Here is a 72,089-nt window from a genome sequence, read left to right as displayed (position 1 = left end):
CCTCATTACCTTAGCCAGCTTCATCCTGGCCCACAACTTCTTCACTTTTGAAGGCCAGACATACCAACAATTAAAGGGAACAGCCATGGGTACCAGGATAACCCTCTCGTACGCCAACCTATTCATGGGTCGCTTAGAGGAAGCCTTCTTGGTTACCCAGGCCTGCCAACCCAAAGTTTGGTACAGATTTATTGATGACATCTTCATCATTTGGACTCACAGTGAAGAAGAACTCCAGAATTTCCTCTCCAACCTCAACTTCTTTGGTTCCATCAGATTCACCTGGTCCTACTCCAAATCCCATGCCACTTTCCTTGACGTTGACCTCCATCTGTACAATGGCCAGCTTCACACGTCCGTCCACATCAAACCCACCAACAAGCAACAGTACCTCCATTATGACAGCTGCCACCCATTCCACATCAAACAGTCACTACCCTACAGCCTAGGTCTTCATGGCAAACGAATCTGCTCCAGTCCGGAATCCCTAAACCATTACACCAACAACCTGAAAACAGCTTTCACATCCCACAACTACCCTCCCAACCTGGTACAGAAGCAAATAATCAGAGCCACTTCCTTGTCCCCTCAAACCCAGAACCTCCCACAGAAGAACCACAAAAGTGCCCCACTTGTGACAGGATACTTTCCGGGACTGGATCAGACTCTGATTGTGGCTCTCCAGCAGGGATATGACTTCCTCAAATCCTGCCCTGAAATGAGATCCATCCTTCATGAAATCCCCCCCACTCCGCCAAGAGTATCTTTCTGCCGTCCACCTAACCTTCGTAACCTATTAGTTCATCCCTATGAAATCCCCAAACCACCTTTCTTACCCTCTGGCTCCTACCCTTGTAGCCGCCCCTGGTGTAAAACCTGTCCAATGCACCCTCCCACCACCACCTACTCCAGTCCTGTAACCCGGAAGGTGTACACGATCAAAGGCAGAGCCACGTGTGAAAGCACCCACGTGATTTACCAACTGACCTGCCTACACTGTGAAGCTTTCTATGTGGGAATGGCCAGCAACAAACTGTCCATTCACATGAATGGACACAGGCAGACAGTGTTTGTTGGTAATGAGGATCACCCTGTGGCTAAACATGCCTTGGTGCACAGCCAGCACATCTTGGCACAGTGTTACACCATCCGGGTTATCTGGATACTTCCCACTAACACCAACCTGTCAGAACTCCAGAGATGGGAACTTGCCCTTCAGTATAGCCTCTCTTCTCGTTATCCGCCAGACCTCAACCTCCGCTAATTTCAAGTTGCCGCCGCTCATACCTCACCTGTCTTTCAACAACATCTTTGCCTCTGTACTTCCGCCTCGACTGACATCTCTGCCCAAACTCTTTGCCTTTACAAATGTCTGCTTGTGTCTGTGTATGTGCGGATGGATATGTGTGTGTGTGTGAGTGTATACCTGTCCTTTTTTCCCCCTAAGGTAAGTCTTTCCGCTCCCGGGATTGGAATGACTCCTTACCCTCTCCCTTATAACCCACATCCTTTCGTCTTTCCCTCTCCTTCCCTCTTTCCTGATGAAGCAACCATTGGTTGCGAAAGCTAGAATTTTGTGTGTATGTATGTATTTGTTTGTGTTTCTATCAACCTGCCAGCGCTTTCGCATGGTAAGACACATCATCTTTATATATATATCACTGTTGCCACAACTGTGTCATGGTCACTAATACCAGTTCTGATGTGGACATCCTCAAAAAGGTTAGGTCTATTTGCTGCCATTAGGCCCATTATATTTCCTGGGGTATGAAAATTTATTGCAACGTAAGAGGATCATAATTGCTCAAAGCTGATTTAGAATTGATGAAGAAACTTAAATAAGGAACTGGTGCATAAATATTATTATTCAGTTTAACAGTTAATATAGGACAATCTTAAAATATGAGTGAGAGGGAACACATGATAAAAGTCTCTTCTTTAAAGTGTATGAATTGTGTATCCAGTACACTAAATTGTTTTAATTATATTTAAAAAAAAAAAGCAGTAAACCAATGAGTGTGTTTTGATTAGTCTCCTGTACATTAAGTCAATGACTTGACATTGTACATTATAAGATGATAAACTTCTATTCCGTTCTACTGACAAGTTTCTTGAGTCCTACAGTATTATATCTGGAACACGAAGTTTCAATTTTTCGTATAACTGGAAGACAAAGTTTCAGTTTCTATAGTGATCAATCAGATTAGGGTTACAGACTGTCTTGTTTGCCATAAAGATATTTGTGTTCCTCACAACCCCTTTAATACTACAGCGATCTCCTCTCTACTGTTTCTCTTCATTATTTATGTCAGTGTCAGGATCAGCCCAGGGAGGGGGAGGCACTGACGAACATAAGTGAAAAATATAAATCAAATTTTTATACTAATAAATCCATTCAGTAATGGCCCCCACTGTACACCCTTCTCTCCTTCGCAGGATTGAATCATGGGGAGATGGAGGGGGGGGGGGGATAAATTGACAGTTACTAGAGGGGCTCCTGTGAAGGATGGCCTTGCATAATTTTAACAATACATTTTGATAATTTGTGTTTTCGTGTTAGATTTGTATTAAAAAGTAACAATAATTGGGTGATGAATGCTTGCTTAACAAAACTTGGATGACAGTGGATGGTGCAGTGGTGGTGTGACACGCTGAGAGTGGCGATGTGAGGTGCAGCGATCAGCTGTTGGCGGTAGCAGCGGCAGAGATCGCTGTCCATGGTGGGCAGCGTCGCATTTTGACGCACTGCAACTCCCACCAGAGCATGTAAGTGGGGGGTTCCGTAAGGAGCGATGCACAGACCACAAGGGAGTGTTGATACTTTTGAATCACTTCACATACATACTTTGTTGCTTGCATCTAAAGGATGGCCATGCCTTTTCTTTTGAAAATATTTTACTTATTTACTATTCATTTCTACTCACTACTATCTTCTACTGAACTACTACCATATGGGGCAACAAGGGACATTCCTGGTTCCATTTCAGAACTTAACATGGTATTCTCCAGGAGATTGCTGTTTAGGGACAGCAGGAGGGGACAACCGATGTCTCGCAAAAGGTCCTGTTCTAAAAGCTACTCATAGTGGTAAACCATTAAAGTTAGTTTCTAAAGGGATATATACAGAACTAGGACAAGTATGTAAACACCGCCTCAGTGGGGGTAGTGATATTACAGGGAGAGCTATTAAATAGTGAACTGCTACCATTAAGTAGCACATGGTAGGGCAGAGTTGCTCAAAAGTGTTTGTAACAAGTAATACTCTACATAATACTCTCCATACATTGTCACTCAAAACTTATACAATAAATTACTGATAAATTATAGGAAAATTAGAATTCATTATGGCAGACAAGGCGAAGAATAGGGAGAGAAGTGGTAGCATTTGGGGGTGTGACTGGCTTATCGAAAGGCGACAGCTGTGCCAGTTCACGCATTGGCACTATGCTCAGCTTATGTTAAGTGTTCACTGGTAGCATAACATGCAATTTAAATGATTCCAAAACTTTGTATCAACTGGAAACTCGCTGCATGGTAAAGTGAATAATAGCTAATGGTTTTGCTCTGACCTCAGGGTGACGGCATCTAACAGATCACTTAGCATCACTTAAAACAACACACACAGGAACCCTTGCCTGTTCACAAATAAACTTACAGGGGTAAAACAAATCAACTCTCTTTCATCATCAAGCAAATTTTGCTGCCCTCTGGGGGTTAACAGCCGGAAGTCATGCCAAAGCTTCTTGCATTGAGTTAACCAATCAATTAACTACCACTTACGAAAACAGAAGGCATGGACGGAAAAAGAGTAAATGGTCAGAAAAGATTTCAAAGAACTGCTAGTTTAGGCGTTAGTAGCAATTGGGTAGTGAGGGAATGAGGGGGGTATTGTCGTGCTTACTTGTCATTTTTATCAGAGAGAATGCAACAATGAGGGGTTACATTAATAAACGCTTGCAATCAATGCATAGGTGGAATTCACTGTATGTTGTGGTTTCATAAGTGATTCACTGAATCGGAGGCTTTAGTACTGGATGTTGGGGTTTATGAAGAAATGGAGTCTGACCTATGGGAAAAATCATGTTGTGTTCAACACTGGGGTTGTTCTAGGTATAATCGTGGGCAGCTGTCCACGATCGCAACGTCAGGGTAGCCCAACATATTGGCCATTTATGTCAAGCGGCCCACCCACGGCAAACCAGAAAGGTTTTCGTGTTAAACAGTAAGGAATGGGGTATAATTTGGAACAGGCTCGGGTAACGGGTTTCGGGTTAAACTTGATTCAGCGATGATACCTACTAGTTTCAGGGTACAGATATATGAGATCGGACACACACATCTGCTGGGTGAACAGACATTTGCTCTGATTACTAGCCACCGCAATCAAGGGAGGAGTGATACCTCCATTAAATGGCTGGAAAAACGTGTTTAATATACAGGGTTATATTAATTCTTGTGGTCCTGCTGGAAGGCATAGCCAAGCTGCCCTTCCCTGAGAGAAGAAAGGAAAAAGACAGACTAGAAACATTGACCCGGCAGTAGGGTAACAGAAAAATGGGAGGGTAAAAAAATATCTGCAGCAACTGATACGACCATAGGGTGTACCGTCCACAGGGACTTCCACAGCAGAATCAGTCGCCTACCACCATCCTAGCAGGAGAGTAAGGAACCAAGTCAACGAAATTTGGTCTCTACTAAACCAAGTTTACCGTGGGGGTATGCGATGTCCTCAAAGCAAGATAGATGGGCACAGGTAGTTACCAATATTATGCGAAAAGGGGTGATGGAATTTCGAGAAACTTCTCAAGTGGCTTGTGAGCCATCTAGTAAAATCAGTCACAAACTATGTACTAGCTGGTTTGGAGGTGTGGCATCTCGTTACCATAGCCTCGACAGTAGGAAGTGTTAGTGTGGTAAGACAGTGGTAGATATCCAGGGTTACTAGTGTGTGAATGTATGTTTGTGTTGTTGGTTGAGAAACATCTCTGCTTAAGTCCTATTCTAGGGAAAAGTAGAGGGAAGCAGTGCTGTAAAGCAGGGGGAAATGAGGAACTCAAAACAAAGGTAGGAACCTGGTGCAATGCATGGGCGAGGAAGACATAGAGTGATTACATCTCGTGGGGGTTAATTACTACAAAATTCCTAAGATCCCTTAAATAAAAAGGTTGAGCTATGAAAAAGAGAGGCACAAACAATGGCAATAGTGTACAGTAATCTACTATAGTGTACAATATATTGTCAACAAGATAGCGCATTACGGTGCTTGGGTGATGACGTCATATCATGGGCGCTAATCATCAACAAACAAGTGCTTGTTTCAGTGGGAGCTTCCATCTTGGAACATCATAGGTGTGTTTGTTTGAATAAATAAACGGGGCTCTCTCACATCCTAACGCACAGTGGGGCACTGTACCCAAATGGTAGCAGTGTCGATTTTTATGCTTGCTCATAACAACTGCACTTCCTCAATAAAGAACTTCGTAGGAAGTAGGGTGAACAATAATGAAACCTAAATTAGGTCTGGGTGAACATGTTCAACATGCACATGGGGTGCTAACTACTATTCTTCATTTACTTGGGTGAAACTTAATTGCTTCTCTCCTACCACAAAATCTATCTTACTTACTGCTCTACAGAGAGAGGCTAGCACATTTCATCTCAACTTCAGGGGCGTATTCAACTCTTCTCTATTGGGTATTTTATATAACTCGGGTGCTTCACTCACTTCTAAACATACCAGTCCGGCTCTGGCCACGAACATGACTCATAATAGGATTTCAGAATTGCTAACTCGTTAAGTCGTATAATACGACTGTAGGGGAGGGCTTACCAAATGGCAGTATTGGGGTAGTGCAATATATCTCAAATCCAGGGCTGTGGTTGGCTTTTACATACTGGGGTTAGCAATATGAAGTACAAGTACAAATTATACAACAAAAATGGCATAAACCATAAAAATACATGCAAGAAATAACATATGGGATATAGCAAGGGCATTGCTGCACAGCAAAATGATGATGAAATTTTTAAACCTAACATAAAAACCATATGGTGAGAAACAAGAAAGAAAGAAAAAAAAGAAAAATAGAAGTTATTGGTACCAATTATTAATTAGCTATCAACTGGCAGTGCATAGTGGGCTGGACTTTGCTCAATAACTCTAATCATACAAAAGGCGCTTAATACTCAGTGGTAAAACAATTTATCATACTCAGTACTTGGGGAGGCTGGTAGTGTTATAAAACTGGAAAGAGGCAGAAATGGACAGAGGCAGGTTTCAAATTGGTGCGTGTGGAGCGCTGAGATAGCTGGGCAGTGGCGCATGACCTTAGTGAGCAATGCCTTGGGGCATTGGAACAAAGCATTTACAAATGCAGTCCACGTAAATTAGTAACATTAGAGTGGATTGTTGCATAGAGTATTCCAACTCCTTTTGTGAATGAATCGATAAATATGAGTTGAATGGAGTACGAGGGGCACATAATGGTGAAGCCTTTTACGAATTTGGAAAAGGAGCAGGTAGTCTGTTATTAAGGTGCGTCAAACTAGATGGAAGATGGTAGGGTGGTGCTATACTTCGGGGGAGGCTCAGAAATGCATAGCGCCACCAAACTAAATTGTGATGCACAGGAAAACACCCCATAATGGCACACTTAGTTATTGTGATATTTTTCTGTTTCGCGTCCGATCAGCTTGAGGTCACTTGCTTCTAAACTGCCCTGTCTGATAAGCAGACATGTTAGGGGCTTAGGTGCGCAAATAAACTTACGGGTGGGTTTTCATGTGGTTGAAGTCACCAAGGCATTGACATAGAGGGATGGAAGGAATCACAGTTAAAATAGGTATTGCATTAAAAAATGTGGGGCCTTTCTGTGTTAAGTTGCTATGCATGGATTGATAGCAAAGATAGCTGTAATATGCGTATGGTCCTTTTAACAACAGCTGGCAGTGCACAGTTGGCGCTCAGAGAGAGGGGAAGGAAGTGGGGGGAATCAGGCAGTGACAGCCGGCGTGACGAGAAGAATGGTGCAGGTTGGGGAGGGGCGGGGAAGTGGCAGTAGTGTCAGGTGTTTGAAGTGACTCCACCCCTCGCATTATGGTCACTGCATGTGCGACTGTTCATTGACAGGTCCAGCTGATTCTGACAGGTAGAGCGCACATGTTTACGGTCGCAGTATCAGTCTTCAAACGGGAAAGTTACTTAATGCAATCGCTTCTTCATACAATATTCTTTTTTATAATTAACTGTATTGGTACTGAGTATAGAGCTTCTGTTCGACCACTAGGCCAGCATTGCAGAACAGGCTGGGCAGGTAGAGCTCTGATAATCTCTTTCAGAGAGGGATGCTAGGGTGAAATTTCAGTTATTATACAGGGTTATTACAAATGATTGAAGCGATTTCACAGCTCTACAATAACTTTATAATTTGAGATATTTTCACAATGCTTTGCACACACATACAAAAACTCAAAAAGTTTTTTTAGGCATTCACAAATGTTCGATATGTGCCCCTTTAGTGATTCGGCAGACATCAAGCTGGTAATCAAGTTCCTCCCACACTCGGTGCAGCATGTCCCCATCAATGAGTTCGAAAGCATCGTTGATGCGAGCTCGCAGTTCTGGCACGTTTCTTGGTAGAGGAGGTTTAAACACTGAATCTTTCACATAACCCCACGGAAAGAAATCGCATGGGGTTGGTTAAGCCAGGAGATTGTGGAGGCCATGACATGAATTGCTGATCATGATCTCCACCACGACCGATCCATCGGTTTTCCAATCTCCTGTTTAAGAAATGCCAAACATCATGATGGAAGTGAGGTGGAGCACCATTCTGTTGCAAGATGAAGTTGGCGCTGTCGGTCTCCAGTTGTGGCATGAGCCAATTTTCCAGCATGTCCAGATACATGTGTCCTGGAACGTTTTTTTTCGCAGAAGAAAAAGGGGCCGTAAACTTTAAACCGTGAGATTGCACAAAACACGTTAACTTTCGGTGAATTGCGAATTTGCTGCACAAATGCGTGAGGATTCTCTACCGCCCAGATTCGCACATTGTGTTTGTTCACTTCACCATTAAGAAAAAATGTTGCTTCATCACTGAAAACAAGTTTCGCACTGAACGCATCCTCTTCCATGAGCTGTTGCAACCGCGCCGAAAATTCAAAGCGTTTGACTTTGTAATCGGGTGTCAGGGCTTGTGGCAATTGTAAATGGTAAGGCTTCTGCTTTAGCCTTTTCCGTAAGATTTTCCAAACCGTCGGCTGTGGTACGTTTAGCTCCTTGCTTGCTTTATTCGTCGACTTCCGCGGGCTACGCATGAAACTTGCCCACACGCGTTCCACCATTTCTTCGCTCACTGCAGGCCGACCCATTGATTTCCCCTTACAGAGGCATCCAGAAGCTTTAAACTGCACATACCATCGCCGAATGGAGTTAGCAGTTGGTGGATCTTTGTTGAACTTCGTCCTGAAGTGTCGTTGCACTGTTATGACTGACTGATGTGAGTGCATTTCAAGCACGACATCCGCTTTCTCGGCTCCTGTCGCCATTTTGTCTCACTGTGCTCTCGAGCGCTCTGGCGGCAGAAACCTGAAGTGCGGCTTCAGCCAAACAAAACTTTATGAGTTTTTCTACGTATCTGTAGTGTGTCGTGACCATATGTCAATGAATGGAGCTACAGTGAATTTATGAAATCGCTTCAATCATTTGTAACAGCCCTGTAGTATGGGAGCATAAAATACATATTGTAGGGGTAGAATGTTCACTTGCTAAGAGAAAGAAAAATAATAAGGTGGTTGCCTGAATCTTTTTACTTTTTCTTTTGGTTGATAAAACTGGGAATCTCTTGAGCACAAAACAGCACCTTAGTGTCTAGTCTCTGGATCTAAGGGAGTATGCATGTTTATATCTCAGAGCGTATCTAGGGCGAGCTGGGGGTGGTGGAACTTTCCATTCTCTCCACTTCACAGGGGGAACAGGACCTGCTGAAGGTCTGGCATTTGGCTCAGAAGGTGGGGGGAGGGGCATAGTTCCTCAGTAGGGTGTTAGCATATCAAAATGGATGATCACTTTGTGGTCTGGCAGTTGTAATTCTGCATTGACAGGAAAAGTGAGCTGTCATAAGGAGGGAGGGGGGGGGGGGGAAGTTTCTTCACTCCTTTCTTTACATTAGGTTTTTTTAGTAAAACCAAATCACCAGGTTTAGAGGGGGGAGAATGGTATTTTAATTGCTTCTTCCTAACTGTTTTCTGGTTGCTTTGCAGTTGTTCCCTTGTACCTTCTTCCAAATGGTCTTAAGGTGGTGGGCTAGCCCCTTTATGGCTGTGTGATTGATTCTGGGAGGTAATTTATCAATCTCAAAAGGGAATTCTGTAGTGCAGCCAAACACTACCTCATAAGGGGTATGTTCAGTGGCTTCGGGAAAATGACTATTGTAGGCACTTGCCGCGTGTATAATATATCTTAGCCAGTCACTGTGAGTTGAATTTATGTTATAGGAAAACATTCGTTTCACAGTGCCATGGACACATTCAGTGTGACCATTTGCCTGGGGGTGAAAAGGAATGGTTCTCCATTTTTTGATTCTTAGCAATTTGCAAACTTGTACAAATAAGGTGGACATAAAATGGATCCATTGATCAGTTATGATGGCTTCAGGGCTTCTGAAAGGAAGAACAAGATGATCTACAAAAGTTTGTGCTACAGTTTCTGCTGACATATCAGCAATGGGTACCAAAATAAGGTATTGGGAACAGTGATCAATAATAGACAGAATATATTTACTTCCTTGTGTACTTATGTGAAGTGGCCCGACTACGTCCAGAGCTATGACCTGAAAGGGTTTTGATGCCTCGGGAAGAGGTTGTAAGGGAATTTTGATTTGTGGGGGTGGTGCTCTTTGGGTGTAGTAGGCAGTTTTTTATATGCTTGACAACATCTTGCCATCTGTTGTCCCACCAATACTTCATGGAAATGTGGGCGTTTGTGGCTCTTCATCCACTATGGCAATCTTGGATGCTATTATGGCACTGGACAATAATTCTTGATTGCAAATCTTTAGGTATTACTATACACTTACCCAGAAAGGTCTTGCAGTATAAAATTCTATCCTCTGTAACAAAGTCCAGATGGGAGCGATACTGGAAGCATTTTTCATCATTTTCCCGGGAGACTTTTACATCGTCAATAAGAACATCTTGTGTTTGAGCTACTCTCACTTCTCTACTAAGGGCATCAGCATTCTGGTGCAATCTTCCAGCTTTGTGTTGCACTTGGCAGTCATACTCACTCAGTTTCATGGCCCAGTGGGTGAGACGGCTGCTAGGGCCTTTTAATCTTAATAGCAACTGAAGTGCTGAATGATCTGTTACTATTTTAAATTTTCTCCCATGAAGATAGCATCTAAAGTAGTTAACTCCAAACATCAACGCCAGTAATTCTTTCTCCGTAGTCCTATAATAATTTCTGCCTGGTTCAGCTGACGGGATGCGTACCCAATTGATCTTTCCTCACCGTCAATACTTTGACTCAGGATAGCTCCTATGGCAAAGTCGGACGCGTCACATGAGAGAATGAATGGTTTTTCGGAATCGGGATGGATGAATAAGGGGAAACTAGTCAGAGCATCTGATATGCTGCACAGCCGATTCACACTTGGTGGTCTTTTTTCAACAGGTAGGTAAGGGGTTTAGCTATTGTGGCATAGTCCTTTACAAAACACCTATGATAATTGCTGAGTCCCAGAAAGTTTCACAATTCTTTTAAATTCTTAGGTGAAGGGAATGTCCCAACTGCTTCAATTAGACGGGGATCTGGCTTTACTCCATCAGCACTAATAATGTGCCCTAGGTACTGTACTTGACTCTCAGCAAAGGAACATTTCTCTATCGTTAAACTTAGATTAGCACTTCTTAGTCTAGACAAAACATTTCTTAACCTGGTAACTTGCTCATCTATGGTCCTGGAAAAAACAATGATATCAGCTAGATAAACTAGGCGTGTTATAGGCTTCAACCTTCATGGCATTCTCAGAAATTCATATAGACCGGAGGGAACTACAAATGCTGTTTTCGGCCTGTCTGGTGGTGCAATTGGTATTTGGTGGTACCCACTCTTCATATCAAGGGTAGTGAAGTATTTGCAATTTCCTAACCTGTCTAGTGTTTCATCGATATGGGGGAGAGGGTAAGTATCAGGAGTGGTTACCATATTTACTGCTCTTATATCAACGCAAAGACAGTAGGTCTTCTCTCCATTCATTGACTTTTTGGGGACAACAACGATTGGGGATGACCAGGGACTGGCAGAGAGTTGTATTATCCCTGCCTCTAGCTGCTGTTGGATAGTTTCCTCCACAACAGGCTGGAGGTGTTACGGTATTCTATATTGTTTCTGCACAATGGGCCTTGCATCTCTGATGGGAACTTCATGGTAAATAAGATCAGTAGATGGCAGGTAATGACTTTCCGCAAGTAACCAGGAGTGTTCTTCAGAGACGGTGTACAATTTGTTTTGGTCAGCTGCAGGCAGATGAGCTAACTTATCCTTAAATTTGTCTTTAAGCACAGGAACGATATGACATATGTTACGTTCTGGGAGCCGGTGTTTTTGGTTAGATTTTGGCTTCTCTTGTACAGGGTGGTTTACTCCAATCTCGTGGCCGCTAGCTATAATGGTGGCACTAAGAATCTCTGCCTCCTTCGTTCCAAAATTTTCCAAACAGACAGGAACGTAAAATTCTTCTCCTTGCACTTCTGCTGTTGTTTAACCGCATTTAACATCAACCGGTAATCTGTTGAGAACATCATTTGACGGAGAGGATCCACCAATACAGCTGTTCTCAGCAGTTCATGGGATTTGACCCCAAGCCAGATAATGCGTCCCGTGCCACCGCTGATTCTAACAGAGGTAGTTGTATGTAACGACCATGTTTGCGTGGAAGGAACCTGTAGAAGTGGCCGCGTTTCACAAGTACCTTTGGACAGAATGACGTGGGGGCCGCCAAAACGGTGGGTTTCCTCACCGACACGGACAATTTGCGTTCTGTAATCGACTACACTCTGATAGTGGTGAAGTAAATCTCTCCCCAGGATGTCATCGAAATCTCGCCTTCGTTTCTGAATTACGTCCATGTCAAAAGGGTAGTGGCTGGCTCCGATTTTCTACTTAACTTGGCGATATTCAGCGGGTACAATTACCTCGTCACTCAGACCATTGATGTGGTGATGGTGTGCTTTTAACACTTGTCCATCCCCATGCCCTACGGATAACATGCTAGTTTGTGCTCCCGTGTCAATATGTACTCATATCTTCTTTCCTCTGATTTTACCCTTGAGGAGGATACTCGCTGCCTCATTTACGACCCTGTGGCAGACTGGATGCGTAAACATTACAGGGGGTGTGGTCTGGTGGCATGACTTGCCCCTCGACCGTTTCGAGGCTGTCTTTGGGGTTGGGGTGGATTGAGGGTGAATTGCTCCCTCTGCTGGTTGTACGAGGTGCCCTCATTTCCCAAGTTCTGTGGACAGATTCTACTTATGTGCCCTATGATTCCACACTGAGAGCAATAAGATGCGTGGCACTGCGTGGCAGCATGGCCTGCCTTTCAGCAGGTTGGCATGCCTGCTTGTCTGTAAAAATTGGACGCGGCTGTTTGTCCGGGCACGTCGAACTGGCAGAAAAATGTGCTACCTCCTCCCATGTCATCACAAGTCATCTGGCATCATGCAACTAGGCAGGTTATGTTATTTTGATCTTCCCTCCCACATACGGGTCGATTCCATGCATAAATACATCAATCGAGCTGGCCGATGTGGCCGTGCGGTTCTAGGCGCTGCAGTCTGGATCCGCGAAACCGCTACAGTCGCAGGTTCGAATCCTGCCTCGGGCATGGATGTGTGTGATGTCCTTAGGTTAGTTAGGTTTAACGAGTTCTAAGTCCTAGGGGACTAATGACCTCAGAAGTTGAGTCCCATAGTGCTCAGAGCCATTTGAACCATTTTTGAACATCAATCGAGCGAGCTTCTGCTTGTGTGATTAATACCTCGTTACGTGCGGGGTCCGAACCTAGCATGTAAGTGTGGCAAGCCACAGTGTGGATTCGGTAAGCAAATGCTTCTACATCCTCCCTTTGCTTCTGGTGGAGGATGAATAACTTGTCCCTGTAATAGCAGGCATCACATATGCCTGAATACCTTTCTTTCAACCCAGCTTCTAACTTGGTAAATGAGGTGGTATCCCTCAAGGTGAGCAGTGATTCATTATAGGTACGGGCGTCATCTGACAATTTAAGGCGGAGTACATTCAACAGGAAATCATCTGGCCAAGTGCAAGTGTGGCCTACATCTTGGTCAGTTTGCTGAAAGGAGTGTATTTGTTCATTGGGTTTCCCGGAAAATGTCGGGATAAAGTTGACTGCAGGGAAACTGTTAGCCAAGGTTGCAGTGTACGGCTGGGGTACTACGCTACTGGAGGTGCTTGCAACCGTCATATGCAGTGCAGCAGGGTGTGTTTCTGGCACACACAGATTGGCAGACTGAGTTTGAGCCAATTTTTGACATTCTTCCATTAATTCTATCTTTGGTAATAGCAATTTATCAATTTGTGCTTGGAGGACAGCTACTGGGTCTGTATTTCCCGTAGGTAGGGAGTTGTCTTCACCAGTGGCAGTACTATGGGTTTGAGACGTGGTTACAATGTTAGGGCACCTAGTGCTCACTGTAAACTTTACAATTGGAGCACAAAACGAAAAGATGGGGCCTATATTGGACGGGACAATGGCGTAGCTGACGGCATAGTGGCGGCGGTGTGGGAAAATGAAGTGACAAACTTACAGAAGTTATGGCGGTGGTGCATTGGGCGACGGTGACAGGAATCTGTGGCAAAGGTGATTTCGGCGGTGTTGACGGCCAGGCGCTGCGTCTCAGTTAGCTGTCCGGAACATGTGGCTGAACTGCAGCAGGGCACAGAAGGTGGCTTTCTATGGCGTGGCATAGCCCCGGACTGTCTGGGATGGCAGCAGCGCTGCAACTGGCGATGACATGCAGTGAGGTGCCTGGCCACGCGGTCTGGCGTTTGCTATGGCAGCTGCTTGGCAAAAGGCACCGATACGGCAGAATGCTGCATGGCAAACCATGAATGCGTGCGCTTGTTTTTACATGGTGCATCTGGCACATCAAGTGTGAAGTATTTCTGGCAGCTTCATTAGGTATGGGTGGTTAAACTTCAAATGCGATGGGCCTAACAGTGAGCTATCCCACTCCTGGCACCAGATGTTAATGCATCAGGATTGCCCAGGGAAGGGGGGGGGGGGGGGGAGGGGGGGGTTAGGAGTAGGCACCCGTTGAAGTGAAAAATCTAACATACAGTAGTTTTTACTGTATGAAAGGCAGGCCTAGGAAGCCACTGAGATTGGATAGGCAGCCGCCCAAGAGAGCAGGACAAGAGAACGTCTGGTCGGATCAGAAGCTGCCAGAACAGGAGAGCAAACAGCATGTCAGCTCCCAGCATCTGGCTGCGGTTCCAACCCCACTTGACCACCTCCAAGCCTCCGTATTGGTCGGCCAGATCATAAGACACACAGTTCGGTAGTGTTACCTTGCCAGCAACACATGGATCTAGCTGCTGATGGTACAACACATGAGGTTCAGAGTGGTTTTTATACTAATAAAATCAACAAAATACTGCTTCTATATTTTTGGATTTGTGGAGTATTGATGTTTGGTGAAAATTAGAAACTTCACACAGTTAATTTTTGTGTCATAGTTATTTGAATCTTCTGAGGGTTCTAACTATTTCTTTTAATATCTTGAGGGTCAAAAGGCTATAGGTGGTTGTAAAAATGGAGACAGTACCAGGAAATTTAGGGTGAAAGTGTATGAAAGGATTGGGATCTATGGGTGTGATGTTTGCAATGCACATTTTTGCTTCCACTTTTGTTATTTGGAACAGCGATGTGTGGGGTACAGCTGGAGTGAAAGAACTAGGACATATTAATGCATAATAAAGAACAATTAATAAACATATAAACAACACACTTGAGCTTAGTGCATTATTTAAAGTGCCTTGTTGACAACTTGTGTCCATAGCTTTGAGGAGTCCGTGACACTCGAAACCTACCATGAGCTCTTTCCAACTGAAAGTGGGATTCATCTGACCAGGCCAGTGTTTTCCAGTCATCTAGGACCCAACCAATCAAATTATGAGCCCAGGAGAGGCACTGTAAGCGATGTCATGCTGTTGGCAAAGGTTCTAGTGTCAGCCGTCTGCTGCCATAGCCTATTAACACGAAATTTTTCCCCACTGTCCCAATGGATATTTTTGTCTACATCTCACATTGATTTCTGTGGTTATTTCATGTAGTGTTCCTTGCCTGTTAGTACTGACAACTCTACGCAAATGCTGCTGCACTCGGTCATTAAGTAAAGGCTGTCAGGCACTGTGTTGTCTGTGGTGAAAGGTAATGCTTGAAATATGGTATTCTCAGAACATTCTTGACACTGGACATCTTGGAATATTGAATTCCCGAATTATTTACAAAATGAAATATCCCAAGTTTCTACCTCAGACTACCATTCGGTGTTCAGAGTCTGATAATGTCCATTGTGTGACCATAACTGTGTCAGAAACCTTTTCACATAAATCACTGGAGTAGATATGACAGCTCCACCAATGTAGTGCGCTTTTATACCTTGTCCACACAATGCTACTGCCATCGTTTTAGATTAGATTAGATTAGTACTCGTTCCATAGATCATGAATACGGCACTTCGTAATGATGTGGAACATGTCAGGTTAATAAAAGGTGTCTATACAAGATATTACGTTTCACAAAATCTTACATGACATTTAACTTTTTTTTGTGGGTTGGGGAAATTACCCACTTACTATATCCAAAAAGTCATCTAATGAGTTGAAGGCTTTCCCATTAAGAAATTCTTTTAATTTCCTTTTAAATGGCATATGGCTATCTGTCAGACTTTTGATGCTATTAGGTAAGTGACCAAAAACTTTTGTGGCAGCATAATTTACTCCCTTCTGAGCCAAAGTTAGATTTAACCTTGAGTAGTGAAGATCATCCTTTCTCCTAGTGTTGTAGCCATGTACTCTGCTATTACTTTTGAATTCGTTCGGATTGTTAATAACAAATTTCGTAAGTGAATATATATATATTGTGAGGCTACAGTGAAGATCTTTAGCTCTAGAATAAGTGTCTGCAGGATGGTCTTGGATGAGTTCCAGCAAGTACTCTGAGTACTCGCTTTTGTGCAATGAACACTCTTTTACCCAATGATGAGTTACCCCAGAATTTGATGCCATACAAAAGCGGAGAATGAAAATTGGCATGGTAAGCTAATTTACTCAGATGTATATCGCCAAAATTTGCAATGACCCTAATAGCATAAGTAGCTGAACTCAAACGTTTCAGCAGATCCTCGGTGTGTTTTTTCCAGTTCAACCCCTCATCAATGCATACACCTAGAAATTTTGAATATTCTACCATAGCTACCGATTTCTGATCGAAGTCTATATTTATTAATGGTGTCATTCCATTTACTGTGTAGAACTGCATATACTGTGTTTTGTCAAAGTTTAATGAGAGCCCATTTGCAGAGAACCACTTAATGATTTTCTGAAAAACATCGTTTACAATTTCACCATTTAATTCTTATCTGTTGGGTGTGATAGCTATACTTTCACCACCAGGAAAAAGTGCCAGCTTTGCATCTTCGTGAATATAGAATGGCAAGTCATTAATACATATTAAGAACTGCAGAGGACCCAAGACAATACCTTGCGGCACCACATTCTTGATTGTTCCCCAGTTTGAGAAATCACCAGTTTTTTGCATATTATGTGAACTGTTTATTTCAACTTTCTGCACTCTTCCAGTTAGGTATGATTTAAACCATTTGAGCACTGTCCCATTCATACCACAGTACTTGAGCTTATCTAGAAGTATCCATGATTTACACAATCAAAAGCCTTTGATAGATCACAGAAAATCCCAACAGGTGACTTCCGGTTACTCAGAGCATTTAATATTTCGTTAGTGAAAGTATATATAGCATTTTCCGTTGAAAACCCTTCAGGAAACCAAACTGACATTTTGTTAAAACTTTATTTTTACAAAGGTGTAAAGCTACTGTACAATACATTACTTTTTCATGAATTTTGGATAAGGCATTCAGAAGAGAGATTGGGCGGTAGTTGTTGACATCAGACGTATCCTCTTTTTTATGCAGTGGTTTAACAATGGCATACTTCAGTCTATCTGGGAAAATACCCTGCTTCAGAGAGCTATTACACATGTGGCTGAGAATCCCACCTATTTCTTGGGAACAAGCTTTCATTATCCTGCTGGAAATGCCATCAATTCCATGTGAGCTTTTATTCTTGAAAGAGTTTATTATCTTCCTAATTTCAGAAGAAGAGGTGGGTGGAATTTCAATTGTATCAAATGGTGTGGGTAGGGCCTCTTCCATTAACTGCCTTGCTTCTTCTAATGAACATTTAGATCCTATTTTCTCTACAACATTTAAAAAATGATTATTCCAAATGTTTTCAACTTCTGGCTTGTTGTTTATTGAGTTTCCATTTGCTTTGATGGTGATGCCGTCATCCTGTACTCTTGGTTGCCCTGTCTCCCTTGTAATAATATTCCAAATTGTTTTGATTTTGTTATCAGAGGTATTAATCTCAGACATGTTGCACATGCTTCTGGACTTTTTAATAACATTTATTAGTGTAGCGCAGTAGTTTTTATAATATTTGGCTGTTTCTGTGTCATTATTCTTTCTTGTTGTTAGATACAGTTCCCTTTTGTGGTTACAAGATATTTTTATTCCTTTAGTAAGCCAAGGTTTTTTGCATGGTTTCTTATAATTAGATTTAACTACTTTCTTGGGGAAACAGTTTTCAAATTCTCTTACAAACGTATCATGAAATAAAATATATTTTAAATTAGCATCAGGTTCGTTGTACACCTCATCCCAGTCTTAACTGCTGAAGGTTCAAAATGGTTCAAATGGCTCTGAGCACTATGGGACTCAACTGCTGTGGTCATAAGTCCCCTAGAACTTAGAACTACTTAAACCTAACTAACCTAAGGACAGCACACAACACCCAGCCATCACGAGGCAGAGAAAATCCCTGACCCCGCCGGGAATCGAACCCGGGAACCCGGGCATGGGAAGCGAGAATGCTACCGCACGACCACGAGATGCGGGCTAACTGCTGAAGGTTTTCTCTGAAATTTCTAATTGTTAAGTCATTAATTGAATGCACAACTTTGCAGGGTAGTTTTGAATTACTGAATGAAGCTATGTCATACACTGTAACTGTCCAAGCATCATGATCAGAAAGGTCATTCACAACAGGACAAGAATTTATGTTTTTAAACCTATCTTGGTCTATAAAAGTGTTATCTATCAATGTGCTGCTTTCCTTTACTACCCGAGTAGGAAAATTAATGACAGATGTCAAAGTGAAAGAACCGAGCAAAACTTCCAGGTCATTCTTTGTATTACACTTTTTCAGTGAATCAACACTGAAGTCCCCACAAACAATAATTTGCTTTCCCCTATCTGACAGATGGCACAACAAGGCATCCAAGTTTTCCAGGAATAAATGAAAGTTTCCTGAAGGGGACCTATATACAGCTACAATTGTAAAAGAGCCCTCCTTCAGTTTAAGTTGACAGGCACATGCTTCTATATGTTGCTCTAGACAAAACCTTTTTGTATCTAAGCTTTCTACACAGTGATAAATTTTGTCATATGTAGCAACTCCTCCTCTCGCCTTATTCTCTCTACTAATATGTGCAGCTAGTTTATAACCACTGATATTTACCTTTTCCATATCAGACACAATGTGATGTTCAGACAGTCATAGTATGTCTATTACATTATCAGATTCAATGTCATCTAAACAAACCAGGAGCTCATCTACTTTATTCTTCAATCCCGGAATATTTTGGTGAAAAATGGTAATATTATTTTTTACTTTACTTTTGTGAGAATCTACTTTTTCGTTAATCTGCCAATATTTTGGTTAAATATGGCAATATTATTATGTACTTTCCTGTTGTGAGAATTTTGTGAGTTTTGGACCTCTTTAGCACCTGCCTGCCTGAACTTCTCATTGGACACTGATATTAGTCTAAAAAAGAAGTACAATCATGAGTCCTAGTGACCCCCCCCTTATGGATTTCGCTAACAACCCTGCCAGTTTACCCTTCCCTTTCCTGCTGAGGTTCAGGCCATGGCTTGTGAAATCCCCCCTATCAATAGCCTGGCATATTGCTATCCCATGACTTTTGTCACCTTAGCGTATTTAAGGGGGACGACTGATCTAATTTTTTAAATATGTACAGTATAGTTACCCTTTTAATCTCCTTGAAAAAGTTATTGTATAATTTTATTTTCTTGTAGAAAATGCTGTATTGTGTTTCTTGTTTGTTCACCTGATGTAATCTAAGTTTGGTGTGGCTCTTGTTCCACAATCATAAAGTGTACAGTTAATGAGAGAATTTTGATCTTCTTAATCATGAATATGTTGCAGTTAGAATCCCTGGCTGTTTAAATGGATCTTTACAGGGAGTTCAGTAGTATTTTTAGTGATTACTCTGTAACAACTCTCCTTTCTGCAGTTTGAGGACTATATCCATGTTTTGTTTACAATATCCACAAAAATGATACCATAACTAAAAGTTGAGTGCTTATATGAATAATTTCAGAATGCTTGCAGATATGTTTATGGTTTGCCGTCATTTTGTGTAGCTAGTAAACTGTTTTGATACCTGTTATACTCACATTTCATGATGTTATGCAGAAGCAACTTAAAACAATCAGTACTATAAAGGAAAAGATTTATTCATAACAATTTCTGTGAGTTTGGTTTTATGTTACTATCTTAGTTACATGCGTATATATTTTTTCCCTATTCAACCCCACCATTTAACTACAAATATTCATCAACAGTAACTGAGTTCCACAGATTTTCATAGAGCATTATAAGTCGTTTATGGTTTGTTATTCTCTTATTGCACCATGTTAGGTGTTTTCTACAATAATGCCATACATAACTGTACTGTACTACATCTACATCTACATCCATACTCCACAAGCCACCTGACGATATGTGGTGGAGGGTACTTTGAGTATCTCTATCGGTTCTCCCTTCTATTCCAGTCTCTTATTGTTTGTGGAAAGAAAGATTGTCGGTATGCCTCTGTGTGGGCTCTAATCTCTCTGATTCTATCCTCATAGTCTCTTCGCGAGATATACGTACGAGGAAGCAATTTACTGCTTGACTCCTCGGTGAAGGTATGTTATCAAAACTTCAACAAAAGACCGTACCGAGCTACAGAGCATCTCTCCTGCAAAGTATTCCACTGGAGTTTATCTATCATCTCCATAACGCTTTTGCGATTAGTAAATGATCCTGTAACGAAGCGCGCTGCTTTACATTGGATCTTCTCTATCTCTTCTATCAACCTTATCTGGTACGGATCCCACACTGGTGATCAATATTCAAGCAGTGGGTGAACAAGTATACTGTAACCTACTTCTTTGTTTTTGGATTGCATTTTCTTAGGATTCTTCCAACGAATCTCACTCTGGCATCTGCTTTACCGACGATCAACTTTATACGATCATTCCATTTTAAATCACTTCTAATGCCTACTCCCAGATAATTTATTTAATTAACTGCTTCCAGTTGCTGGCCTGCTATATTGTAGCTAAATGATAAAGGATCTTTCTTTCTATGTATTTGCAGCACATTACACTTGTCTACATTGAGATTCAATTGCCATTCCCTGCACCATGTGTCAATTCGTTGCAGATTCTCCTGCATTTCAGTACAATTTTCCATTGTTACAACCTCTCAATATACCACAGCATCATCCACAAGAAACCTCAGTGAACTTCCGATGTTATCCACAAGATCATTTATGTATATAGTGAATAGCAACGGTCCTTCGACACTCCCCTGCGGCACACCTGAAATATCTCTTACTTCAGAAGACTTCTCTCCATTGAGAATGACATGCCGCGTTCTGTTATCTAGGTACTCTTCAATCCAATCACACAATTGGTCTGATAGTCCATATGCTCTTACTTTGTTCATTAAACGACTGTGGGGAACTGTATCGAACACCTTGTGGAAGTCAAGAAACACGGCATCTACCTGGGAACCTGTGTATATGGCCCTCTGAGTCTCGTGGACAAATAGCGCAAGCTGGGTCTGACACGATCATCTTTTTCCTGACTTTGTATTTACTTTTCTCCAGTTTACTTTTCATCTACATATTTTTTACCATCAAGGTGAGCTAACTCAAAAGCATAACTTTCTTCAACTCAGTTCATTTGTAGCTATTTGTTGAAAACCTCATGTTAGTATTTACTTTCATTGATTTTGGAGACTCTTTTCATTGTAGAAATATACTTAAGTCAGTTGAAGCAAATTTTGAGCAACACCAAAAAAACTGTCCACCTCAATAACTAAGGAATATACAGTCACAAAAAAGTACTAGTTAATTTTCTGATAAAATGAAATATATATTGTATAGACAAGTGCTCAATAATGAAATATTTTAGTGTACAAAAATATGCAAAATTGCTGACTCAGGTACTTTTCAGCACTGAAAGTTTTAGATGCCATTCCCAAATGAAGTTATTTTCACAGATTAACTTTATTACCTCAAGAATGTTGTCATTAGTCACATACCGATACATTAATAGGATAACATCTCATGTTGAAACAATTTCCAGAAATATTATTTTGGTTTGCTGTACATGCAAAATCGAAACTTCAGATAAGTTGACTTTGCATTTTCTTGATAACATTGTGCATACACTAAACCTAATACCTGTGCTTTGTGCTTTGTCATTTGCAAAATACTTAGGAGTCAAGATGTAGCCAGGATGAAATCTGTTCATAAAAGTTAATACATTCTTCAGGAATACATCATATGAATTTCCAAACATATTCCAACTTGTGTATTGTGTGTGTATTGAACTGAGGACCTAGAAACAATGTAGAGGCTTTGTCCCTGCCATAGCCCTCAGTTGTCCACAGCCCTCAGTGGTCCAAAACCCCACAACAGGCTAGAACAGTCCACTCACCCCACAGCAGCCCCACACAGGGTTATTGCCCAGTTCAGCCCCCCCCCCCCCCAGTGGACCCCCATCGCATGTCAGACAAGTGTTACCCCATATGTTTGTGTGGTAGAGTAATTATTGTGTGGCATTTGCTGAGGCAGATGGAAAACTGCCTTAAAAACAATCCACAGGCTGGCTGGCACACCGGACCTCGACACTAATCTGCCAGGTGGATTCGTGCCAGCATGCCTTCCTGCTCGGGAAGCAGCACGTCAGACAGCGTGGCTAGCTGGGCGGGTATCTGCCATCTTACTCTGTATTATAGGAACTTTATCGTGTTGATGTAAAGTTTGAGTGAGAAACCTGTGTGGAACAGCACTTCCTGGCTGAGACGGATAAAAAGTGTGTTTGATCTATCCTCCAATCCAGGTGCTTGTTACAAAGCACACTTCCTTTTTCGACGAATGCTTGAAATAACAAAATGGAATACACTGAAGTGCTCTCACTAGAAGCTCGTGATGTTTCTATGGATACCATCATCTTTCTATAAAATTGAGGTCACTATTTATTAAAATCCTTAATATCATGGATAATAGTATCAAACTGATTCATGTCTGCAGCTCATGGTCTGGTGGCTGGTGTTGCTGCCTCTGGATCGTGGGGTCCTGGGTTAGATTCCTGGCCAGGTTGGAGATGTTGTCTGCTTGGGGAATTGATGTTTATGTTATCCTCATCATTTCATCATCATCGCCATTATTTGTGACAGTGGCTAGATTGGATTGTGTACAAATTGGACTGTGTAAAAATTGGGACTTAGTACGGGCACAGATGACCACGTAGTTGAGTCCCCCATACACCAAACATCGTCAGCAGCAATTCATATCAGTTGAAGCCAAGCAAAACCTTATAAGTGTGTTACTGTTATTTTGTCCACTACAGTTGTCGCTAAATAAGTGTATTTCTGATAGGTTCTGTGGGACAAGTTTGCCAGTATAACCATTAAGAAATGGCCCCACTTCATCTGCACCTTTTCTCCTATGACTCTAGCGGTACACATAGAAATGTGTTTTTTTCTGTCTTCAAATACTCAATGGAAAACACACTGATGGATAAATGCTTCAAGTAGAAAATCATTTGAAGCGGTATTGGTGGCAGGTATAGGTATGCATGAAGTGAAACATTAAGATCATAGTGCTTCCATTATTCATACATTCTTCCTTGCTTTCCTATAAATCACTGTAAAATTTATTGCTTTTCCTTTTTTGAATCATTAGTTCAGCTACTGCTGCCAATTTGGCTGTTTAATTCACATTGAGTCTTTAATTTTATTATTTAATTCCTCACAAACCCCAGACACACCCACTTGTAGGCATCCACACCACATTGCAAAGTTTTCATTGAAGTATTTGATATAAAACTTATAGTTAGTTAATAGACAAGGACGCATCTAAAAAGTATTTTACTTTGCTAGAATAATTTTTATTTCATTTTAATATCTTATTATCTTACTGTAAACCATTTACATGACGTCGGAATTGTCAAAAGTGTAATTAACATGCAAATTACATGTAATACAAACCTAATAACTGAATATCACTTAAATAGATATTTTCAATTTATTTTTTAGATTACATCATTTGTCATGAACATACACATAAATGTTAAGATAAAATCTTACACACGTTCAACTTACTCATCTACATCATTGGAGCTATTGCTTAAGTGGTAATTTTTAAGCTCAGTCTCAAATTTTACTTCATCTGTTATTTCCTTCATGTACGCTGCCAGAGCATTGTAAAATTTTGTTCCACAATAACTTTCATGCTCTTGGGCTTGTGTTATCCTTACTAATTCTAAATGTAAATTTTTAGAATTGCAAGTATTATAATTGCGACAGTCTTCATTGGTACGTAAATTGTCCAGGTGTGCTGTTGTACATAGACTGCTTTTAAATATATGCAGTGATAGTATTGTGAGTATTTGCAATTTTTTGGAGAGGGGCCTGCAGTGAGTTCTTTGAGAACTGTGTGCTATAATTCAAATAGCTCTTTTCTGTAATTTGAAGATATATATCAAGCATAATTTAGTTTTACCTCAGAATACTATACCATAAGACACAATAGACTGAAAGTAAGCAAAATATACAAATCTATCACACTCTGTGCTGCATACTCTAAATATTACCATCAATGCGAAACTTGCTGAACTGAGCCTGTGGGATAAATACTTGGTCTTTCCAGCTTAAGTTTTGATCAATTTTCATGCCCAGAAACTTTGTGGACTGGACATTCTCTCTTTATCTCTTTATCAGTCAGTTTTAACTGGACGTCATTTCCTTGGGTTGCTTTTCCATAGTGTATATAATTTGTTTTACTTAAGTTAAGAATTAACTCGTCTAGTTCCGTAGGACCAAATTGAGGAGCAAATCTCCAAGTTCATGGAACGTGTCAGTACGTGAACTTACAACATAAAAGTAATAACAGATAAAAATAAATGTTCATGAACCTGAAAAAAGTCAGTCCATAAGTTTAACTAAACACTATCAGCAATACAATAAGAAACAGCTTAATTTTTCAAGGACCTCCTCGACAGAATAAGAGTGACCCATGAGGAAACTCCTCAGTTTCGATTTGAGAGCGCGTGGATTACTGCTAAGATTTTTGAATTCGAGTGGCAGCTTATTGAAAATGGATGCAGCAGTATACTGCACACCTTTTTGCACAAAACTTAAGGAAGTCCAATCCAAATGGAGGTTTGATTTCTGCCAAGTATTAACCGAGTGAAAGCTGCTTATTCTTGGAAATAAACTAATATTGGTAAGAAGAAATGACAATAATAAGGAATATACATATTGAGAGGCCAATGTCAAAATACCCAGACTCGTGACAGAGTTCGACAAGAGGTTCGTGAACTCACACCACTTATTGCCCGAACCGCCCGTTTCTGAGCCAAAAACATTCTTCTAGAATGGGAAGAGTTACCCCAAAACATAATACCATACGACATAAGTGAATGAAAGTAAGCAAAGTAGACTAATTTACATGTCGAAGTATCACTCACTTTTGATACTGTTCGAATAGTGAAAATGGCAGTATTAAGTCTTTGAACAAGATCCTGAACGTGGGCTTTCCACGACAGCTTACTAACTATCTGAACACCTAGAAATTTGAACTTTTCAGTTTCACTAATCATATGCCCGTTCTGTGAGATTAAAATGTCAAGCTTTGTTGAATTGTGTGTTGCAAACTGTAATAACTGAGTCTTACTGTGATTTAACGTTAGTTTATTTTCTACAAGCCATGAACTGAGGTTATGTACTGCACTACTTGAAGCCGAGTCAATGTTGCACACAACATCCTTTACTACCAAGCTAATGTCATCAGCAAACAGAAATATTTTAGAGTTACCCATAATACTAGAGGGCATATCATTTATATAAATAAGGAACAGGAGCGGTCCCAACACTAATCCCTGGGGCACCCCCCACTTGACTGTACCCCACTCCGATCCCACATCACAGCCGTTATCAGCATTGTGAATAATGACCATTTGCTGCCTGTTCCTAAAGTAAGAGGTGAACCAATCGTGAGCTACTCCCCTTATTCCGTAATGATCCAACTTTTGGAGCAATATTGTGAGACCAACACATTCAAATGCCTTTGTCAAATCAAAAAATACTCCAAGCGTTCGAAACTTTTTGTTTAGCCCATCCAGTACCACACAAAGAAAAGAGAATATAGCATTTTCAGTTGTCAAATGACTTCTAAAGCCGAAGTGTACATTTGATAGCAAATTGTGTGATATAAAATGATCAATTAACCTTACATACACTGATGGCATAGAAATAGGTCTAAAATTATCTACATTGTCCCCTTCTCCCTTTTTATAAAGCAGCTTTACTACTGAGTACTTTAATCGCTCAGGAAACTGACCATCCTAAAGGAAAAATTACAAATATGGCTAAATACAGGGCTAACATGTGCAGCACAGTACTTTAATATTCTGATAGACACTCCATCATAACCATGAGAGTTCTTAGTCTTCAGTGATTTAATTATTGACAGAATCTCCCCCTTGTCTGTATCACAGAGGAGTATTTCAGACGTCAATCTAGGAAAGGCATTTGCTAAGATATTTATATGGTTTCCTGTAGAAAATAAATTTTTATTTAATTCACCAGAAATGCTCAGAAAATTATTGTTAAATACTGTACATATATCTGATTTATCAGTAACAGAAATATTATTACTGCGAACTGACTTTATATCATCGACCTTGTGCTGCTGATCAGACACTTCCTTCACAACTGACCATATGGCTTTAATTTTATCCTGTGAATTAACTATTCTATTTACATACCACATACTTTTTGCCTTGCTAATAACAGTTTAAAGCACCTTACAATACTGTTTGTAATGGGCTACTGTAGCTTGATTGGACTACTTCTAACATTTTTATATAATTCCTGCTTTGTTCTACATGATGTCCTTATCCCACTAGTCAGCCAACTGGGCTGTTCATTACTGCTAGTACACCATTTAGAATGTTCTAATGGAAAGCAACTCTCAGAGAGCATGAGAAATGTGTTGTGGAAAGCATTGTATTTATCATCTATATTTCCGGCACTATAAACATCTTGCCACTCATGTTCCTTGACAAGTTTTTAAAAAATTCTCTATTGCTGTTTGATTAACTGTCCTACATAGTTTGTAATTAAATATGACATTGGTTTGAGCACAAAAACCTTTTAGTGTTAAAATTTGTGCATCATGGTCTGAAAGGCCATTCACCCTTTTACTAACAGAATGCCCATCTACTAATGATGAATGAATAAAAATATTGTGTATGACTGTGCCACTGTTCCCCTGCACCCTAGTTGGAAAAAACACAGTTTGCATCAGATCATATGAATTTAGGAGATCTACCAACATCCTTTTTCTTGCACAATCACATACAAAATTAATATTGAAGTCACCACATATAACTACTTTCTAGTACTTCCTAAAAAGTGAATCAAGAACTCTCTCTAGCTTAAGCAAAAATGCTCTGAAGTCGGAGTTAGGGGACCTATAAACAACAACAATTAGAAGTTTAGTTTCACTAAATTCAACCAATGCTGCACAACTTTCAGATATCTGTTCAGTGCAGTGTTGTGATACGTCTATGGATTCAAGTGAAATAGTGCTTTTTACGTACAGAGCCACTCCCCCACCCCGCAAGGAACTCCTTGAGAAACAGCCAGCTAATCTGTAGCCTGGTAAAGGAAGCCTCCGAATTATCAAATTATTTAAGTGGTGCTCTGATATACTAATAATTTCAGCGTTAACATCTGTTAGCAGTTCACTAAATTTAGCTCTAGTACCTCTTATATTTTGATGAAATATGCTGATTCCTTCTCTACTTGGAAACATTACATCCTCTGGAGGTGAGCCCCTATTTAGAGGCACTTCCTTTAAGAAGGTATACCTACCAGCTGACTTCAGTCTAAAAAAGGTGCAGCTCTAACACCAACTACTACAGGATTTTTTCCATGAGTGACACCACTACGACCACCACCACCCACTACACTGTCACCTATAAGCTTAGCCAGCCTCCCCTTCCCATACCTATTGAGGTACAGGCCATGCCTAGTGAAACCCCATCTACTGGTAGACACAACTGGCACCACTGAGATGTGATCCATGCCCTCCTTCATCAGTGCCCTCCCCAGCCCCACATTAACGCGCCTAACAGCCGCATTAGGGTGAGGCTGATCATGAAACAGCTGCACGAAATGCACATTAGTGCCACCAGTTTGAGTAGCTATCTTAACCAAGTCACCACTGAAATCACACTCCGCGTCCCTATCGAGACTGTTCCCTGCTCCACCCACTAATCACTACCCGATCCTCCTTCGTAAAATTCTTACATAACTCTCCTATGCTTTCAGTCACCTGAGCCAACCCTGCACTAGGCTTCACAATGCTGGTGACCTGGTACTCACTCCCCAACACTTCCTGCAACTGCTGGTCCACACCTCTACTGTGGCAACTACCTAGCAGCAGAACCTTCTTTCTGCTAGACTTTGCAACAAACCTGGGCCTTTTAATTGCTGAGGACTGCTGCAAGTTACCTACATCTACAGCTACACGAGGCCCCTCTCCACTCAACTCTGACAGTTGGTCGTATCTATTGCATGTATGCAAAGTAAAACTGTCTGAATACCTCCTCTTCCTAGCTACCTTCTTGCCAACTGCCAGTTCCCATTCCCCACCACCCTTCACCCTCCTCAACTAACAATAATGGCCTCGAAATTCTCTGCCGACTAAGAAAGCAGCTACTTGTATTAATACTACTACAACACTGCCGATGCCAATACCAGCAAAACTTCACAAAATTATTAGCTAAAACCAAAAAATTAAAGCGACCACTGCAACACTAAGCGAAGTTAAAACACTGAACGAAAATTTTACTGAAATATTTCACTACAAAGAATAATAAACGTCAGTTGAAAACTAAAGCACGAAATATACTAAACGACTTCAACACACTGAAAACTCTATAAAACACAGCGAGCGAACGATTACAAAAGTTAATTATGTCGTTATTACGCCACAAACGGAACGCAACACCGCTGAAATCTATTAAATTTAATAACTGTATTACGGGGCACAAATCAGTTTCTCAGTACTTCATGTCAGTATTTCATGACTATGTCCATTGTGGTAGATAGTGACTTTTTATCATCGCTTATAGTTATGCTGATGTCATCTGTGAACAATATAATTTTGCCAGCAATATTTGGATTCTTTATGTTACTTATACAAAGCAAGAGTGAGAAACCACCAAAAACACGGCCCTGTGGGACGCCTATTTCCACTTTTTTGCATCGGAAACCCACTTGATTTTCGGATTATTATGATCTGAGGTGATTTTTACAACCTGAGTTCTGTCTTGAAGGTAAGATCCAAACTATTTCCAAACAGCTCCTCTTACTCCTATTGCCCCCATCTTGTTTAACAAAATTTGGTGATTTACTGAATCGAAGGCTGTCAAAAGATCTCACAGTTAATTCCCACTACACATTTTTTATTGTCAAGATTCCTGATAGTCTCTTGAATATAGGCACGGATGGCTGATTCAGAGCTGTGGCCTAAACGGAAGCCATGTTGACTGCAGTTTAGAAGTTTGTACGCATCTAAGTAATTTATTAGTCTGATTTTCATTAATGCATGTAAAATTTTGAAAATGATTAGAGTAGGGAAATTGGTCTATAATTTTCTACCTTATAAGGATCTAAAAATGGTTCAACTGGCTCTGAGCACTATGGGACGTAACATCTAGGGTCATCAGTCCCTTAGAACTTAGAATTACTTAAACCTAACTAACCGACGGACATCACACACATCCATATCTGAGGCAGGATTCGAACCTGCAACCGTAGTGGTGATGTGGTTTGAGACTGAAGCACCTAGAACCACTAGGCCACACCGGCCAACTTATATGGATATCGTTTTTTAAATAGAGGTCTAACCTTTGAGATATTGAACCTCTGTGGAAACACCATTTCGCTCAGTGACAAATAGGCAGTATGTACCAGGGTCTTTATAATCTGGTGGGCAACTTTTTTAGTTAGTGACACGATCACTTCATCGACACTTGTAGACATTTTTGGTTTTACTCTCTTTATCACCTTTAATACTTCATTTGTATTTGTGGGTGTTAACATCATAGTACTGTCTACTTTTGAAGCAGTTAATTTCTTGTGTTTGGTAAAGTTTTTGCTTAATGACACAGATAAACTTAAAAAATAGTTATTAATGTAATTTGCCAAAATGTCATCTTTTAATTCAATATTTTCACTATTTTAAAGTACTATTTCCTGATTAACAAGGCTCTTACCTGTTTCCCGTCACATTATTTCCCAAGTAGTTATTGATTTGTTGCCTGATTTTCTTATTAATCTATCATTACTTAGTAATTTTGCTTTTGTAATTCCCTTTCAAAACATTTTGTGTTGTTTATCACATGTTCTTTCAGCTTAGGGTCAGTACAACGTTTAAGCATTGAGTTATGCATTTTCATTGTCCTGGAGGGTTTTCTAATACCTGTCTTAAAGCAGGAATTAGTATGTAAACACCCATATTAGTTTGTTCTGGCAAGTTTTTTTAAGAAAACACATTTTTTAATATAAAGAGAGAAGAGAAAATATTACATGCAGCATTTGTGCTTGTTTGTAACAAGCCCATGATTGTTTAAGCAGTGTATTTACGAAATGACTACAACTGTTAGAGGAGAAAATTCTTTTGTACATTTGATGTGACCCGTTTTAATCACTAGGGCTGTGAGAATTTTAAGGATTAGTGCAGTGTGGTTGGATATTCCTTGGTTGGCATTATTTACATCTGTATCTATGGCTCCTATATTTGCGAAGAAGTTATCTATGACACTTTCTGAAAAGCTTGTTACTCTTGTAGGGATAGTTACATGCAGATACAAGTTGAAATTCTGTAGAACATTCAGGAACTGATCTTTAGATGTGCTTTCGGATAACAAGTTGGCATTAAAGTTTCCACTTATAAATATTGCTGTTTTTTTTTTTATCATATAATATGTTGAGCAATGCCTCTAACTCATTTTTAAAAATTTTAGGATCACCACATGGTGATCTGTACACTGACATTATTATTAATTTACTCTTTTTCTTATTCAGATGTATTGCTGCACCCTCAAAATGTTTTTCTTCACTCATAGACTCAGCTAGAGAAAAGCTTTTAACTTTTACTCCATTTTCATTTTGCAAAGTCCACGCAAGTTACCAATCTCTACATGGCGTAAAAATGTAATCAAGATCTGACTGAACATATCTGCAGTTTTGTCAGTCAATACTTCATTATAAATAACTACATCGTATGTAAAAAGTGTGTGGGTACTGTTAACAACGTCATTGGTATGCAGCATGAACCGCAAGGGTCTCAACAGATTTCCCTGGGGCACCATCTTCAGTTACTTATACATCTGCCAATGTCTCTCCATCGAAGATTGTGCGTCCCCCTTGCAAAGAAATAATCAATCTAGTCAAAAATTTCTCTTAATACTCTTGCGATCATACTTTCAATAGTAAGAGTGATTGTGGTACTAACTCAAATGCTTCTTGTAAATCAAAAAACACTGCGTCTAACTGACTTTACTTCATCTACGTCTTTGAGGATGTCATTTTGGGGGTGGACCTGTAGCTACCAAAGAGCCTCTTCGAATATTTGATTTACAAATAAAAAGGAATAAGAACGCAAATTTTAGGATGAGACATTAATTACAAATAACATGATGTTGACAATGTTGGTAAGGTACGTTCTTCTCACTGACAAAGATGGGAGATTGTGCTACATGTATGTAGGGAATTTTGATACGAAAGGAATTAGAGAAAATGTTATATGTAAAAGAACAGGAAGAAGATGGTGATTGTTGACAAATGGGTAGAGGAAAGGTACCTATTATGCGATAGTTCCCTAATATGAGACACCCCAACTATGCTTATGTTAGAAGTTGCACTCTGGTGGAGAGTTTCTTAAACACGTCTATTGCGTGCCAGACGACGACACAGCGAGTAGGACGCCATAGTTGAGCCGGACACAGTACGTAGACGCTGATACAAAATTTCTTGTGTTTGGAGTTTTTGCGACATCGGTGTTAAGACAATATTTCAGCTTAAAGGTGAGTGGATATTACTGTACTCTTTTATTGTTGTTATTTGTGACGGTATTACCTATAATTATTGACAATTAGGTTCATTTTTCAACAAACGTTGTTAACAAGTGCGTGATTCTTTGTGTAAGATGGCGAAAATCCTAATATGCGATAGTATGGGGATCCAAATATGCGACAGTGTCGCACGATACGATACCTATCGCATATTGAGGGAACATTATTCCCACACAAACAATCTAGATGTGTTAGATAAAGCACGTGAAAACAATGTTCATATCGTATGTTTGCCACTTCACTCAACGCATAAAATGCAGCCACTTGACGTCGGATTTATGGGGCCTTTGAAAACCTACTATGCCCAAGAGATAGAAACGTGGTTGGCTAGTAACCCAACTCGTGTTATCACCCCATTATTAATAGCCTGGTTATTTGGGGCAGCTTGCAACCGAACAGCAGCAATGGAAGCATCTGTGAATGTCTTCAGAAAAACAGGTCTCATCACATGCAACAGAAACATCTTTAGGGAACATGAATTTTCAATTCATCGCCATGCTGACTCTCTTCAAGAAAGAGAAGCCAAAAAACGAAAATGAAACTACTGATGGTAATGGTCAAGCTGTCAGCCTGGCAGACATCAGACCTCTCCCACACATCGCAAAACCACCTGGAGACAGTGAAATAAGTCAAATATCGCGTTCCTGCTCTGCTGCGTTACTAACTTCAACTCCTTATGTGAAGTAATTGCAAGAATCTAAACAGAAGAAATCAGAGGCTGAAGCTAAGAAAGCAGCCAGAAAGTTATTTGGGGAGAAGAGTGGAAAACCTTCAAATCGTAGACCTAAAGCAGAAGAATCGTCTAGTGACTCGGCATACGATGTCCATCTTGATGACAGCGGCGATTCAGACAGCAGTGATGACGGTGACGCAGAGTGTCTGTTCTGTACTGGGCACTTTTCTGAAGACAAACATGGGGAGAAATGGGCACAGTTCACGAAATGTTGTCGCTGGGCTCATGAAGAGTGCGGTGTCACAGAAGACAATATTGTTTGCCCCGGATGAAATGAGTGAAGGATAACAGAAATGAATGAAAATATAAAAATTGTTTGTTCATATGTCATTATTCTGTAATAAAATAATTAAAGCAAAGTTTTATTACTGTCTCCTATTAGGAAACCTTGATGTCATTTCTACGAAAGGCCTTATTTGTAAAGATTCAATAACTACTCTGAAAGATTGTTTATTATTGCTAATACGATAATTGTATGATAAAATTAAATAATGAAAGATATTATTACCATCATAAAAAATACAATTGCACTTACTTTTAGGTCTTTCAAATGGTTTTACAAAAGTGTGTCTCATATTAGGCACCTTTCCTCTATTAGTAGATGGTAAGACTTTAATTAGATATGAAGAGAGTTAGTTGGAGGCTTCATTTGAGAGAATACAAATGTGGTAGCATACAGTAGGTAGTACTGGTATGTTACAGGGATTATCTAATGGACGTGGAAATGGAAGCAGCTGAATTTGACTTGGGAAAGGAAGTAGAGTGTATGTAAATGAAAGGAACATAATATGTGCTGTCATAAGCTTAGCAGCAGGCCTGGGTTCTCATATAAGGGGAATACAATGGGGTGCTGGAACCAAGCTGGTTGAAGGCCAAGCAGCTACCTCAGGCACCAAGCTCAGAGCGGCACCACAACTGTAAGTTTTCTGTGCAGGGCATACCACAATTAGCAGCGGCTGCTTGGGGCGCCAAGCTGAAGGAGCCCCCAAGTGCAAAATTTGTGAACACTGCTTATTATAATTAGTAACAGGAACTGACGTGGGACATGGGTGAAAATGTACAATGGAAAATGGAGAACGTGCTTGGGGACGCCAAACGATAAGGCGCTTGTGTGAAAAAAGTTTTCTAACTGGCCCTGATTGGCACTCAACGTTAATGGTGACTTTGGGCAGAAGCTGCTGGGCCAGGTGTTTGAGGAGATGTAGGAACTGTACAACTGTGGGAGAATGGGATCCTGACTAAGACAACGGAGGATTCTTATCAGAATTAAACACGGCATATTCCCTGAGTACATGTTACAAGGAAATACGACACAAGAGTCTTCGTTGTTGTAACAAATGACAATGTTCGCAGACAAACGTTTCGAAAAACTAATTGAAAGGAGTTCGAAGCGTGATTCCCAAGCACTGCAAGTACAAGCCAGCTACTTTTGCTAATCCTAAGCTGTGTGGCCTCAAGTTAAGCACAGTTCCCCATGTTTTCGCGCTTGGATCCACCCTGAGCATTGACATGCAATTTCCCTGCACTCTGCTTATCTTAATCACTCACAGACTGCTAGATACATCTTTTGGTAACATGACAAAAAAAAGGTTTCTTTCAATATTTCGATATGTAAAAAGTTATAATTAGCAAAAATATGTCAAAATAGTCGCCCATTTGTGTAACATGATGCGGTTTTAATTTCCTTTTGATACGTTGGTCCCTTTGCGGTTTGTTAGATCCGTTGCCTAACTCATACATGTGCTGTCGATTTATAACTATAATCAGTTACATGTCAGACTCAGCTTTAAATACCCTGTAGGCTTATTATGAATGATGACGTAATTTTCTGAAACATTGTGCTCTTGTTTACAGATATACTGTTTAGTTGACCCATGTGTAACCTATGCATAGCCTCAGTTTGAATAACTGATGCTGCTTACTTTCTTTTTAACTGCTGTTTGTACCACTCATTAGGGAGTAATTACTTTTCCTCTTTCACAGGTGATATTTCACGTGGTAGCGTGTGTTTTAACTACTAATGATACGATGTTGTGCGTACTGCAGGGACTGGCAAGTGAGTATAGAACCTCTAAATTAAAATTAAAGATTCTCGGTTCTGTTTTGTACTAATCTGTATTATTATCATTATTATTATTAATATCGTTGTTATTAATATTAGTATTAGGCTTAATATTATTATGATGTATTGATATTATCTGCCCCGATAGAAACTTCATGCCCACAGTGCTGAATCAAATGTCAGCACTTCAGGAGCATTGCTACAATTTAGGGTTTCTACAGCTGAGATACTTCCTGCGTCCTTGAAGAAGTCTTTAAAAACAGAGAATGCATTTACTCTGTGTGGCACACAACCCCGTGAATGCGGTTGAGAATCACGGTGGATTTTACAGAGTGAGATCTTATGGATGTGGCTGAGAAGTATAGAATAAGATTACAGGGTAGAGGATGACATGGCTGTGGTTTGCAGAGGAGGCAATATATCTGATAACATGGGTGTATGTCTTCACCATTTTTGTGACGAGAAACTGGGAGTCTTTTCTGTACCTACAGATAGGCTGTACGGTATGTGGAAATATATAGATGCCAAGGTATGTGGCGCTACATGCTTAGCAGTAGCTCGAATTCATTAATGAAACGGCAAACTATGGAATCTTCTGCTAACATTTACGGGGTACATCGATTTCTGGAGTTGGCCTATGACTTTAAGGAAGAGTAAAGGACAAGTGTTGCACAGGGGTGGACTGAAGTGGATAGATGGCCAGAGAGAATGACCATCAATAACCTGCACAATGAGATCTAACAAAAACTGACAGAAGTATGGATATATACAATACGGTTGCTATAAGTGTGAATTTTAGCTGAAGTATATAAGCCCTTTATCTTTTTTGTTTTGGATCATCAGAGTTAGTAGTCTTGGTCTAATTTGAGTTTGCTTCTGAACACTTTGTGTATTGGATTCCTGGTTAATATTAGTTCTAAAATTCGTACCATATACACTTACGGAAAAAAATCGCAATCGCAAGAAGGAGATGTGTGACATAAACGAAAGTTGGTAGGCATGTCTGTATATCTGAAAGACGACGTCTATTCAGATTTCGCCTCAGTTGCGTAAGAGTGGCTCTAGTAGCGCCACTAAGAGGATGCAAATCAGATTTGCTTAAATGCATCCTGTAACTGTCGTGAGCGTTAGTTACGTTTGATATTGGACGTGATGAGTTGATATCAGTCAAGAATGCCCTTAAGGCGACAAAGACGCCATTATCAACACCTCGCTACGTTTGAACAAGGTTGTGTAGTAGGGCTCCCGAGAAGATGGATGTTCCTCTTGAGATACTGCAGAAAGACTTGACAGGAACGTAGCCATTGTACATGATTGCCAGTAGCGGTGCTTATGAGAGTGTGCAGTCACAAGAACCCTGGGCTCCAGACAGCCACGTGGCATTACCAAGAGGAAAGACCATTATGTCCGATGTACGGCTTTCGTGCATCGAACTGCGTTTGCAGCAGCAATCTGAGCACCACGCTGGCACTACAAACTTTTATAAATCGATTACTTCAAGAACATCTCCGAGCCAGAAGCCCGTTAGCGCGCATTCCACTGATGCCAATCCACCGTCGTTTGCGACTTCAGTGGCGTCAAGCGAGAGCCCAGTGGGGGACAGGGTAAAGGGCTGTTGTGAAAGCTGGTTCTGCCTCAGTGTCAGTGATGGACATATGTTGGTTAGCGGGCCATTTGTAGGTTTGCAACCAACATGTCTGAGTGCTAGACACACTGGACATACACCTCGAGTTATGGTATGGGATGCGATTTCGTATAACAACAGGAGCACTCTCGTGCCTATCCCACGCACCCCGACTATAAATTTGTGCGTCAGACTGGTGATTCGAGTTGTTGTGCTGTTTTCCAACAGGATAACGCTCGTCCACATACCGCTGTGGTAAACGAACATTCTCTACAGAGTGTCGATATGTTGCCTTGGCCTGCTCGATCACCAGATATGTCTCTAATCGAGCTTGTACGGGACGTGATTAGACGACAACTCCATTGTCATCCACAAACAGCATCAACCGTCCCTGTATTGAATAAGTCCAACTGCAATGGAACTCCATGCCAGAAACTGACATCTGGCACATGTACAACACAACGAAAGCACGTTTTCACGCTTGCATTCAACATCTGGCAGTTATACCAGTTATTAATGTACTAGCATTTCACATTTTCAGTGGCTTATCCCGCTCTTACACTAACCTCTGATCTTGCTGTGTTAATCACTTAAATACGTTATCTAGAAAAAGTATCTCCAAATTTTCTCTACTTTAATTATTTTTGCTGTTGCGATTTTTTTCCTGCAATTTATTTTAATGTATTAGTTAATCGGATGGAATGGTTGAATGTGGTTTAGTGGAAATCAGAGAAGGAAGATGGCTCGTTTTCTGTTGAACGCCAGAGGGCAAGGAAGGCTATGCATCAGTGTAATGGGGAAGGTAGACTGCAGACAATATCAGCAGTTACTAGGGCATGTATCCTGTGTAAAGAAGGGATCCTCGGTGCAGTCCTGGTGATGGATGGAAGATACTGGATTGGGTAGGAGTTTTAGTAGTATAGGAGTGGGTGGAAGCTACTGGTTGTGGTAGGAGTTTTAATAAGATAGGAAGGGCGAAGAAATATGTAAGAGGCAATCAAGCCGAAATATTTGATTGGACGTATGTACGTTTGGAGTTTAAGTAGAATATGAGAGTTCTTTAGACGATTTATTTTTTCTCTGTAGTTGTTTAAGAATGGGTGCGGTAGGAAAGGAGACTTAATTTGTGCTTCACAGTTCTGTATGTAAATATATGATAGTCCGTTCCCCCATTTGAAAACGTTGCACCCTGAACACAGATACTGTCCCCTTTGAATACATTATCTCCCAGACGTTCCTTGGATGATTACAGATTCCGGCTTCTCACCGAATCGGAATATTTCTGCTGTTACTTTGAGAAATAAACCAGGATTGCTCTGTGGTTCTACGACTTGCTTGTGTACCCTCTACGTCGTACACACGTGGTTTAATGCCTCGCATACATAAAGCCATCTTGAAACTTTCTGTATTCAGTACTTAATGTTCCCGACTTCAGTTAGTTGCATCAATAGAGGCCTGTAGTTTCGGTGAGGGATAAGAGTTATCGGCGCGCGTCGAGAATCTTGATTGTCTAAACCTGAACCTTGTTGATACTGGACCTTTGCTTAGAAATTAATTGTACTGTGTGTGTCTCCTTAGAATGGTGCCTGTAGCCATGAGAGAAAGTCGACTCTCTTAGCTGCATATTCATACTCCTCCTGCAGCAACATGTATCCTATTCTCAAACATACAGTTGTTTACTATGGAGAAATGACGTAATATAATGGAAGATGGGCTAGTTTTCAGGTTGGAGTCTTTTCAAAAAATACTATTACAACACTTCAGCCTAATTTCATTTCAACAGTTTGTAGCTATTGTTGTTTTTATGATTTTTGCCTAGTTTATGGAAACCACTGTATCATGTTTCCCTGCTCGGTTGCTATACACGATTTTTCTTTCTCTTTAACGAATATATTACGTATTTTATGATATCCATTTCAGGGCATCCTACCTTCCAATTTATTTAAAAAATCTTTACCTACAGTGATACTCGAAAAGTCACTATGTGGCTCAAGAAGTAGTGTTATTATAATTATTTAAATAATTTGAAGCGTCACTTTGTATGACCTGCTTTCTTGTTTCCTTCAGGAAGCCATTTAATACATGTTTCTGGAGTGACAACAGGAGTGATACATGTGTTAACTGAATAATTTTTGTAGTGCTTTTAGGCGGAGTACAAACATACAAATAAGTTTTAACTTAAAGGATATCGAAATTTGTTGTTGCTGTGCTCTTCAGAAAGAAGACTACTCTGATGTGTCTCTCAACGTCAGTTTAAACCGTTAATCTGTGCACGACTGCTGTGACCTACACCTACATCCACTTGAAAATGTCTACTGTAGGGAAGCTTTGTCGTTCTCCTGCAATTTTTACATCGTACACTTCCATAAAAATTTCTTGGTGCATCAACATTTGCCATACGTACAGAGGGCGGAAAAATACGCAAAATAACACATTACCATTTCTAATACCGTTTAGGAAAATCTTCGTCATTAAGACAACTTCCATTCGTCTCAGAATGGATCAATACGGATCCTGTATGGCTTTCAAGCGAATATTATACAATTCTTCCTGCAAAATAATAGCAAGTACAGGTAATGTTGGAGATGGATAGCGATTACGTACCCTTCTCCCCAAACTACGCCACAAAGGCTCAATAATATTCCGATCTGATGACTGTGGTGCCCAGCGGGTTTTGACAATCCTTCCTCATGGTGGCACCTGTCCTGGACGATGTGAGCTGTGTGAACTGCGGCCCTGTCATCTTCGAACACAGCATCTCAATTTGGGAAAATCCTTGGCAGAGAAACCATTGAGTTTATGAAACATCATAACATGATTGCCAAAATCATCATGAACCCCAGTATGTTTCACTCTTGGGGTGAAAACTCAGCCAGAAGTTGTAAACAGTGTGAGACAAGACACATCCGACCAAATAACTGCCTTCAGTTGCTTCATAGTCCAGGTTTGATGGCTTCAGCACCACGTTTTACTGTTACAGGCGTTTGCTTGTCTGGTATGTGATTTTTGGAAGAAAGCTTGCCTACAGTTCCAAACTGATTGAGCTCCCTGTCTGTTTTCTTGGTGGTGACAATCTTCACGGGTGCGACATTCAGCTCTGCAGTGACTTTTGCATCTGTTCATCCTCTTACTTTTCGTCACTATCCTCTTCAATGGCCGTCTATCAAGATCACTCAACATACACTCCCGTCCCCGTTATTAGTTAGAAGACGATATTTTTCCGCTTTTCCAGTAAGCAACATAAATCCACGATATGAAACCTCTTGAAACACCGAACACTTAGGCTACATTGGTTATGGACCCACCCACATGAGAGTACCAACAGTTTACCTACGTTCAAGTTGACATATCTCCGACATAATGCACTCACAACTACACAAACACCGCTCTGACCACGACTGGCACTTGAAACGTACGGTAGTGAAGACATTGTTCATGTGCCGTTCGTGGTCAAATACATCAGAGCTACCTGCAGGATTCGCTAGCAACTGCATTTACGTTCAAGCATGAATTTCTCGCGGTGTTTCCATATTGTTTCCCAATCTTTTTACCTATCCCTTCTTTTAGTCAAGTAGCGTCATAAACGTCTGTTTCCGCTGATTCGATTCTGTACTTGTACATTATTCTAGGTACCCCACTGATTTTCATCATTCTACTATAGCACCACATTTCTAATGCTTCTGTTCTCTTCCTGAAGTTGTCGTCCATGTTTCAGTTCCATATAAGACTATGCTCCACACAATTACTTTTAAAAAACATATTCAAACACTTTTTTTTTCAATTTGAAAATATTCTTCTTCCTTAGATACGCCACTCTACCTACTGTCAGTCTGGTCTTTACGATTATCATCATCTGTTATTTTGCTGCCTAAACAACAAAACTCTGTTACTGCTCTTTGAGCCTAATGTCCTAACATAGTGGACTCGGCATCAACTGATTTAATTCTAGTACACACCACTCACTACCTTGATCTATTTTAGTTAATGTTGATCTTCAGACCTCTTTTTAAGACTTCATCAATTCCATTGAACTGATCTTCTGAGTCCATTGCCGTTTCGACACTATCACAGCATCATTGGCAAACCTTAGAGTTGTTATTTTTTCCTCCTGAACTTTAGTTCTATTTCCAAATTTCTCCTCTCTGTGCAAGGAGTGCATAGCATAGAAATTGGTTACAACCTTGTATCATTCCCCGTTCAGATATATCTCCTTTCCATATCTTTCAGTTCTTTGACTGGTGTCTGGTATTTGTAGAAACAGCACATGACTTTTCATAACTGCATTTTAGCGTTAATAACTTCAGAATTTCAAAGAGTGTAGTCATTTAAACACTGCCAAAAGCTTGTTTTTAAATCTACAAACGCTGCAGAGGAGGACGGATAAGAAAGATACAGAGGTTGAGAGCGTTCCAGCAAAGCCGGGCCTTCTGAACAGATTACGAGCAATGTGTCCACACACAACACTTCATTCTGGTATCTGTATTATTCTCCTGCTCCCTAGACCACTTTACTCTCATAAGAGTCCTTCATGAGCAGCTGTTACAGATGTTCATCTGTATTACGTTATCGTATATCTCTTTTTATCATGTTACTATCTAACTTAGTATGACGTTGTTAATTGTTTCGTTGGTGTTAGTTTTGCATTTACTGTGTGTGTCGGTACTTTCTTTTTTAACAGGTCTTTTAGGGTTGAGTATTTAAGCACAGTGTTTTTCCGAGCTATCTTTGTTGTACACCAACTTATGCTATCTTAAATGTATACTCACATGTTCCTGAAAAACTACGTTATACAAGCTATTTTAGGTATAATTTTCACTATCACTGCTGTTTAACTTGATCTTTCTTAATCTGCATATTACCTACATTTCTTCACTGTCTTTGGTGTCTTTCCTTTGTCTGCATTCTCTCTACAGTTCCACTTATGTATTGCCTTCAATTGGGTTGAATCTGTTCATTTTCCTCGCTCATGTATTGGTGAAGGTAGTCCATCTTCTGCTACCAGTTGCTCGGGCTCTCCCATCTGTTTGTGCAGTAGAGAACTGTGATTCTGGAGATCTGTGTCTCCGCAACCACATTCAGTCTGTTCCTTGAGATTCAGGAGACAAATGTGTGTGATTATAAGGGCTAAATCCATTTAAGAAATGGACTGTACCCAAGTTATATCCTAATGTTTAAGTGGTGGGAGGTACCTGACCAAGTACTAAATTTCTCTTCCATCTTATTAAATTCAGAGAAGAAATTTAATTGGTCATCTGGTATTTTTCAGTGTGCATCCTCATTTTTTCGATGTAATCACTGAGGTTCATGTATGATATATGCTGAAAGTGTTGTTAATAAAACTTCTGTATTTAAACTAGACTGAACTGCATGTGACTGCTTTAGTCTTTAATAAAACTTGCATCTGACTGCGTATTTAACTGAACTGAACTTTATCCCACTGCATGAAAATATTGTTGGAAAATTAATACTCAAAATACACATCTGACTGCATGAAAGTTTAGTGGTAAAAATAAATGAAAGTCACCAACCTGCATCTGACTGCGTCTGTGGACTTAGCTCGTGTACTCCTTCCCATTTAGCCAATAATAAAACATATATTCAACTCAGCCGTAGTGCAATGGCATAAAATTTTCATTCTAGATAACTTTACTCATTTTGGCCCTGTTTGTTACTTAATAAAAATTCTGTCCTGATCTGAATAATTTGCCAACTGTGCAACAGCATATAGATTATTTTACTCTGATAAATGAAATTATTGGCTTTATTCATGGGAACTTTACTTTAATGTACCTTTTGGTTCAATGCAAGCACAGGATGCGGAGAACGACATAAGGTGTGAGATGAAACTCTAATTTTATCTAAAAAATATTTATTGTTTAAACTTTTAAGGCACATGTGAAAAACTAAAAAAAACTTCTATAGCATGGATTTACGAGAAAGTTTCACAAAACGCTTATTGCATCAACAGTGGGATTTCTATCTAGCTTTTAGACATTATTTAACCAAAGAAAACCTATTTTATTAATTATTCTTTCTAGTTTCCCCAGGTATGTGCCGAGTTTCGCTCAATATATAGCTTAAGGCGGGTCCACACTGAGCGCCAAGCCGTGCTGCGCCGCGCTGCTAAACCTCGCGCACAGAGAGGAGTGCGCCGTCCGCGCCCCGCCGCTCCGAGGCGCGCGCTGTGTTCCAGTTGGGGCGCGCGTGTGGTCTGAAGATGGAGCGAGCCGAAACCCCGTCTAAACTGAGCGCGCGCAAACGCGCCACTTCCTTTGATGTACCGACAACAGCCGGAAAACTGCGCGGTGCGGCACGACGCGGCGCAGCGCGGATCGCCGTCCACACTGGTCGCGCAGAGCCGCGCAAGGCCGTTTTGCGCAGCGTGCTCAGTGTGGACCCGCCTTTATTATGTGCGTAGCGCCAATTCTTACTTTGATGCTGTCATGACCCGGCTGCCTCCTCCAGGCATCTAGCTCCGACTCGAAACACGTCTGCTGTCTCTGCGCATCTCCTCACCACTACTCAAACTTTTACCGCGTGCACCTAGGAGGATGCTAAGTTCACCGGACTTGGATACGATTTGACGTCATTATGATGTATCACGCTACATCGAAAACGATAGAAACCGTATATCGACTATTCGACTTTTGTGAACTTTCGAGAGGTAGTGACAGGGTAGCGCTGTGCTCTGCGCCACTCGTTTAAATGTGTTTTGCGTTCCTTGCGTTTAAATCGTGTATTGTACTGTTTTTGTGTCCTGTGCGTTGTTTTTCGTTTGCTCGTCTCTAATTATGTGTTCAGCATTCGAGAGACTAATGAGAGAAAATCTGAAAGAGTTCAGCATCGATGACGACGGGCAATTGCGTGGTTATTGTGAATCTCAAGCAGAAATTGATGTACTTCTGACCCAACTGAAGTGCGTCGGTTATTCGTACTCGGTGAGAAGAAGCACTCAGCAGCCAAAATCTTTAGATGCGTCAAGACACTAACCTTTGGTTAAGATTACATTGAGAAATCTACTTCCCCTCATATTTCGTCTCCGGTCGACGATTTTTCTTCAACAACGCCTCATATTTTTCTTTTTAAGTTCGAAATTCAATCATTCTACACACCAGTCATTACTGGACACTAAGGTACCTGTCTCTGCGGTCCGAGTGTAAAATTACTTGGAATTATGGTTGATAAAAGAGTATCTTGAGATGGACATATAAATTACTTAGCTAACAAACTTGCACAAGTTCTCTTTCAGCTATATAAATTAAGAAAAAAAAGTCAGCAAGAGTATGCTGCTACAATGTAATATGTACTGACAAGACCAATTGTATGAAACCATACTAAAATATTGATAATAAATAAATATTATTTTCGGCGTAAGCGTTCAACACAACAATCACACAATCAAATCTGGTCAGGACATAAGAAGACTTCACTTTTTTACGAAACATATTGTCTGTGGTGTTTTCAAGGCCACAGTCAGGAATATTTCTATTAATATCCAGATCTTTTATTTTGGCGAAATACGTATACGCTGCCACACTGAGCTGTTATCAGAATCGCACATGTCGAAATAAACCACTAGCTGACGACAGTTTAGAATCTCGAACGTTCGTAAAAGTCGATAGGTGTGTTAATCGACTAAAGCGTATATACGTCATAATGACGTCACATCATATCCAGGTTGGGTGAACTTACCTGCGTCTCGCGACCCGCTGGTCGCGATGCTGATTGGCTGACAGTTAAATTCATGACGTCATATACAGTAGCCAATCAGAAGCATAGGTGACATCTGAGCGAATGCAACATCTTTCTACACACACTCTCGTATTCACAGTTGATGAGCGAATATCCTTACACCTTGTGAGAGTGAGTTATTTCGTTGGAATGGCTGGTACTGTTGCTTGTTATGTATGTGATAGAGAGAATATTCAGCAAGGAAGCATTTGAATGCTCATTTGAGAAATGTGCATAAAATTCAGCCAGGTAAAGAAGGTACGATAAAGTGCTCAAAAAGTGACTGTAGCTTTAAATGCAATTTCTTGGCTAAGTTGCGCCTACATGTGGAGCAGGAGCACATGGTTGAGATGGTAAAAGAAATTAGTGAATTTCAAACGAAGGACGGTAAGTAAAGTGTACACTGCCTACTTTAATTAATATCGCCGATTATTATTACATACTTGCCTGACCCGTGGCCATTAGATCTTGTTTTTTTTGGTCAATAGAACATGTGCTTATTTGAAAGCGTGAAAAGACGCATTTCACATTAACTGTAAACTTACTGTCTGCTACATTAAGTATAAGTTAAATTGTTGCAAATTTAAATGATTAAAATCACACCAGTAACTCGTGAGGGTATCTTAACAGTGCACGTTTTTTTTTTTACTCCTGCTGTGTACTTTGCACTTATTGAATCTGAATGCAATTGTCTTTCATTGATGCTTTTATTTTAGACTTTATGAAGTGGAAGTCTGAGGAGGAGAGAAAAACAAAAAGTAGTTTTGTCTCTAGTTATGGCACTAAGCGTTTAAAGGATGGCACTGCAAAAACCACCTTTGTATGCCACAGAAGTGGCACATTTTCTTCGAAGTCAGGTGGCAAAAGGTTGTGTAAGTCCCAGGGCACTTGCAAGATGGGAAACCATTGCGTTGCTGCCATAGAGCTTCACGAAGAAGAAAGTGGAATCTGTAGTGTCATTTACTACAGAACACATTTCGGCCACGACCAGAACATTGCTTTTCTGCATCTCAGTGGTTCTGATAGAGAAGCCATCGCTGGTGAGTATTACCTTGATTGTAGAACTTTGCTGGCCTTTCAGTGATCACCAAGTAAATATGGTGTGAAAGTTTCAGAATCCATTGTCAGGCTTGCTGTTAGTTATATGTAGTTGACTTTTATTATTTTTGCAGTGAAGGAGCATTGTTTTTTTTTCTGCTGCGAAATTAATATTGTTATGGATATGTGATCTGGAGTAAAAGGTGTGAATATATCGATTGGCAGTTCATATGAATACAATTTGTGATGTTAGCTTGAAAGCAGTTGTAAAAGACCAGATGTGATCCATATTGACCACAATATTGGTGACTGTAATGCCATGTACTTAGGTGTGTGTGAGAGCAGGTGTAATGCATTACAGTAATACAAGTGTGGAAATAAGTTCTGAAATACTTGTGTTGCCCTGTGTTATTGCTTGCATCGTAGTAGTCTATTTAAGAATAGATCATTAATGTATCTAATAGACTAAAGGCAGTACATTTATTGTTTCTTGTCCAGCATGTTAAACATGGTGGATCAGGGCATTTGCAACTACAATAATGGATTTGAGACTAGACAAAAACACCAGTTACAATTCTGACATGTACTTGTAGACCTCGTAACCATTTGGAAATAGCCTTGGTAGCTGAAACTGGGAAATATCACATTGCAAAAGGTGCTTTAATCAGGCCTGTTTATTCTCCCATCCCCAGTGTTTTAATAGCATCTTCAGTACTGTTGGAAGGGTACACTGAATATACTGTTAAGCCATTTATTAAACTATCTAGTTTATAAGTACGTAGCAACTGTTATATTGCATGAATTTATTTTATTGGGGGTGGTTAACTACAGTGTCCTTTCTGAATAGTGTTTTCATGTACATACTCAGAATTGGCCTCTTTGTAGTTCGAATAAATTTAAAATGTTGCAGGCAAAATTGCTGAGGGGGTCACTTTCCAGAGAATTCTGGATGATGTGCGGGACTCAGTTCATTCCAGCGGAGTGGAGAGGCTGCATCTCCTGACTCGACATGACCTTCATAACATTAAGAGAGACTTCGCCATTGGTGATGATCAACAGCATAACATTGATGAAGTCAGTGTTGGTATGTGGTTGGAGAAAGTGAAAGACTGTGTTCTCCTCTATAAGAAAGAAGGCGAGGCCAGGGAAGATTTTGATAGGACTGACTCGGTGATAGTGTTAATGACTGACTACCAGAAGCAGTTATTACAGAGATTTGGACAAAATATTGTATGTGTAGACTCCACACATTGTACAAATGTTTACAAACTGTTGGTGACCACATTGTTAGTGGTAGACGATTTTGGTTCAGGTATGCCTGTAGCATTCTGTGTTTCAAATCGGGAGACTACTTCCATAATGACTCATTTCTTTAGTGCTGTGAAAGAGAGAGCTGGCATCATAAAAACGTCTGTATTCATGTCCGACGACACTAATACATTCCGTAGTGCATGGTCACGAGTCATGGGACCTGCAGAAAATAATCTACTGTGTGCTTGGCACATAGACCGCAGCTGGCGGAATAATTTGAAGAAAGTACATGGCAATGAAGAAAAGAAAGCACTTGTGTACAAAGCTCTTCGTACATTGCTTGAAGAAGCGGACATAGACAATTTTAATGAGCTGCTGGAATCGTTCGTCGGGCAGCTTCAAGCAGATGAAGGTACAAGAGACTTTGGTGTATATTTCTCGTCAAATTACTTATTCCGGCCTCAGCAGTGGGCATACTGTCACCGTCGCAATCTGGGTATAAATACAAATATGTACCTTGAAGCAATGCATAGAGTTTTAAAATATTGTTATTTAGAGGGAAAAACAAACAATAGACTTGACAGACTACTTGTTGTGTTGATGAAATTGGTGCGTGACAAACTGTGTGCTCGAATGGTTAAATTGTATAAGGGTGGCCATTCATATAGAATAAATCTTATTGAGGCTCGTCATAAAGCTTCATGTAGTATTAAGGAGAATGACATTACAGTCAATACTGATGGTACAAAGTTTCATGTGAAATCCCAAACACATTGTGGTGTAACACATACTGTGATTTTAAATAACATTGAATGTAAATTGGAGTGCAAGTTGAAGTGCTCGAAATGTAATATATGTTTACATGCTTTCAGTTGTTCTTGTGCGGACAGTTTAATTCATTTGAACATATGCAAGCACATTCATGCAGTGTCAATGACGTATGCATTACATTCAAGTGCCACATTTACACCAAGTGAAGCAACGGTGACAGAAGAGGCTTCTGCCATTTTGTGTGCACTGCAAACAAATACTGATGATCACGAGAACACATCTCTGGCCCAAGAACTAGTGTCCACATATCAAATTTTGATTAACCGTGTCGGTTCAGGTAAAGTGTCCACAGAAATCCTGAAGTCACTACAGAAGGATGCAGCTCATTCGCTGTCACTTTTTCAATCAGACTGCAGGGAAGCTTCACGACCCCCCAGCAACGAGAAGGTAAAAGTGCAACGAAGACATGATAAATGTAACAAACAGCCAAAGGGCAGTTTGAAGAAACCAACTCTTGCTGAAAAAGAAAATATTGTTTCAGCACTGAGGCAGCCTGAAAGTGAAATATTAAATGTTCACGTAGATTCTGACCATAATTACTGTCGGTACTAAGTTTTAGATGTGTATGTGTTTCTGTACATTCCATGGTTTGTAGGCCTACTGGGGAAACTCGCCATGTAAAACAAAGAGTAACGCATTGTGCTTGGTACCCCTGTTGGTGATGTGGAAACCCAAGTGATATTAATAAAGAAAATAAAAACGTTTGCAGTGTTCTTTTTCAATTGATACCTTTATCCTTTTATTTGCACGTGCAATTAAAACATTTATTTGAAATACTACTTGATTACATTAAAATGAATTCCTGTGTAACTAGAGTAGAAAATTGACGTCTGCAGAGCTTGTGTGGCATGAATTTGAAGCCCCTTATCACATGATGTACTGAAGTCTGTTGTAACAATACATTGCATAAAAATTAAAAAGATATTTTTCACTTCTGAATCACATTTCAATTTGGTTTATTATGAAGAGTTCAACAGAATAAAATTCAGTGCACTTAAGCTAAGTATCTGATGCTCCCTTATATTTATTTAAAGGCTCTGAATGTAGCAACTTCCTGAAAATTTTTGTCTGTGCATTCCTACAGTAATTCACCAAGGAAATTGGTGGTAAATAATTTCAGTGTTCAGTCTGAGGAAACAAGGTGCAATTACTGAGCAGGGTGGTGCGGTTAGTATGATTTACAGAATACTGAGAATTGTAAAGTGGGACACTATTTTCTTTACTACAATTAATCATTTCCTTTTCAGTATCATTCCAAGCTGCTTTAGAATTATTTTTAGAGTTTGTAGTCTCCTGTGCTTTACATGTAGCAATTATATTTTTAGATTTATATACCTTTGTCTTCAGTACCTTTTGAGATTCATCTTTCAGAATAGGAGTTTTTATGTAGATTGATAATGTGCAATGCTTGGTTGGCAGAATTTACCAACCAGTAGATAGCAAAGAGGAAAACTTTAAACTATTTTGGTGTCATTCGCCCAATTTTTATTGGTACAGAAGATGCTGTAACTGATTCTTTCTAGTCAGTACAGCAGTTGTTATAAGTTGGCCTTTAAGAGACTTTACATTAATGTAGAGAAAAATTTCATCATTACTGCATGAAGGTAATCCTATTTTCATGGATATTAATTGTGCGCTTTCTTTCACTGAATATTCTTTACAAGTTGTCAGTGGCTTTTTTTTTAAATAGACAATAAATGTGTCTGAGCTGCAGTAACTGTACTTACAGTAAAGATGTTTCACCTGTTTTTTGTTCACACTTCACTGATGAGAACACCTCATTCCTGTTATTGCAGTTTTAGAACATTTTTCAGAGTGAAAGTGGAATTTGCTATGCTGGTCACTTTCTTCCTTTTTTTAGCTACACATATTTCTCAACATATGTTTCAAATGTAAGAATTTTACTTCAAAATGGACACTACGTTGCTAGGATATTGAGAGCAATAGAAGTAATAATTGATTCTGAGACACCAGAGATTGTGTGAAAGTGGACTGGAAGAAAATGTAATCAAGATGTACAACGTTCTTCTATTTGTAAGGTATGTGACCATTCAGACTTTCCATGGAAATGCTTTAATTGCTAAAAACTTTATGGGTTTTGAGTCATCAGATAATTGTGGCAAATTTACAATAAAGACAAATTATGAAAGCTAATACATAATAATTATGAGGCAAAAGTAACATCAGGAATGAAAATACATACCAGGTACAAGTACCTACAACACGCTTAGGCAGGTTCATATGAGTTAGCAATACAAGAAAAACACACCGTCTCGTATGCAATTGCCGGTAGACAACATTTGGAACAGAAGGTATTATCTGGGAGCTTCATGTCGGACTGAAGACAGCAGACTTGAGGATTGTATTGTTTTTAACTTGCACCAGATGGCATTGATGTCAAAGATTGAGACAAACCAAGACATAGCTTTTATAATACACAAAACAGTGTAAATATTCCAGCCACATTTTTGGATACAAGAGACTTCCAATGTTTCAGTGGACAGGGACATAAGGAAGGCATAGTTGCTATATATTTAAACAGAAAGGTAAAGGATACCACTTTGTGGACAGACAGTAACATACAGAAATTGTCTTGAAGCAGTGGCTATACAGAGAATGGAAGAAGAGCTTAATACTAGGGCAGTACTGGTCTCAAAGTTGTCAGGTAAGACATTTTCTCAAGTAACTGCATGTACTACTAGAAAAGGATACCAGAGAATTCCCTTAAATAATAGTAGTAGGTGATAGTATAAAAACACTGGAAGACAGTTCTCATTCAAGAGACTTATATGATCTAATCAGCCCAAATAGTCAAAGTTCTGCACATGTTCAAAATTGAAACCGTCTGCTAATAATCTATCCGAGTTGTTATTTTCCTTCCTGGTGAAATTCATGTACTTAGTCTTTGTTTCATTTACAGAAAGGCCTCTAGGTCCTGTCGCTTCTTTCATCTCACATATTGTCCTCTCTAGTGATACCTTTCTTCTACTAATAATTGTTAGATCATTGGCATAAGCACATATCTGAGTCGACTTTGTGCCTATGTAACCAGATATCTGAAGCTTCCGCGTGGCTGCTTCAAGTCAGATTGAAAAGCATTGTAGAGAGTGCGTCCCCTTGTCTGACACCTTTACTAATGCTAAACCAATTGGTCAGTTCTCCATCCACTCGCACTGCAGCCTTGGAACCAGCCAATATTGCTTGAATGAGTGAGACATACTTCGATGGTATACCAAGTAGCAGCAAATCATTTAACATTTGTGCTCCATTTAGACTATCAAAGGCCTGCTTGAAGTCTACACAGAGGTTATGAAGCTCAATGTTATACTCATACGTATTTACCTAAACACAAATATCTGGTCTGTTGTTGATCTATTAGCCTGAAATCTGTACTGATACTCCCCCAAAATATCTTTTGAATATGGTACTAACCTGTTGTAGATAATACTAGAGAAGATCTGATAGGTTACATTCAGCAAGGTAATTCCACAGTAATTTGAACAGCAGGTCTTGTCTCCCTTCTTATGTATTGGTTGGATTACACCTAAGGTCCATTCTTCGGGCATTCTTTTCTGATTCCATTTCAACTTAATAAGTTTGTGGATTCGCTTATGAAGACCAGTTCCCCCGTTTTTAACAGTTCTGCAATTATTTCATTGGTTCCTGGTGCTTTATAATTTTTTAAACAATGCACTACCTTCCGTACTTCCTCTAATGTTGGTTCCTCTATTTCTGGATCTACGGTATAATAGAGTGGCTGCCCATTCCTGGTAGGATTGACCTCCAAAATTCCCTTTTATTATTCTCTCCATCTATCCAAAACATCTTGTTTATCTGTCAGCTAATTTCCCTCTTTGTCCTTACAAGCTGTTATTTTTGGTCTATGTTCTCGAGTTCCTTTTTTGTAGTATTTTATCGTTTCATTCCCTTTGTACTGCTCTTCCATCTCTTCTCTCTTCATGGCTTCCCTTTTTCTCCTCCTGCATACCCTTGCTGCCTCTATTCTCTTTTCATTATATAATGCCTGATTTGATCTAGTATTCTGCTGAAAGCATTTCAGCCTTACTTCCTTTTTCTGTTCCACTGCCTGTCTACTGACATTGTTTGTCGTGGAAGCTATGGTTCGCATAGTTAAAAATGGACCGTTGGTTAAAAAGTGGTTCATTGAAACAAGAAAAGTCTACAGATGAAGAGGAAGATAATGCATCTGATGTTCAAGCAAGTAATTGAGTGACTCGAACCGAAGTTGTCAGTGTCCATTGAACCTAAATTGTCGGCGTCCCTTGAACCTAACCCTTCCAAGATCAGTGTTAAGCTTACTGGAAAAATTACAAAATATAACTCTGATTACTGGAAAATCGGTTTTACTTTCACTTGACCTCAGCCTAAACCTCAATGTGTAATTTGCTATGAAAGCCTTTCGAATGAATGTATGAAACCAGCAAATCTCTGGTGCCATCTTGAAACAAAGCATGCAGAGTACAAAAGTAAGTCATTATATTTTTTCAAAAATAAATTAAGAGAGTTGAAAATATCTCGTAAAACAATTACCAAACACTGTGGTGCAAATATAAATGAAAATGCAACCCTTGCGTCTTACGAGGTGGCTCAGCTTGTTGCTAAATGTGGGAAAAACCACACAATTGCTGAGGAACTAATACTGCCATCAGCAATAATACTTTGCAAGAGAATGTTAGGTGATGCAGCTGCTAAGATAACAGGAACTGTCCCACTCTCAAATAATACTGTTCAAAGACAAATTACTGATATGGCAGTTAACGTGGAAGAAACATTGCTGGCTAGACTTTGTATGAGTGACATGTATGCTCTACATTTGTATGAAAGCACAGACATATTAAAAAAAAACATAATGTTGGTTTTCGCATGATTCTTATGGGAGGGCCAAGTTTTTGAAGATTTTCTTTTTTCATGCGAACTACTGCATACAACAGCAGGCAATATTTTTACTGCATTAAATAATTATCTCAATGAACATGATGACACCTGGAAAAAATGTGTAGGCTTGCCGACGGATGGGGCAAAGTCAATGGCTGGCAAAAAAACAGGACTTCTAGCTCATATCAAAGCAGTAGCCCCCGAGGTGAAATGGACTTACTGTTGTATCCATCGTGAAGGCTTAGTAGCCAAAAGATTGTCTGAACCTTTGCGAAAGATACTTAACGAAGTAGTTCAAATCATCAAGTACATTAAAACTCGACATCTGCAATCCAAGGAAAAATGTAGACATGTTCAAAGTTGAGGATAAGATTAGTGCTATGGTCAAAAAGCATCAGATCTGGACATCAAGGATAGAAAATGAGTCACTAACTAACTTTTCTACTTTAAAACAATTCTTGGAGTCATCAGAGGAGAGTTTGCCTGACCAGATCAAGATCAATGTAGCCGAGCATCTACGCAGCCTAGCCACCATTTTTAGAGAGTATTTCCCTGAACCTGACCCTGACGACAGATGGATTCAAAATCCCTTCAGCTGTGAAGAAATAGACAAAATCCAAGGCCTCACTGAAGAAGAGCAAGATCAACTTGTGGATCTGTCAAGCTGTGGTATGATGATAAACATTTTCATTGGTGATAAAATTACAGACTTCTGGGCAACAGCACGCAAGGACTACAAGAAACTTGGAGATAAGGCAATGAAAAAGATCCTTCCATTTGCCACCACATATTGGTGTGAGCAAGCATTTTCTTCCATGTGGTTCATGAAAAACAAAATATAGGAATCGGCTCGACGTGCAGTCAGATTTCAGAGTGAAAGTTTCAAGTTTGGTACCTAATATTTCAGAAATAATGGACTCAGAGGTCAGATTGAACTCACCTCATTAAGAACTGAAAATTAAAACTAATTGTATACTGATGGAGTACTCTGTTGTAACTGTATTTTTTCAAATAAATAATACCTTCTATGAAATTAGTGTTTTCTTATTTTTCACACATGTCTACTCAATGCAATCTCAAGTGTAGTACACGTGAAAGACCAATACACTCAGTTTAAATATTTTCCTGTCATTTTCAGTTCATACTCAATTTTTTTAAGGACTTTGTTATGCTAAACACCCAGATTTGAAGGCAAAGATTTTGAGCAATAATCAAAAATTTAACAATAACGATGATGGCTAAATTGAAAAAGTTTTAAGCTCAATATTTTTTCAATAATGAATATGTCAATGTTTTTTCTAAGTACCAAAAATAGAAAACTTATAAAAAGACTATTAATTTGGCTTTCTAGGTACTTGATACTGTGATATGACAAGGTACCAATCATGTTCGATGAGGGGGTCCTTGAGAAAATTTTGTTGGGAAGCCCTGCTCCACACAATCAAAAGCTCTGCTCAGGTCACAAAACATAGCCGGAGCATAGTCCCAAGCCTCGAACACAACTAGGACAAATTTTACTTGTGAATTCATTGAGTCAGTTGTACATTTACCTTCCCTGAACCCAAACTGTTTATCATTGATTTGTCCAAATAAACACTAACTTTTTTATACATTAGTGTTTAAAAAGTTTAGAAAAAAAGGAGTTATGGATATGAGCCTATAGCTAGTGGGACAGTTCTTTTCAACTTTTTTATATACGGGCACAACTCTAGAAATTTTTAGTTTCTCATTGAACTTATTTTCATCTAGAGATTTATTTACACAATACGTTAAAGGATAAATTACACAGTCAATAGCATCTTTAAACAAATTACATGACAAATCATAGTAATCAACACTAGCTGAAGGTTTGAAAGTTTTACATATTTTCAGGATCGTACTTGGACACACTCCTGTGAAAGTGCTTTGGAAGGGCTTTTCAGAGCAGTTGTCGCTGATACTAACTGCACTTTCGGGAGGTCGTTTATTAACTACTAATTTCTTCAAGAAAACTAGCGTTCTATGGGTTGGAGCTTGGAATGTCAAATTGGCAGGTAGGTTAGAAAATTTAAAAAGGGAAATGGTCAGGTTAAAGCTAGATATAGTGGAATTAGTGAGGTTCCGTAGCAGCGGGAACAAGACTTCTGGTCAGGTGAACACAGTATTATAAATAGAAAATCAAGCAGGGGTAATGCAGGAGTAGGTTTAATAATGAATAAAAAACAGGAGCACGGATAAGCTACTACGAATAGCATAGTGAACACATTATTGTAGCCAAGGTAGACATGAAGCCCAGGCCTACCACAGTATTACAAATTTATATGCCAACTAGCTCCACAGATGACGAAGATATTGAAGAAATGTATGTTGTTAAAAAAATTATTCACATAGTGAAGGGAGCTGAAAATTTTATAGTCATGGGGGACTGGAATTTGATAGTAGGAAAATAAAGAGAAAGAAAAGTAGTAGGTAAATATGGAATGGGGGTAAGGAATGACAGTGGAAGCTGCCTGGTAGAATTATGCATGGAGCATAGCTTAATCATAGCTAACAATTGGTTTAAGAATCATGAAAGAAGGTTGTATGTGTGGGAGAGGCGTCAAGACACTGGAAGATTTCAGATATGTTATACAGTGGTAAGACAGAGATTTAGGAATCAGGTTTTACATTGTAAGACATTTACAGGGACAAATGTGGACTCTGACCACAACTTCTTGGTCATGAACTGTAGATTAAAACTGAAGAAACTGCAAAAAGATGGGAATTTAAGGAGGTGGGACCTGGATAAACTGAAACAACCTGAGATTGTAGAGAGTTTCCGAGAAAGCATTAGGGAACAATTGACAAGAATGGGTGAAAGAAATATGGTAGAAGAAGAATGGGTGGGTTTGAGAGACGAAATAGTGAACGCAGCAGAGGATCAAGTAGGTAAAAAAACAAGGGCTAGTAGAAATCCTTGGGTAACAGAAAAGATACTGAATTTAATTGATGAAAGGAGAAAATATAAAAATGCGGTAAATGAAGCAGGAATACAAACGTCTCAAAAATGAGATTGACAGGAAGTGTAAAATGGCTACGCATAGATGGCTAGAGGACAAATGTAAGGATGTAGAGGCTTATATCACCAGGGATAAGACAGATACTGCCTACAGGAAAATTAGAGACACCTTTGGATAAAAGAGAACGACCTGTATGATTATCAAGTGCTCAGATAGAAAACCAGAGCTAAGCAAAGAAGGGAAAGCAGAAAGGTGGAAGGGGCATATAGAGGGTCTATACTAGGGTGGTGTACTTGTGGGCAATATTATGGAAATGGAAGAGGATATAGATGAAAATGAAAGGGAGATATGATACTGCGTGAAGAATTTGACACAGCAGTGAAAGGCCCCAGAAGTAGACAACATTCCATTAGGACTACTGGTAGCCTAGGAAGAGCCAGCCAGGACAAAACTCTACCACCTGGTGAGCAAGATGTATGAGACAGACGAAATACCCTCAGATTTCAGGAAGAATATAGTAATTCCAATCCCAAAGAAAGCAGGTGTTGACACGTGTGACAATTACTGAGCTAACAGTTTAATAAGTCATGACTGTAAAATACTTACACGAAATATTTACAGATGAATGGAAAAACTGGAAGAACCCAACCTTCGGGGAGATCAGTTTGGATTCCGTAGAAATGAAGGAACACATGAGGCAATACTGAGCCTACGACTTATCTTAGAAGTTAGTTCTAGCATTGGTAGAGAAAGCATTTGACAATGTTGACTGGAATACTCTCTTTCAAATTCTGAAGGTGGCAGGGGTAAAATACAGGGAGCAAAAGGCTATTTACAATTTGTACAGAAACCAGATGGTAGTTATAAGAGTCGAGGGACATGAAAGGGAAGCAGTGGTTGGGAATGGAGTGAGACAGGGTTGTAGCCTCTCCCCAATATTACTAAATCTGTATATTGAGCAAGCAGTAAAGGAAACAAAAGGAAAATTCGGAGTAGGTATTAAAATCCATGGAGAAGAAATAAAAACTTTGACATATGCCGATGACATTATAATTCTATCAGAGACAGCAAAGGACTTGGAAGAGCAGTTGAACGGAATGGACAGTGTCTTGAAAGGAGGATATAAGATGAACATCAACATAAGCAAAATGAGGATCATCCTTTCTGAAAGTATTTGTATGGAGTGCAGTCATGTATGGATGTGAAACATGGACGATAAATAGTTTAGACAAGATGAGAATACAAAGTTTCAAAAAGTGGTGCTACAGAAGAATGCTGAAGATTAGTTGCATAGATCATGTAACTAATCAGGAGGTACTGAATAGAATTGGGGGAAAGAGGAATTTGTGGCACAACTTGACTGGAGAATGGATTGGTTTGTAGAACATGTTCTGAGGCATCAAGGGATCACCAATTTCGTGTTGGAGGACAGCGTGGAGGGTAAAAATCATAGAGAGAGACCAAGGCATGAATACACTGAGCAGATTCAGAAGGATGTAGGTTGCTGTAGTTACTTGGAGATGAAGAAGTTTGCATAGGATAAAGTATCAGGAAGAGCTGCATCAAACCAGTCTCTGGACTGAAGACCACAACAACAATTTCTTCAATGGATTGGATACAAAATTTCTTACATTTGTCTGGGGTTATGGCAATATCATCTTTTTGGTTAGGGTAGACAATAGAGTTAATTTCATTTCCGACTTCTTTGCATTTTTTTCTGTTATTATTTTATTTATTTATTTATTTATTTATTTACTCTTCAATGTTTAGTATATCATATAGTTTCTTTGCTTCATTGATCGCCTGCTTATACTTACACTTAGCTCTACCATACAATTCTTTATACACTTCTGATTTACCAGTTTAGTACAGTCCAGAATATAGCATAACAGTAACATGGTTATAGAAAATCCATGGATAAACATTGAGAAACTTTCTATTCATCTCTAAGCTATTGCAAAAATATTGCATGCTGTAAGAAAAGCAAAAATATAATGAGAAAGAAATGGATCACACCAGTCATTCCATGGGGAGGAGGGGACCTGAAACATCCATTGAGAGGCACAAAAAATATTAAAAATCAAACCAGTAATGAAGACTGCACGAACAGAGAGAGAGAGAGAGAGAGAGAGAGAGAGAGAGAGAGAGAGAGAGATTACCACTAAAAGAAATAAAGACAATGTTCTTCCAGAAATCAATTACCCACTTAATATGGCAAAGACTGTCTGGGCTTTGATTAGCACAGACAGAAAAGAAATACGTGCCAACAATAATGAAAACATAATACCTAAAAAAAAAGAAGGAAATGAATTTTTGGACCCACATTTCATCGATTCCATTTTCTATGAACACAATTGTAATGTGGTAGACAATCTCATATGACAAAATCCCTCAAAACAAAAAGAATAATATATTTCTTTAAGCATTGTAAATGTAACAGAGTGTTTATTTCTGTTTCTCACAAGTGATCTGTAAATATAAAAAATAATCTGCAAAATGAAAATAAAGAAAAAAATGCTATAGGGCCCGATGGCATATGTACAAGAGCAGTTAATTATTGTTCAGAGTTTCCAGTGGAGCCACTGACGTTTCTCATAAACAAGTGTAGGGAAGAATCCCAGAGCCTCAAAGCCAACACAGTATTGGGTCAACTGCTTTTCATTCTCTATATAAACGATACGAGTACACTAAAGGGTCCAAATGTCATTATATATGCTGATGACATGGGTCAATGGAGGTGGCCAGTCCCACCCGTCAGCTTTGGCCCATGACGTAAAGGTGTTGTGGTGTGTGATGTATTATGGTGCAGAGTTTAGTTTATGAGTGTGTTTTGTTTGTAGATGTTGTCTTGTTGCGGTTGGTGGTGTGTGTATGGTCCGCATGTCATGTGGTGTACACTGGGTTCATTTGGGACTCGGTGCTAGAAGTGTGCTTTTATCAGTCGTCACTTCTATAGAAGAACGAAAATTGATTTCAGTGAGTTAAGAATTAAGTTTCTGTTGTGTTTATGATTATTTGTGGCTTCTATTGTTAGGTATGGATATGACTTCTAGGTTTAATAGTGTGCGTCTGCGGCCTAAAATGGGGGACGACATATTGTCCTTTATTAAGATTCTGCAACTTTTTGGGCTTGTGGTGGAGATAGTGAAATGTGGCGTATGCGAGCTGAATATGTGATTTTCCAGAGTTCTGGCTTCTCAGACCAGAGACTGTTGGTGGGTTTTTGTTTTTGGGGGGAGGGTGAAGGTTGGGTGAGGGGCGTTGGTAGGTTGGGAGTTGATTTTGCTTGTGGCTGTGGTTTTGTGTGTGTGTGTGTGTGTGTGTGTGTGTGTGTGTGTTTGTGTGTGTGTGTGAGAGAGAGAGAGAGAGAGAGAGAGAGAGAGAGAGAGAGAGAGAGAGAGATTGGGGTGGCTGACCTAGTGTGTAGTGCCGGAACTTTTTTGGGGTAAATAGTCATTGTTTTTGGTCTATTGTTCATGTGTTATGATGTTTGGTGGAGTTTTTATATGTTCTTTGGTTGGTGTTATTTACTGCATGTGTTGGTAGTTGATGTTTTGGTATTGGCACTTGTGGTTGATTTATGTATCTTAGGGGAAGAACTCAATTCCAATTTTTTTGGTATCGTCAGTTGAATTTGAGCCATATAGGTCATGGGAAGTGTCTGATTCCAATTTGTCATCGTAGCTATGTGGGTTTTGGTATCGTGAGCTGCTGTTTACTTATATAGGTCAAGGGAAGTGTCCGATTCCAATGTGTCGTCATAGCTGTTTTGGTATCGTAAGCTGCTGTTGACCTATATAGGTCAAGGAAAGTGTGTGATTCCCGTTGTTTCATGTGTTGGTTTTGTGGTATTAATAGTTGCGGTGTGATTATAATTTTTGGAGTAGTTGGTTTTTATTTTGTGGTATCGACAATTGCAAAAACAGACATAATGTCTCATGGGATAACAGCAATCAGTGATAAAAAAAGTCATTAATAAAAAAAAATAAAATAATTGCAATCAAGACGGATTTTAAGTAACATCGACAATTGCGGTTGAGCTATGTAGGTGAAGGGAAGCAACCGAAGCCTGTCGATATTGTGAGTGTACCGGAATTTGTGATTTTGTGGTGTTTTTATGTAGTCGTTTTGTGTGGTTTGGGATCGTGGTGTGTGCCTGTATGTGTTTATATTTAGTTTGTCCCCACCCATAAACCCCCAATTTCCCGCACTGGTCTCGTTAGTTTGATTATATTTTTGGAGATAGAGGTGTTTGTTGGTTTTATATCTATTTTTGTGTTTATGTAATGACGTTATAGGCGCTATACTGGAGATATTGAGAATGGCTGTTTCCACCATATTAGTGAGAGTCAAAGCAGACGAGTGGAATCGGACGCTTCTGTAATCCAGATAATACATATTTTGTAGCTAGTGATAGCACTTACAATGACATGGAGAAAAAACTTACTCTGAACATAGAAAATGCAAACCAGCATTTCAGTAGTAAGTTTGTTCATAATTGGTACACACACAATGTACATGCTGTCCCAATTCAGCAGAAATATCCACACTGAAAATATCAGCCTGAAATATGGGAACACAGACATACAACAGACAAGTACTTATATTTAAGTATTTGGGTGTGGTGATAAAACTGGGAAAATTATGTTGATAATGTGTATCCAAAAATATTTACGATTCTTATCAGTCCTGTAACGTAAAACTCTGTTTTTCTTGCTTGTTTCAAGCTGTCATACCTGGCATCATGCAAGATGATCTAAGGAGATGTAAACGTAAACGTTATTCTTGTTGGTTTATCAAATATCGTATTTGTTTGTGTTACATGCGCCTGGGGTTCATCTATTAATAACGCAGTAATCTCGCATATACAATCTGTGTTCGGAAATAATATGACAAACTGTCACGTAAAACAATAATACCGTTCTCTATCAATACAACCAACGTAATACGGCCTGGTATATCAAAATGTGAAGTTGTGTGAGAACTTTAATGTTAATGTTACTCAATTACAGATATTGGAGTTATGTTTAGTACAAATACACTATAAGACATTGTAATATATTCGATCTCTTTTATTAAGGGATACAGTCAGACTGGAATTATACTGTTACTAGAAACCTCGTTACTTCGTTTCGGAAAACCACTTGGCAAGTGTTTTGTTTTTAAGATCACTGAAGGGGCCAGTACGAGAATATGAATATAACGCCAGCACTGCATTAATTTAATCATTTGTAGAATGTGCAACTACAATTTATCTATCAGTAATCACTCAATAATGCACAAATGAAAGACCGAATTAAAAATGGCACTGTTTGGAGAGATCTTTAATACGGTGGATCATTACTCTCGTAATACGCAAAATCGCAGGCTTCAATACGAGAAACACAGAATACGTCAACAACTTCGGAAACCTTGAAATTAAGATGGCGGCTGTTATTTACTTGCGTCTCGATTAGAGTCTTGCGACCCGCTGGTCGCAATGCTGCGCTTCCGATTCGCTACTGTATATGACGTCATGAATTTAACTGTCAGCCAATCAGCATCGCGACCAGCGGGTCGCGAGACGCAAGTGGGTGAACTTAGCATCCTCCATGCACCTAGCTCTGTTAGCTGTCAAAGATCTTACTACTCGAAGATGTACTACTCGTCCAACCTTGCGGTTGGGAACTATCGACATTTTTCACTGGCTCTATCCTGATCGAATCTCAGCACATACCTTTCAATGCATACGTGATGTACTAAATACTCTCGAAAGATTATAGTAGGTACAAACTCGTCGTCATCTGCAACTCCATTCCGAGTATGCATAACGTCTTCCTGCATAGAATGAACGTTTCATCTACATCTACATCTACATCTATACTCCGCGAGCTACCTTACGGTGTGTGGCGGAGGGTACTTATTGTACCACTATCTGATCCCCCCTTCCCTGTTCCATTCACGAATTGTGCGTGGGAAGAACGACTGCTTGTAAGTCTCCGTATTTGCTCTAATTTCTCGGATCTTTTCGTTGTGATCATTACGCGAGATATATGTGGGCGGTAGTAATATGTTGCCCATCTCTTCCCGGAATGTGCTCTCTCGTAATTTCGATAATAAACCTCTCCGTATTGCGTAACGCCTTTCTTGAAGTGTCCGCCACTGGAGCTTGTTCAGCATCTCCGTAACGCTCTCGCGCTGACTAAATGTCCCCATGACGAATCGCGCTGCTTTTCGCTGGATCATGTCTATCTCTTCTATTAATCCAACCTGGTAAGGGTCCCATACTGATGAGCAATACTCAAGAATCGGACGAACAAGCGTTTTGTAAGCTACTTCTTTCGTCGATGAGTCACATTTTCTTAGAATTCTTCCTATGAATCTCAACCTGGCGCCTGCTTTTCCCACTATTTGTTTTATGTGATCATTCCACTTCAGATCGCTCCGGATAGTAACTCCTAAGTATTTTACGGTCACAAACCTGGTCCGATATTCCGTAAGCTCGTATTTTTTTCACTAAACGTAAGTGCGGAACCGTATCAAATGCCTTCCTGAAGTCCAGGAATACGGCATCAATCTGCTCGCCAGTGTCTACGGCACTGTGAATTTCTTGGGCAAATAGGGCGAGCTGAGTTTCACATGATCTCTGTTTGCGGAATCCATGTTGGTTATAATGAAGGAGATTTGTATTATCTAAGAACGCCATAATACGAGAACACAAAACATGTTCCATTATTCTACAACAGATTGACGTAAGCGAAATAGGCCTATAATTATTCGCATCTGATTTATGACCCTTCTTGAAAATGGGAACGACCTGCGCTTTCTTCCAGTCGCTAGGTACTTTACGTTCTTCCAGCGATCTACGATAAATTGCTGATAGAAAGGGGGCAAGTTCTTTAGCATAATCACTGTAGAATCTTAAGGGTATCTCGTCTGGTCCGGATGCTTTTCCGCTACTAAGTGATAGCAGTTGTTTTTCAATTCCGATATCGTTTATTTCAATATTTTCCATTTTGGCGTCCGTGCGACGGCTGAAGTCAGGGACCGTGTTATGATTTTCCGCAGTGAAACAGTTTCGGTACACTGAATTCAGTATTTCTGCCTTTCTTCGGTCGTCCTCTGTTTCGGTGCCATCGTGGTCAACGAGTGACTGAATAGGGGATTTAGATCCGCTTACCGATTTTACATGTGACCAAAACTTTTTAGGGTTCTTGTTTAGATTTTTTGCCAATGTTTTATGTTCGAATTCGTTGAATGCTTCTCTCATTGCTCTCTTTACGCTCTTTTTCGCTTCGTTCAGCTTTTCCTTATCAGCTATGATTCGACTACTCTTAAACCTATGATGAAGCTTTCTTTGTTTCCGTAGTACCTTTCGTACATGATTGTTATACCACGGTGGATCTTTCCCCTCGCTTTGGACCTTAGTCGGTACGAACTTATCTAAGGCGTACTGGACGATGTTTCTGAATTTTTTCCATTTTTGTTCCACATCCTCTTCCTCAGAAATGAACGTTTGATGGTGGTCACTCAGATATTCTGCGATTTGTGCCCTATCACTCTTGTTAAGCAAATATATTTTCCTTCCTTTCTTGGCATTTCTTATTACACTTGTAGTCATTGATGCAACCACTGACTTATGATCACTGATACCCTCTTCTACATTCACGGAGTCGAAAAGTTCCGGTCTATTTGTTGCTATGAGGTCTAAAACGTTAGCTTCACGAGTTGGTTCTCTAACTATCTGCTCGAAGTAATTCTCGGACAAGGCAGTCAGGATAATGTCACAAGAGTCTCTGTCCCTGGCTCCAGTTCTGATTGTGTGACTATCCCATTCTATACCTGGTAGATTGAAGTCTCCCCCTATTACAATAGTATGATCACGAAACTTCTTCACGACGTTCTGCAGGTTCTCTCTGAGGCGCTCAACTACTACGGTTGCTGATGCAGGTGGTATATAGAAGCATCCGACTATCATATCTGACCCACCTTTGATACGTAACTTAACCCAGATTATTTCACATTCGCATTCGCTAATAAGTTCACTGGATATTATTGAATTCTTTACTGCTATAAATACTCCTCCACCATTGGCGTTTATCCTATCCTTGCGGTATATATTCCATTCTGTGTCTAGGATTTCGTTACTGTTCACTTCCGGTTTTAACCAACTTTCCGTTCCTAATACTATATGCGCACTATTTCCTTCAATAAGAGATACTAATTCAGGAACCTTGCCCTGGATACTCCTGCAGTTTACCAATATTACGTTAACTTTTCCTGTTTTTGGTCTCTGAGGACGGACGTTCTTTATCAACGATGATAATGTCCTCTCTGGTAAGCCGTCAGGTATTTTATCGTTTCGCCCAAGGGGGGGTCCCTCTAACCTAAAAAACCCCCGTGTGCACGCCACACGTAGTCTGCTACCCTAGTAGCTGCTTCCGGTGTGTAGTGCACGCCTGACCTGTCTAGGGGGGCCCTACAGTTCTCCACCCAATAACGGAGGTCGATGAATTTGCAACCATTATAGTCGCAGAGTCGTCTGAGCCTCTGGTTTAGACCCTCCACACGGCTCCAAACCAGAGGACCGCAATCGACTCTGGGCACTATGCTGCAGATATTAAGCTCAGCTTGCACTCCGCGTGCGATGCTGGTTGTCTTCACCAAATCAGCCAGCCGCCGGAAGGAACCAAGGATGGCCTCAGAACCCAAGCGGCAGGCGTCATTCGTTCCGACATGTGCTACTATCTGCAGCCGGTCACACCCAGTGCGTTCAATAGCTGCCGGAAGGGCCTCCTCCACATTACGGACGAGATCCCCCGGCAAGCACACCGAGTGCACACTGGCATTCTTCCCCGACCTACCCGCTATTTTCCTAAGGGGCTCCATAACCCGCCTAACGTTGGAGCTCCCTATAACTAATAGGCCCGCCCTCTGTGACTGTCGGGACCTTGCCGGAGAATCGGCCACTGGCCCAACAGGCGAGGCATCCTGTGGTGGCTCGGAAACGATGTCATCACCACTAGGAAGCACCCCGTACCTGTTGGAAAGGGGTAAGGCAGCTGCCACGCGGCCAGATCCCACCTTCGCCTTTCGGCCAGGCACGCGCGAGCCCGCCACTGTCCGCCATTCACCCTGGAGTGATGGCTGACTGGTAAGATGCTCACTGCCAGAAGACGCAGCGACATCAGGGGTTCCATGTGATTCCAAGGCCACCGAAGTAGGCATAGGTCTCACCACAGTTGCCCCAACGCCACTACGAGCCGACGCCTGCGCCTCGAGCTCGATGAGCCTAACAGACAAAGCCTCCACCTGCCCCCGAAGAGTGGCCAATTCTCCTTGCGTCCGCTCACAACAACCACAGTCCCTACACATGACTATGTTTACCCTACTCTATACGGTGACAAATTCCCAAGATAATCTTCTGATGAGCTACTCTGATAATCAAGAAACACTCACTGAAATACGAGACGCGAAAACTACGCTAGGTTTTCCCAGAAAAACTATTTAAAAGCTAAGCGCAGCAAATAAGTACAAAAACGCTTTATACAAACAGTACTCGCTGCTGCTGGTGCTCTCGCTCTGGCTGTCACAAGACAACTGCTGATTCAAGTGACTAGTGGCTAACGGCCGCGAAACAAACAAAAGACGGTTTTAGGGCGCTTTCTGTTCTAAACGATCAAGAAAACACTAAGAAATCTAACACGAAAACTACGTAAAGTTTTATCAAGAACTGTTAGTTACTATGCAGAGCAGATAAACACAAATAGAATCCCTTCCTTAGTGGAAGGTCGTAAACAAAATGCAAAATAAACGCTTTATACAAACAGTACTCGCTGCTGCTGGTGCTCTCGCTCTGGCTGTCACAAGACAACTGCTGATTCAAGTGACTAGTGGCTAACGGCCGCGAAACAAACAAAAGACGGTTTTAGTGCGCTTTCTGTTCTAAACGATCAAGAAAACACTAAGAAATCTAACACGAAAACTACGTAAAGTTTTATCAAGAACTGTTAGTTACTATGCAGAGCAGATAAACACAAATAGAATCCCTTCCTTAGTGGAAGGTCGTAAACAAAATGCAAAATAAACGCTTTATGCAATCAGTACTCGCTGCTGCTGGTGCTCTCGCTCTGGCTGTCACAAGACAAGCTCATATTATCGATGTGTTTCCGATGACTGAACAGACCAATCTTGGCGTAAAACATGAGTACACACAAATCGCACAGAATGATTGGAAGAGGGCGGGGTTGCAATTGACGGAGCTTTCTTGCTTGTCGCTTGGCCTCTTCATATCTGCGGTGTTTCCTTTCAAACAGGTTGACAGAGATGGATGTAGTATTCCTCCACAGTAAGCTGTCCACAGCACATTCTTTCCATGTTTGCACATTTGTAGCAGTCGTTTTCATAATGTGTTTCAGCTGGTCCTTACAGCGGTTAAAAGGTCTACTGGCAGAGGAGATTTCACCATAAAGGATGTGTTGGGGAAGCCTGGTATCACTCAAGCAATGAAAATGGCCAAACCATCTCAGTTGCTTAGCGATGATTGTTGCCTCAATGCCGTTTACATGCTTTTCCTCGAGAACCGTACTGTTGGTTACATGGTCTATCCCATTTGATGTTTAAGACGTATCTAAGTCGTAGAAGCACTCAAGTTTTTGGCGATAGAGCACCAAGATTCGCAGCCGTATGTGAATGTGAAAATGACAACAGCTTTTTACACCATGAGATCGGTGTGTAACATATTTAAAATTTTACATGGGAGTTCTTTTCTAAACAAACGACATATAAAATAATATATTCTACATAACCCTGTCTTCGACATGAAAAATAGCTCTACGACTGTATGCAACCACATAATTAATAGGTAATTATTTCGAATACGAAAGAGCAATGTATATGTACAGTATGCAAGTGTCTCCTTAGGAATCTTGTCATCTACTGATTGTCCACATGCTTTTACACGAGAATAACAATAGTTAGCAATGAGCATTGTTAGCATATAAGGTCATTTGGTCCATGTCCATGTCCATGTCCAGTAATTACCAGATGTGCAGAAAATTATCATCCCACTTTCATTCAACAGAGTCGAATAACTTGTATTGTTTTGCTTGTTTGGTCCCACAGCATGGGAACTGTGCATTTCTGGGCACGAATTCCTATTCAGAATGATACATACTCGTTATCACTGGGAGCCATTAATGTGTTTATTGGGAATTAGAAACACTCTGTATATGCGAGCGTCATATTACGTTATACGATCTGCATAGTCAGCTTTTCGAAATTTTAAAAACAGCTCATCACACAATACATTGCGTGTTTATTAACAAGGACATATGATGTAGTTTCAGAAGCCTTACCTTCAAATAGATCCATTGTGTACGACACTACTTTAGAGTGAAAAATTATATTTATACATACAAACTAGTTGCATACCCAGTGTAGCCGAGGTATGTATTTATTCCAATGTTACTAGTCTGTTTTGTTCTTCCCACTCTCTCTGTCCGTTTTTTTCTCCCTCCTATCTGTCCACCTCCTCTACATCCACTCTTTGTCCAACTCCTCCTGCCCCCTATTTGTCCATCTGTTACTCCACATTTCTCTGTATCCAGCTGCTCCTTCTCTCTCTCTCTGACTATTTGCTCCTTCCACCTCTGTCCATCAATTCTTCCCCACTCTGTACACCTTCTCCTCCCCCCTCTAATTCCTCCAATCGCACCTACCACCTCCCAACCCCTTATACATCCTTCTCCTCCTGATTCCTTTCTCTGCCCATCTCCTCCTCCCCTTCTCTCTATCCACCTCCTCCTCTTTCTTTTTCCTGTCGATCTCCTTTTCCCTCTCTACCTGGTCCACAGCTCGTGGTCTAGTGGCTAGCGTTACTGCCTCTGGATCACGGGTTCCTGGGCTCGATTCCTAGCTGAGTTGGGGAATTTCTCTGCCCAGGGACTGGGTGTTTCTGTTGTCTTCATCATTTCATCATCATCATCATTCTTGACACTGACCATATTGGACTTTGTAAAAAAATGGACTGTGTAAAAATTGGGACTTTGTACGGGCGTTGATGACCATGCAACTGAGTGATCCACAAATCAAACATCACCATCACTGTCTCCAACTCCATATATGTATCCATTTCTATTTGATTCTTCCCTATTTCTTTCTATCCACCCCTTCCTCCTCCCCTCTCTCTCCACTTTATCACCCCACCTCCCAAGGAAAGAGGTTGCTGGTTCTTACCCCCACAGTATTTCTTTCCAGATAGTAAGTAATGTGTGTACGAAGTATGTTTGAAATCGATCCAGGATTTTAGAAGTAGATCCTTACTCGAAGCTTTGACAACATGCGTAATTGTGACATATATTTCACATATTTAACCCATATCTGTAGCAAATTTCGCCCTGTAGATTCGTTTTCACACAGCTCAATGTTAATGACGTCATATCTCATGAACTGTGTGTTGTACAGTGATATATTTTTGCACGTACATACAGTGTATATGTGATTACTGTCTACAAAATGTATTGCGAATGACGATATTGTCTATAAGTAATAAATTAAAAGGTAATATCTGATGCGGCAGCTTTACTGCATGAAAAGAAAAAACTTAGTAAGAGATGAAGTATTTTCCTTTCATCATTTTATATGGAAGGGAGGCTACTTTTTCATCTCGCACCCATCCATTTGAGAGGTGGGTGGTTCTTACACACATAGTGGTTCATTCCAGACAGAAGTGATGTGTATACAAGGTTTGGTTGAAACCGTTCCAGTAGTGTAGGAGAAGATGTCCATACATACGTACACATTTATAATAAGGATGGATATGTATGTTAAATAATAAGCATCCCAATTAGGCACGCAACCTACGAGAACTGGCAACACCAATTTCGTGTACGCAATCTTTGAATAAGTTTAAGATAGGGACCATTAAAGGTATACAATTCGTAAGCTCCGCTTTTAACGAAAGAAATGCGTATTTAAGTGTTCCCTGTGTGAGAAATATAGAATGCTGTTTATGATAATCTGCGTGTGCAGTGCCATATTTTAATAAAAAACGCTGAAAGTCAAGATGAATTACTGGATAAACCACATGTAAGTATAAGGAACTCGTATCAACTTGCAAAAAGTGCCTCCTTGCAGCGAAATATTGAAGAAATCCGTTGTGAAATAGCTACAAAAAAAAAAAAAAAAAATAATCAATACTCTGGGTGACGACATAATTCAGCTGCAAAAGAACTTGGTTTATTTGGAATATTCAAACTGTGCACATATTTTACAAGCTTTACCAGTAACAACCAAGAGTTATTATGATGATCATTTTAGGCCTAAAAAGTGCACTCGCCCATTTCAAAGTGAAACAGTGTTTCAAGTTACCGATACACGAATAAACATTCACAGTGACTTAGAGACTATCAAAACTGCAGAAGATAAGTGCACAAATGAAACTACAAACACTAGTGAGTCAACAGAAGTGACAAGAATGATAGCAAAGCAATCTTTTGATGTAAATATTCATTCGGATAGTCACGAACGCGGACTCGCGAAAGTTCTACGTTCGGATTATGGTGTTAACTCTTGTAGCTATGTTAAACCTGTCACAAATAATATAAAAGCTGGAACTTCACGAAATGCTAATGAGTTTACAGTAATAGTGGGAGGTGCCAATGATGTCTACAAGAATGAATTATCTCGTGCTGTTCTTAACTTAAAGTTAGTGTTGTGGAACCTCACAGACACGACCGTATAAATGACTCGTGTGTTAATAAAGAAATCAATGAAGCCAACACACAGTTTGAGAAGCTCTGTACAACGCACCAAAACACCCAGGCCTTGCCTCTGAGCTATCTGGAGAGAAAATGCTTTACCAGGCATGGACTTCACCTTAACGGTAAGGGCAAGAAACTTCTCAGTTATAAAATTATATAATTGTTGGTTGCAGCTCACAGAAGTAATATTAATAACGTGTTGATAGCAGGAGAACGACGTTTAGCTTGCCAGCCACAAACAATAGCTTGTCAAACCATACCAACTGTAGCAGCAGAATCGACACTATCTACTGATAGAACACAGATGTCACCAACACCAACAGCAACGTTACCGTCCCTAGAAACAACAGGAATAACAGGAGAAGCATTATTGTCACCCCAACAAACATCACAACTACTATTACCAGAGTCAGTTGTTATGCCAGCATCTCCAGTGACAGAAGCATTAGCCTCCACAACTTCGGTAGAAGAAGAAACTATAGCAATAGCAGCACCAGTAGAAGACTCCTGTGCCCCACCATCAACATCTCAACAGGTCACAACCACAGTCTCCAAGGTCCTATCTCCAGCATCACCTGAAGGAACAGAAAAAGAAGAGATGAACAATGAGACACTTTATTCAAAGTTTCTTTCGTCCACTGAAATGTCTGCTTCCATATATCCAAGAAAAAGCCATAGAAGTAGAAGACCTGCTGTTCACAAAGACTATTTTTTATGGGATCAGCACTGCGTCAAGAAACAGAGGAAAGCACAAGTCAAACCGTAAGTAATGTGTGCACAAGCAGGCCCCTTAACAGAGAACCGGTCAGTAAATCAAATATCAATCCTGATGTATTGAGAGATTCTAATTTAACACCCATAAACTGCAACTTTAAATCTGTATTGAATGATAAGTTCTGTATATCTCACCAAAATATCATGAGCCTTAGACGAAAATTGGAGCTTTAGGGTCTCATGTTAAACGAAAACAAACTTCATATATTGTGCTTTACCGAACACCATGTAAGGTCTGCCATGCTGATGCCCCACATTATATTTTAGCTGATAGTTACTGTAGATCAAACAGAGAGGAAGGTGGATCTGTAATTTATATTAAAGAGGGTATACCTCATAAATCACTTGACTTAAGTGCGTATTGTGAAGATTTTAATTTTGAAGCATGTGGATCTGAAATTTTTGCTGATAATAAGTCTATTATAGTGGTAAAAATTTATAGGGCTCCTGCAGGGAAAATCTGTATTTTCTTAAAACAGCTTGAATCAGTTTTGGTAAAAATATATTCAAAGGCTAAGCAGTTAGTCATTATGGGTGACTTTAATGTAAACTTCCTTACAGGCAACACAAGTAGAAGAGAAGTGGAACATTTATTGGAAACCTTTAATTTAACTCCAATAGTTCAATTTCCTACCCAAGTGACAGATACCAGTGTAAGCCTTATTGACAACATCTTTATTGATAAGTTTAGTAGTAGGCTTAGTACTGTATGTCAAATTATTAATGGTCTGTCAGACCATGCTGGGCAGTTGCTAACTCTTAATGACTTATGTTCTGGCACCAAAAAATATAAACCAGTTTTTAGGTCCTTCAGAACAATCAATGTGGACACTTTACAAAATTTCAATCAGCTGTTACAGCAGACTGACTGGAGCACAATATACAAAGAAAGAAATGTTAATATTAAATTCAACCTATTCACAGATGTATTCATGTCCCTCTTTGAAGCAGTATTTCACAAGAAAAATATTAAAATTAACCCCCAGAATTGCATAATCAAACCCTAGATTACAAAAGAGATAAAAATATCATGTAATACAAAAAAATGGTTATATATGTCACAAAGATGTTCTGAAGATCCTACAATAAAAGAACACTACAGATTATATTGTAAAATCCTAAAAAGAATTATAAAGTGCTCCAAAACCTTACATACTAAAAGTGAAATAGACAACTCTAACAACAAAATAAAAACCATCTGGGATGTCATCAAAAGGGAGCTGGGATAAAAAGAGTAGAGTGTATCCAGTATAGAAAGAAGACAGTGTGGTAATTTAATTAAAGAAACGAATGCAGTTGCAACAGTCTTGAATGAGCACTTTCTAACAGCTTCTGAGAAAACTGGCTGTACGGGTTCAGTCAACGAGGCTATGGACCTTCTGAAAGGATCTGCTCTGTGCAAAATTAATCAAATGCTCGTAGTCCCAGTTACAGTCAGTGAAATGAAAATGATCATCATTAAAATGCAAACCAAAATGTCATCTGGCTTTGATAATATCTCCACTAAGGTACTTAAACATTGTCATAATGCCATTTGTCTAATACATGGCCATATATTCAATGAATCCCTTTGATAAGGTATTGTCCCTGATACAATGAAGTATGCCGATGTGAAACCACTGTTCAAGAAGGGGGAAAAGACTGATGCTTCTAACTACCGCCCTATATCCCTTTTGACATGATTCTCCAAAGTTCTCAAGAAACTGATTATGGGAGAATTGTAGAACAACTGAATTTACACAAGGCTCTCAGTTAACGCCAATTTGGTTTCCAATCAGACCTGTCAACTGATGATGCCATATTCTCCTTTACTAATAATGTCCTAGCAGCACTGAACAATAAATAGGCTTCAGTTGGTATTTTTTGCGACTTAACCAAAGCCTTTGACTGTGTGAGCCATGAAATCTTCATTTCGAAAGCAGCCTATTATGGTTTAGCTGACACAGTGGGAATGTGGCTCAGATCATACCTGACTGACAGAAAGCAGAGGGTATTGCTGAATCATGAAGATGGCCTAATAGCTTCATCTGGCTGGGGAACAGTTAGTGTAGGCATGTGACAAGGCTCGGTGTTTGGCCCTTTGTTCTTCCTTATTTTTATTAATGACCTTGCTCACTGTTCTAAGGCTGCCATCAAATTTACTCTTTTCGCAGATGATACATCCTTTGTAATTGAAAAAACACCTGAAAATGATATTGCATCATCTGCCAACTTGGTGTTCCATGACCTCCATAGGTGGTTTAGATGCAACGGTCTAACTTTAAATCCAAAAAAAGCCAGTTCATACATTTACATGGGTCTCACAAAGTTCAAGATGACATAAGTTTTAGCTGTAATGATCAAGATATACATCAAGGCTATTCAACAAAAGTTTTAGGCCTCCACATTGACAATAAATTAAATTGGTCTTGCCATATTTTGCACTTGAAAAAAAGACTTAGTTCAAGAACATATGCTCTACGTATTATAGCAACAACTGCTAATAGTAATGCTGTTAAAGCTCCTTATTTTGGCTATTTCTGTTCATTGTTATCCTATGGCTTAATATTCTGAGGTAACAAATGAATGGCAAAGAAAGCATTTGTAG

The 72,089-nt window shown here is 40.0% G+C and overlaps 2 protein-coding genes across 2 annotated transcripts; one reads left to right on the top strand and one right to left on the bottom strand.

Moving 5' to 3' along the window:
- The first annotated feature begins 44,055 nt into the window (after nucleotides 1-44,055).
- Nucleotides 44,056-49,266, top strand: LOC124580843. The gene is made up of 7 exons (XM_047131285.1): nucleotides 44,056-44,124; nucleotides 44,178-44,379; nucleotides 44,709-45,032; nucleotides 45,941-47,657; nucleotides 48,532-48,603; nucleotides 48,974-49,093; nucleotides 49,152-49,266. The coding sequence occupies exons 1-7, from the start codon at nucleotides 44,056-44,058 to the stop codon at nucleotides 49,264-49,266; spliced, it is 2,619 nt and encodes an 872-aa protein (XP_046987241.1).
- Nucleotides 49,267-53,391: 4,125 nt separating this feature from the next.
- On the bottom strand, nucleotides 53,392-57,009 carry LOC124580841. The gene is made up of 3 exons (XM_047131284.1): nucleotides 57,003-57,009; nucleotides 53,620-53,807; nucleotides 53,392-53,574 (listed from the first exon to the last, which is right to left on the bottom strand). Exons 1-3 carry the CDS (start codon nucleotides 57,007-57,009, stop codon nucleotides 53,392-53,394), a joined length of 378 nt encoding a protein of 125 aa, XP_046987240.1.
- Between the last annotated feature and the right edge of the window lie 15,080 nt (nucleotides 57,010-72,089).

The sequence above is a fragment of the Schistocerca americana genome, unplaced genomic scaffold, assembly GCF_021461395.2.
Source record: "Schistocerca americana isolate TAMUIC-IGC-003095 unplaced genomic scaffold, iqSchAmer2.1 HiC_scaffold_36, whole genome shotgun sequence".
Taxonomy (NCBI): Eukaryota; Metazoa; Arthropoda; class Insecta; order Orthoptera; family Acrididae; genus Schistocerca; species Schistocerca americana.
The sequence above is the reverse complement of the archived record's forward strand: the minus strand, read 5'-3'. Positions and strand labels throughout refer to the sequence as shown.

Excerpts from the sequence above, each read along its gene's own strand:
- LOC124580843 (XM_047131285.1), top strand. The coding sequence starts at position 44,056 with ATGCAACATCTTTCTACACACACTCTCGTATTCACAGTTGATGAGCGA. Across the intron at positions 44,380-44,708 it reads TGAATTTCAAACGAAGGACG|ACTTTATGAAGTGGAAGTCT; the intron begins GTAAGTAAAGTG and ends CTTTTATTTTAG. Across the intron at positions 48,604-48,973 it reads CATTCGCCCAATTTTTATTG|CTACACATATTTCTCAACAT; the intron begins GTACAGAAGATG and ends TCCTTTTTTTAG.
- LOC124580841 (XM_047131284.1), bottom strand. Across the intron at positions 53,575-53,619 it reads TAAACTTTTTAAACACTAAT|TTTGGGTTCAGGGAAGGTAA; the intron begins GTATAAAAAAGT and ends AATGATAAACAG.